This window comes from Alexandromys fortis, unplaced genomic scaffold (genome assembly GCF_014885135.2).
Source record: "Alexandromys fortis isolate MF-2015 unplaced genomic scaffold, M_Fortis_MF-2015_v1.1 scaffold_13, whole genome shotgun sequence".
In the NCBI taxonomy this organism is placed as follows: Eukaryota; Metazoa; Chordata; class Mammalia; order Rodentia; family Cricetidae; genus Alexandromys; species Alexandromys fortis.
Genome location: NW_026067908.1, coordinates 18780453 through 18852541, shown reverse-complemented (window position 1 = coordinate 18852541; position 72089 = coordinate 18780453).

The following is a 72089-nucleotide window of genomic DNA, read 5'->3' as shown; positions in this document are numbered from 1 at the left end:
AAAAAAAACAAAAACCAGCAGCTAGAGATTCCCCATCAATTTTCCTTTACTTTTCTAATGACCATAAATAAAAAAACTTCTCAAGAAAATGCTTACAAAACAAATTTTAAAACACTGTGATCTAATAAGAAGACATTAAACACAATTTCATTGTGTGTGTGTGTGTGTGTGTGTGTGTGTGTGTGTTGGCAAAAACTTGCTTTGCATACTTTTTTGGTTTTTCAAGACAGTTTTTCTCTTTTGGAGCCTGTCCTGGAAATAGCTCTTGCTCAAAATCACAGAGATCTGCCTGCCTCTGCCTCCTAAGTGCTGGTATTAAAGGCATGGATCACCACCACCAGCAATTTTTTGTACTTTCTGTGATAAGGTTCCATGCTGTGAAGTAGAATGTGCATTTTTTATCTATTGGATGGATATTCTGTAGATAACTCTTATTCCTAATGTTCTTTCATATAATATACCTGTGTGGGTTTTTTTTTGGTGGTATTCTCTGTGGAAAATTTTCCTAAGATGAGACTGTGATATTGAAGTGTTTCACACTTATGTTTTTAGAACCTATCTGACCCTTATTGTTTGTTTTAATGAAATTAGGAACATCAAAATTTTGCCCATAAATATTTGAAGTTGTGTATTTTTCATAATTTTTCTTTTCATTGATTGCTATTTCCTTAACTTTATTGATTATTGTTCTGCTTGATAAAAGTTTTTCTTCTTTTACATTTTATGCGAGCTAATGGGTTTGTAATATAGATAATGAAACCCTTCATGCTTTTTTTATATCTACATATTCCTTTTATGAAATACTATCATGTGATCTCATGAATGAGGCTGTTCTTTTTTTCCTTAGTTAAAAAGGGTAAGGTTTCTCTTAAGTTGATCAGTACTGCTATGATCTTCAAGGCCCTACCTTATTTGTTTTATAGTTATTGACACTAATATATGCTTATTGCCTATCAATTTTGTTAATAACTTTTCTGGTATCTATTTGTTTTTTGTGTTACTCCATAAAAAATATCCCTGAATAGGCACTTAAAGTATAACAGGTTCATTTTTGCTCACATTTAGAAAATAATATACTTTGTGGCAAGGATATAGAAATGACAGACACTTATATCAGCTGACCATATTATCTCTGCAGCCAAGAAGAGGAGATCAGTCAATGTTCTTTTTATTTATTTATTTTATATTTATTTATTTATTTTTTATTGAGAAAAGGAAAAAAAATTTCCGCCTCCTCCCAGCCTCCCATTTCCCTCCCCCTCCTCCCACCCTTCTCCCCCTCCCCCCACTCCTCTCCCCACTTCCTCCCTCCTCTCCCTCTCCCTCTCCAATCCAGAGAGCAGTCAGGGAGTGTATACCTGGTGAACCTAAAGAAGCTAAATAAGAAGGTGAACCCAAGGAAAAGCATATAGTTATCCTCTTGGCTATGGGAAGTAGACAAAATTGCTGGGGAGAAAATTGAGATCTTGGGGGTGGGGTGGGTTGGAGATAAGGGGGGACGGGGAGAGAAAAGTGAGAAGGGGAGGATTGGGGGAACTTGGGGAAATAGGAAGATTGGGATAAAGGAAGGTTGGATAGGGGAGCAGGGAAGCATATATCTTAGTTAAGGGAGCCACCTTAGTGTTGGCAAGAGACTTGAACCTAGAGTGGCTCCCAGGAGCCCAAGGCAATGTCCCCAGCTTGGGAAGCTGAGGATAGAGAACCTGAAATGACCCTATCCTATAGCAATACTGACGAATATCTTTCATATCACCATAGAACCTTCATCTGGTGATGGATGGAGATAGAGACAGAGACCCACACTGGAGCACTGGACTGAGCTCCCAAGGTCCCAATAAGGAGCAGGTGGAGGGAGAACACAAGCAAGGATGTCAGGACCACGAGGGGTGCACCCACCCACTGAGACAGTCAATGTTCTTGCTCAGATAACTTCTTAATAGTCTTGGAGAAATGGCCAGGGAATAATTATTTCCTTCTTTAGTATGTGTGTATATTCTTACTTCAATTAACATGATCAGAGTAATTGCTCACAGGTATTCCCAGACACTAATTTCATATAAATAACTCTGCATAAATGTCCCTAAGGCTTGGCTTGTGGGTGACCCTAGTTCCTGAAAAGTTGATAGTCAATAGGAACTGTCAATACTGAATATAGCAGCCTTTACTAACAGTCATTTACAGTCAGGTCTTAAAATACATAAAATATAAATATATCATTTCATTATTTCATTGTTTTAGAGATTTTTATGAAAGGTCTGGTGGCAACATTACATTTCTACCTTCATGTATACATTGGCTTTTTTTTAATCTTTTGATATTTGTTCTCATTATATAGTTAAGATTTTGACTAAGATATGTGGTAACATATTCTTGTTCTAAATATCCCTTATGTTTACATGTCTCTTTCATTCTATTGTTTTGAGAATTTTCACATATGATGCTATTGAATGAATTAGTTTTAGATTTTAACTTCTTTCGCTCATGGACACTTGGGATTAGATTTCTATAAGGTATTTCAGAGTCCTAACTATTTTTTTATCATTTTACTTTTCATTCATCTTTGTTTTATGAGTGTATCATTTTGTTAGGTTTGGTCTCCATGTCTGAGATGTGTTCTGCTTGACCCTGTCTGTTGATTAGGGATTCTACTCTATTTAATTAGGTGAAGGATATTTTCATTTGAAAAATTTCTGTTTGGCTTTTCAGAATCCCAATTTGCTTCCTAAATTTTTTTTCATGGTTTAAAATTTCTCTTTATGTTACTACACATTTTGTGTATTTTGATAACTTTCTCATATAGATCCAAAATACATTTGCTTATTTCTTGTATCTGCTCATTTGTGTTCCTTGCTTTATTAGCATTACTTTTAAGAATGACTCTGAAATCCTTTTTTTGTTTGTTTGTTCACATATTTGATAATGTGTGGATTATATTATTGATATATATTTAGCTTGCAGAGATATTCTAATTTCTTGGCCCCTGTTTTTGTATGGTTTTATTCTTTTGCTCTTTTTGTTTGTTTGTTGTAATTTTTGGAGTCACAAAGTGATCCTTCTTCATATGGGTTAATATTTCCAATTACATTTTAGTCAAGAGATGGATTTCAGTAAATGATACAATTATTTAGAAGCAGTTCTGTTGTTAATTTGCAGTAAGAAAGATTGGGAATTTAATTTTTATTCCTGATGAAGGTTTAAGACAGCATTATTTTGGTACTGGTTAGGGAAAATATTATAGTTTCTTTATGTTTGAAGGTATCAATATTTAAGTAGTGAAAGGAGGAAAGGATGGATAAAGGGTAAAATGGAGGAAAGTGAGAATGAGAAGGGTGCTATATGGGTTCAGGTTGTAAGCAGCCATAGTGACACTATTACAGATGTGGGAAATTTTTAGGTACAAAACAAGGAAGGGAAATAATAAAATGTTTTCCCAGAGTAAAGAACAATTCAAATGACCCATTAAAGTACAAATTTGAAAAACTAAGGAAAAAAAGTAAACATCATTTAATAATAAACACAGAAAGTATGATGCCCTCACATATTGCTTCTTTCTTATTTGAAGGAAGTAGTTTTTTCTCTCCTGTACTGTTTTTCTGACTCTCCACAGGTGGGGAGAGGTCTGCTAGTGTCAGCATTCCAATCAAGTTAAGTTAACTGAGAATTGCGATGAACTTGCCCACCTGAGTTTCCCCATAGGCACTGGATCACATTTAACACTTGAGGACAACTTGTACAGACACACAAGAATGGTAGGGTTGTTGTTCTTCCTAGGGAATGTTTTCCCTCTAGGCTTAAGGTTCCTAACCCGTATTTTTACTTCTCTTCCCAGTTTGTTTCAATGCCTGATATATTTTTAATTTGGAAGTACTAAATATGGAGATGGGATTCAGGTATTATATTTCTTTTTTTTCTCTTTTATAAGAACTTGCGGGTTATTTATTCTATTTTATATTCAATGAATGTTGAATGTTTCCATATTAAGTTTTTAATAGGATTCCCATCTGTATTACTTTGCAGAAGTTGTTCCTAATAAGTCATTGTTAAATTTTACATGTTTGTCAATTTTCTTTTAGATACTATTGAAAATCATCTTTAAAATTTTAAATTGTTTGCAGGGCTAGGGAAATAGATCAACTTTTAAGAGTGCTTTCTAGATAGTTATAATCCTAGAACACATATAAAAAGATGGGTATATATGTGTAGGTCTTTAACTTCAGATCTATATGGAGTTATTCTTTGAGGATTACTTTATTTTTTATTTATATTCTTCTCATTTTAATTGTCCAGATAGAGATGTGCTACACATTTTTCTTCACTCACTCCCCTTGCACTCTCCCATTTTCCCTCCCACCCACCCCCTCACCCCCATGCTTCCAATTTACTTGGGAGTTCTTGTCTTATTTTCTTCTTTTTAAGCAGATCAATGTATGTCTCTCTTAGGGTCCTCCTTGTAACCTAGGTTCCCCAGGGTTGTGGCCTGTAGGCTGGTTGTCCTTTGCTTTCTGTCTATCAGTTTATAAGTGCGTACATTTTATATTTGCTTTCTTGGTCTGAGAAACCTCACTCAGGATGGGGTTTTCTAGTCCTGTCCATTTGCCTACAAATTTCAAGATGTTAGTACTTTTTTTTAACCACTGAGTAGTATTCTGTGTATATGTACCAAATTTTCCTTATCCATTTTTCAGTTGAGTGGAATCAAGGTTGTTTCCACATTCTGGCTATTATGAATAATTCTGCTATGAACATAGATGAGCAAATGTCATTGTGGTGTGAGTGTGCATCTTTTAGGTATATGCCCAAAAGTGGTATTTCTGGGTCTTGAGGTAGATTAATTTCCCAATTTTCTAAGAAGCTGCCATAAAAATTTCCAAAGTGGCTGTACAAGATTGCACTTCCACCAGCAGTGGAATGGTGTTCTCCTTACTCTGCTTCTTCTCCAGCAGAATCTAACTTCAGAGTTTTTGGTCTGGATTATTCTGGCAGGTATAAGATGGTATCTCAGAGTAGTGTTGATTTGCATTTCTCTGATAATTAAGGATGTTGAGCATTTCCTTAAGTGTCTTTTGATCATTTTACTTTCCTCTGTTGAGAATTCTGTTTAGCTCCCCACCCCATATTTTATTAGATTCTTTTTTTTTTTTTGATGTCTAGTTTTTTTATTTCTTTGGATAATTTGGAGATCAGTCCTCTGTCAGACGTGGAGGTGGTGAAGATATTTTCCATTCTGCAGATGGCCATTTTATCTTGTTGAGCATGTCATTTGCTTTATAAAACCTTCTCAGTTTCTGGAGGTCAGATTTATTAATTGTTGTTCCTAGTGTCTGTGCTATTGGTGTTATATTTTGGAGTGGTTTCCTATGCCAGTGCAGCCAAGGCTACTTCCCACTTTCTCTTCTATGAGATTCAGTGTGGTTGGTTTTTATGTTGAGGGCTTTGATCCATGTGGACTTGAGTTTTGTGTGTGGTGATAGATATGGATCTAGATGCATTTCTCTACATGTTGACATCCAGTTATTCCAGCACCACTTGTTAAATAAGTTTTCTTTTCTTCCACCTTAGAGTTTTCACTTCTTTGTCAAAGATCTGATGATCATAGGTGTACGAATTGAAATCAGAGTATTTAATTGTATTTCATTGGTTCACCTGTCTGTTTTTGTGTCTGTACTAAGCTGTTTTCATTACTATAGCTCTATAGTAGAGCTTGAAGTCAGTTATGGTGATGCCTCCAGAAGTTCCTTTATTTTACAGGATTGTTTTGGCTACACTCGATGTTTTATTTTTCCATGTGAACTGAAGTATTGTTCTCTTGAAATCTATAAAGAATTTTGCTGGCATTTTGAAGGGTATTGCATTGAATCTATAGATTGATTTTGGTAAAATTGTCATTTTTATTATGTTAATCATTATATATCTGAGATCATGGGAGTTCTTTCCTTTTTCTGATGTCTTCTTCAATTGCTTTCTTCAAAGATTTAAAGTTTTTGTTATACATGGTTTTCACTTGCTTGGTTAGGGTTACCCTAAGTTATTTTATGTTATTTGTGGCTATTGTGAAGGGTGATATTTTTCTGATTTCTTTCTCAGCCCATTTTATATATTTATATATATATATATATATATATATATATATATATATATATATATATATATGAAGGCTACTTTTTTGAAGTATTCTTATATCCTGATAGATTACTGAAGGTGTTTATCAGATGTAGAAATTCCCTGGTAGACTTTTGGGGCTCACTTATGTATACTATAAGATCAACAGAAAATAGTGAATGTTTAGCCTCTTCTTTTCCAATTCAGAACCTCTTGATCTCCTCTTTTGTCTTATTGCCCTATCTAGAATTTTATGTACTGTATTGAATAGATATGGAGAGAGCAGGCAACCTGTATTTTTCCTGATTTCATCCACATTGCTTTCAGCTTCTCTCCATTTAGTTTGATGTTGGTGGTTGACTTGCAGCATATTTTCTTTATTATGTTTAGCTATGAATCTGTATCCCTGCTCTCCCCAAGACCTTTATGATGAACAGGTGGTAAATTTTGTCAAAGGCTTCTTCAGCATCGAATGAGATAATTGTGTGGTTTTTATTTTTCTTTCAGTTTGTGTATATGGCGGATTGTATTAACAGACTTTTGCATGTTGAACCATTCCTGAATCTCTGGGATGAAACCTGCTTGATCATGGTCTATGATTTTTCTGATTTTTTTTCTGTCACCATGGCCATTCTGTGCTCTGGCACAGCCTGGTCCCATGGCGGGTGATGCTTGAGATTTCATAAATATATATATATTCATATTATTTTTTCCATCATTCAACTTCCTTACTTATTCAACTTCATAACAAAAAAATATGGTGTCTAAAATGTTTGTTTTGAATTGGCTGACTGCTCTTAAACATGACAGGAGCTCTGCAGTGTGGTTGATATACCCAGCGGCACTTCATATAAGACAACTGATATTTTGAATTTTTATGCTACAATTTTCTTTTCTTTTCTTTTTTATCTTTTTTTATTTTATTTTTTAATTTATTTATTAAAGATTTCTGTCTCTTCCCCACCGCCGCCTCCCCTTTCCCTCTCCCTCCCCCAATTAAGTCCTCCTCCCTCGTCAACTCAAAAAGCAATCAGGGTTCTCTGCCCTGTGGGAAGTCCAAGGACCACCCACCTCCATCCAGGTCTAGTAAGGTGAGCATCCACGAAACTGCCTAGGCTCCCACGAAACCAATAGGTCCAGTAGAATCAAAAACCCGTTGCCATTGTTCTTGAGGTCTCAGTAGACCTCCTTGTCTGCTATGTTCAGCGAGACTGGTTTTGACCCAGGCTTTTTCAGACCCAGGCCAGCTGGCCTTGGTGAGTTCCTGATAGAACATCCCCATTGTCTCAGTGTATGGGTGCACCCCTCGCGGTCCTGAGTTCCTTGCTTGTGCTCTCTCTCCTTCTGCTCCTGATTTGGACCTTGAGATTTCAGTCCGGTGCTCCAATGTGGGTCTCTGTCTCTGTCTCCTTTCATCGCCTGATGAAGTTTAATATTCAGGAGGATGCCTATATGATTTTCTTTGGGTTCTCCTTCTTATTTAGCTTCTCTAAGAACCCGAATTATAGGTTCAATGTCCTTTATTTATGGCTAGAAACCAAATATGAGTGAGAACATCCCATGTTCCTCTTTTTGGGTCTGGCTTACCTCACTCAGGATGGTGTTTTCTATTTCCATCCATTTGCCTGCAAACTTCAAGAAGTCCTTGTTTTTTACTGCTGAGTAGTACTCTAATATGTATATATTCCATACTTTCTTCATCCATTCTTCAATTGAAGGGCATCTAGGTTGTTTCCAGGTTCTGGCTATTACAAACAATGCTGCTATAAACATAGTAGAGCATATACTTTTGTTGTGTGATAAGGCCTCTCTTGGGTATATTCCCAAGAGTGGTATTGCTGGGTCCATGGGTAGGTTGATCCCAAATTTCCTGAGAAACCTCCACACTGCTTTCCAGAGTGGTTGCACAAGTTTGCATTCCCACCAGCAATGGATGAGTGTACCCCTTTCTCCACAACCTCTCCAGCAAAGGCTATCATTGGTGTTTTTGATTTTCGCCATTCTGACAGGTGTAAGATGGTATCTTAAAGTTGTCTTGATTTGCATTTCCCTGATCGCTAAGGAAGTTGAGCATGACCTTAGGTGTCTTTTGGCCATTTGAACTTCTTCTGTTGAGAGATCTCTGTTCAACTCAGTGCCCCATTTTATAATTGGGTTGATTAGCCTTTTACGGTCTAGTTTCTTGAGTTCTTTATATATTTTGGAGATCAGACCTTTGTCAGTTGTGGGGTTGGTGAAGATCTTCTCCCAGTCAGTGGGTTGCCTTTCTGTCTTAGCGACAGTGTCCTTTGCTTTACAGAAGCTTCTCAGTCTCAGGAGGTCCCATTTATTCAATGAGGCCCTTACTGTCTGTGCTGCTGGGGTTATACGTAGGAAGTGGTCTCCTGTGCCCACGTGTTGTAGAGTACTTCCCACTTTCTCTTCAATCAGGTTCAGTGTGTTTGGACTGATATTGAGGTCTTTCACCCACTTGGACTTGAGTTTTGTGCATGGTGATAGATATGGGTCTATTTTCATTCTTCTACAGATTGACATCCAGTTTTGCCAGCACAATTTGTTGAAGATGCTCTCTTTTTTCCATTGTATACTTTTAGCTCCTTTATCGAAAATCAGGTGTTCATATGTTTGTGGGTTAAAGTCAGGGTCTTCTATTCGATTCCATTGGTCGACTTCTCTGTTTTTATGCCAATACCAAGCTGTTTTCAATACTGTAGCTCTGTAATAGAGTTTGAAGTCAGGGATGGTAATGCCTCCAGACGTTCCTTTATTGTATAAGATTGTTTTGGCTATCCTGGGTTTTTTGTTTTTCCATATAAAGTTGATTATTGTCTTCTCCAGATCTGTGAAGAATTTTGATGGGATTTTGATGGGGATTGCATTGAATCTATAGATTGCTTTTGGTAGAATTGCCATTTTTACTATGTTGATCCTCCCAATCCAAGAGCAAGGGAGATCCTTCCATTTTCTGGTGTCCTCTTCTATTTCTTTCTTCAAAGACTTGAAGTTCTTGTCAAATAGATCTTTCACTTCCTTGGTCAGGGTTACCCCAAGATATTTTATGCTCTTTGTGGCTATCGTGAAAGGTGATGCTTCTGTGATTTCCCTCTCTGTTTCCTTATCCTTAGTGTATAGGAAGGCAACTGATTTTTTGGAGTTGATCTTGTATCCAGCCACGCTACTAAAGGTGTTTATCAGCTGTAGGAGTTCTTTGGTAGAATTTTTGGGGTCGCTTATGTATACTATCATGTCATCTGCAAATAACGAAAGCTTAACTTCTTCCTTTCCAATACGAATCCCCTTGATCCCCTTATGTTGTCTTATTGCTATTGCTAGAACTTCAAGCACTATATTGAAGAGGTATGGAGAGAGTGGACATCCTTGTCTTGTTCCTGATTTTAGTGGGATGGCTTTGAGTTTTTCTCCATTTAATTTAATGTTAGCTGTCGGTTTGCTGTAGATAGCTTTTATTATATTTAGGTATGACCCTTGTATCCCTATTCTCTCCAAGACCTTTATCATAAAGGGGTGTTGAATTTTGTCGAATGCTTTTTCCGCATCTAATGAAATGATCATATGGTTTTTTTCTTTCAGTCTATTTATATGGTGGATTACATTGATAGATTTGCGTATGTTGAACCAGCCCTGCATCTCTGGGATGAAGCCTACTTGATCATAATGGATAATTTTTCTGATGTGTTCTTGAATTCGGTTTGCCAGTATTTTATTGAGAATTTTTGCGTCGATATTCATGAGTGAGATAGGCCTGTAATTCTCTTTCTTGGTTGGGTCTTTGTGTGGTTTTGGTATCAGGGTAACTGTAGCTTCATAAAAGGAATTTGGCAATGACTTTTCTGTTTCTATATTGTGAAATACGTTAAGGAGTATAGGTATTAGCTCTTCTTGGAAGTTCTGGTAGAATTCTGCGTTGAACCCATCTGGTCCTGGGCTTTTTTTGGAAGGGAGATTTTTGATAACAGTTTCTAGTTCTTCGCGACTAACAGGTCTATTTAGATCATTCACCTGGTCTTGGTTTAGCTTTGGTATATGGTACTTATCTAAAAAAATGTCCATTTCTTTTGCATTTTCCAGTTTTGTGGCATACAGGCTTTTATAGTAAGATCTAATGATTCTCTGGATTTCCTCTGTGTCTGTGGTTATGTCCCCCCTTTCATTTCTGATTTTATTTATTTGCGTGTTCTCTCTCTGTTGTTTAGTTAGTTTGGATAGGGGTTTGTCGATCTTGTTGATTTTCTCCAAGAACCAACTTTTTGTTTCATTGATTCTTTGGACTGTTTTCTGTGTTTCTATTTTGTTGATTTCTGCCCTCAGTTTGATTATTTCCAGTCTTCTACTCCTTCTGGGCACCTCTGCTTCTTTTTTTTCTAAAGCTTTCAGGTGTGCCATTAAGTCCCCAATGTATGCTTTCTCTGTTTTCTTTAAGTGGGCACTTAGTGCTATGAACTTTCCTCTTAGCACTGCTTTCATCGTGTCCCATAGGTTTGAGTATGTTGTCTCTTTATTTTCATTAAATTCAAGGAAGACTTTAATTTCTTTCTTAATTTCTTCCTTGACCCAGGTGTGGTTCAGTAGTTGACTGTTCAGTTTCCATGAGTTTGTCGGCTTTCTGGGGGTAGCATAGTTGTTGCCATCTAACTTTAATCCGTGGTGATCTGATAAGACACAGGTGGACACTGATATTCTTTTGTATCTGTGGAGGTTTCCTTTGTTTCCGAGTATATGGTCAATTTTTGAGAAGGTTCCATGAGCTGCAGAGAAGAAGGTATATTCTTTCCTATTTGGGTGGAGTGTTCTGTAGATGTCTGTTAAGTCCATTTGCTTCATTACCTCCAATAATTCTCTTAATTCTCTATTAGGTTTCTGTCTGATTGACCTGTCCATTGGAGAGAGAGGTGTGTTGAAGTCTCCTACTATTAGTGTGTGTGGTTTTATGTCTGCCTTGAGTTTTAGAAATATTTCTTTTACATAAGTGGGTGCTTTTATATTAGGGGCATAGATATTCAGGATTGAGATGTCATCCTGATGAATTGTTCCTGTTATGAGTATAAAGTGTCCATCTCGATCTCTTCTGATTGATTTTAGTTTGAAGTCAGTTTTGTTGGAAATTAGTATGGCCACACCTGCTTTTTTGTTAGGACCATTTGCTTGAAAGACCTTTTCCCAACCTTTTACTCTGAGTAGATGCCTGTCTTTGTGGTTGAGATGTGTTTCTTGCAAACAGCAGAATGTTGGATCCTGTTTTCGTATCCAATCCCTTAGCCTGTGCCTTTTTATAGGTGAATTGAGACCATTAATATTAAGTGATATTAGTGACCAGTGGTTGTTTACTCCGGTTATTCTTACTGTTTTCGGTAGTAGAGTTTGTGTGTGTCCCTTCTTTGAGTTGTACTGGTGAAGGTTCGCTAGATTCCTGAGTTATTGTAGTCAGTGTTGGCAATGTTGGATTCCTTGGGTTGCGATTTTCCTTCTATTACTTTCTGTAGCGCTGGATTTGTGGCTACGTATTGTTTAAATTTGTTCTTATCCTGGAATGTCTTGTTTTCTCCATTGATAGTGAATACTAGCTTGGCTGGGTATAGAAGTTTGGGTTTGCATCCATGGTCTCTTAGTTTTTGAAGAACCTCTATCCAGGACCTTCTGGCTTTCATGGTTTCCATAGAGAAGTCAGGTGTAAGTCTGATCGGTTTACCTTTATAAGTTACTTGGCCTTTTTCCTTTGCAGCTCTTAATATTCTTTCTTTAACCTGTATATTTTGTGTTTTGATTATTATATGGCGAGGGGATGCTTTTCTTTGATCCAGTCTGTTTGGTGTTCTGTATGCTTCTTGGATATTCAAAGGAATATCTTTCTTTATGTTGGGAAAGTTTTCTTCCATAATTTTGTTAAATATATTTTCTGGGCCTTTGAGCTGTAATTCTTCCCCTTCTTCTATTCCTATTATTCTCAGGTTTGGTCTTTTTATTGTGTCCCATATTTCCTGAATGTTTTGTGATGAGAATTTGTTGGCTTTGCTGTTTTCTTTGATCAGTGCGTTTATTTTCTCTATGGTGTCTTCAGAATCTGAGATTCTTTCTTCTATTTCTTGTATTCTATTGATTATGCTTGTTTCTGTAGGCTCTGCTCGTTGACCTAGATTTTCCGTATCCAGCTGGTCCCCAGTTTGTGCTTTCTTCCTTGCTTCCATTTCAGTTTTCAATTCTTGAACTGTTTCCATTACCTGTTTGTTCGTTTTTTCTTGGTTTCCCAGGGTCTCATGTACGTATTTACTCAATTCTTCAAACTTTTTGTTATACTTCTCATCCATTTCTATAAAGGTGTTTTTTACATATTGTTTAAGGGACTCTATTGCTTTCATAAAGTCGATTTTTTCCACTTCTTCTGTGTTAGGGTGTTCAAGTCCTTCTGTTGTAAGATCATTGGGTTCTGGTGCTTTCATGTTGTTTTTCAGCTTATTGGGAGAATTTTTGCCTTGGCGCCTGCCCATCTCCTCCTATTGACGATCTCTAATTGGTCTTTTAAAACCAGATCAGGTTTCCCTGCTGGCCAGAGGCTCCTCTTGCAAAATTCCCTCGTTCTGTTTCCTGGCTCCTGCCAGGGGCCAAGATCCCTCTCACCCCTCAGACGGGTCTTCAGGAAAAGAACCAGGTTCCCTGTTTGCCCGGGACCTCGCCAACCAAAGGCCTACCTCTTTGATTTAATTGTCCTGGGGCGATCTGCTCTTGGTGTTGCACTGGTCCCTGTTGCCTGCGTTGTCTGCCACTGTGTCAGTACTCGCCGGTCCCGGCCGCTGTGCCAGCTACGTCGCCCGCCGTGCGCATCCCTCTTTTCTTTTCTTTTCTTTTCTTTTCTTTTCTTTCCTTTCCTTTCCTTTCCTTTCCTTTCCTTTCCTTTCCTTTCCTTTCCTTTCCTTTTCTTTTTTTTTCTATGACCTTAATCTGGAGACTCCTAAGAACCATGCCTCTTATTCATCTGTGATGAATTTCTAAGGTCTAAGAATTAACTGAGCAGAAAGTTTCCCCTCCATCACCTTCCTGGTTTAGCCCAGGCATAAAAAGGTCTAAGGAAAATCAGCAGCACATAAGTGATGACTTTCTTCTGTTTCTTACCGATGACTGCCTTCAGAACATACACCTAGGAGAAGTGGAAGGGATGAAATCTAATAATCTCTTTAAAGTTTGAGTAGCAGTGTCATTGATTTTGTTTTAGAATTTTACAACCTTTTTCTTTGCTGTGGTTTTGGAACCCTATTTATGCAACGAATGAATCAATGTTGCTCAGATTTTCATCGTTCAATTGCATGCTCCATTCTAATTGAAGGATGGTTACTTGTTTTATCAGCTTTGAATAAATGCAGATCTGACTCTCTTACTTATATTATCTTGATTATATGATAATAATTTCCCAAATTAGTTGAAAAACCACAGAATAAAGTATTATCATCCAATCCCTGTACAATGGAATTATAGGTCATAAAATTGCAGTGTGTAACTACATTTTTGTCTAAGAAAACAATTGGATAAAATGAAGGAATTGCTTCATCATATCTTGAAAATTCAAAGTCATATTAGGTACTTGGTGAGACTTTGTCTCATAATAAAAAGTAAAAATCTCACTGGTAGAGCAGCACCCTAGCATATGTAAGGCCCTAGGTTTCATCCTCAGCACAAACAAACACAAAGATGTACAAAAATTTGGAGAAAACACAAAAGAAAATTTCATGTTTAAGAAATAGTGTCTGATATATTCATATATGAACATATTTTACAAAATTGATGAATTTGACAATGTTTACAAACTTATTTAAAATAATCAGCAGATATCTAAAATATGTGCAGAACAAGAAAGTAAAGTTATAAGAAAAAAGAAACAATTCTTTATTTGAGACTAGAATCATATGTCCTAAATAAATAATTCTTTTAACTGTATGCTTTTCAAGTTATAATTTATATCTTAGGTAATTAAAGTAGTAATTTCTTAACAATTTTAATTAAAAATTACAATACAATTGAAAGCACTCATCTTTTAGTATGAATTTTGAGTTATATTATTGAACAAATAGAATTTAAGGAATTAATGAACTTTTTCCTATAGTGCCATTCCTTTTAAGTTAGACTACATAAATTTACATTCACTATTCTGTCATATTCATTAACATTTTATTTGGTTATTTTGCAGAAAACAGGATCCCAAGCAAAAATTTATCACTCAAACTTCCAACATATCCAATGTATTCTTGAATTAGACTTTTAAATACTTCTATATTAAACTGATTCTAGAATTCTTGCTCTTGTCATTTGTGTGAAGATTAAGATATTGTTCTAATCCTATTGCTGAAGCATTAGTACCTTCTACTGTATACTCCTTGGGAATCACGTATTACGAGGCAGAGATCTGAACATCTATCCAGATTTCAATGGAACAAATCCTTTCAAAAAACCCTCATAACCCTAAGTTCAGTGGATTAGGCAAACCATGATTAATATGCCAAGCATTTTCTGTTTTGTTTTTTCAACAAAGCCATTCTCTTACAATACTGTCATCGACCACTTGTATTGCATTAATCAGACCTTAATTAACAAGGAAGAAAGGTGATAATTTACATTTATTTCAAATTGACACATTGTACTTTATTTAGCAAATGAGGCCTGTCAGGCACTGCCACTGATGCTTAGATTGAAGACAGAGTGTCGAAAATATGTCTTCCACCTGCCTGTGCCTTTGTAGGAGGGAGCTTTCAGTGTGTTTACACAGGGATCATTAGACGCACCTCATGCTAAGCACTCATGAATCTTTGAATAAGAAATGCTCAAAGGTCATCAGGTATGAAATATTTTATAATGACACACTGCCAGAAGGCATGAGAAACTGCGATTTATCCTCCAAAGTAAACGCCAAAGGAGAGAGAGTCACACCAGGCTCAGAATTATTTCACATCCATGGAAAAGAGGAGAGAAAGTCTGTAAGCATAGAGACAGGGGAAACTTTATTTACTCAGTGTCATGGTTCAGGTTAAGCAGGAGTTGAAGGCCTGATATAAGAGCCGACCTCCTTGCTTGATTCATTTTACATCTCACAAACTTTAAGCATATTACTGCTTCCTTTTGTGAGTAAATTTTTTTGTTTTATTTGCTTTGTCTAGAAGGAAAAGTAACGCCTAGTTGATTTTGATAGTTTTAAAGGGTAAAAGAGTGGGACACAAACACCAACAAATTGCAATTGCTTAATTAATTGTTATATAATTTTATTCCTTTCATATCGATAGTGAGGAAAGTATACTAACTTATAATCATGAATGTGAATTACAATGAATGAATGGTGCTGAAGAAGCCCAGTTTGCTAAGCTGTGAAACGAAGTCACTTCATTTTACCGTATGATTGATTTTGTTGGAGCACCTGCACTGAGAGCATATACCAGACCTTTATGAATACGAGGGAACTCCCTTGCTTACATGCTACTGTTAGGTTTCTATTTATTTATTTATTTATTTATTTATTTATTTATTTATTTATTTTTGAGACAGGGTTTCTCTGTAGTAAAAACTAAAAAGTTCCTGTCCTGGAACTAGCTTTTATAGACCAGGCTGGCCTTGAACTCAGAGATCCACCTGCCTCTGCCTCCTGTGTGCTGGGATTAAAGACGTGCACCACCACTGCCAGGCTATTGTCAGTTTTAGGTTTAAATGTAGATGGAAAAGAGTAGAAGGAAGGGCCAGGGTTCATGGAGCCAAATTTAAATAGTCAATCATATCATGGCACTGAACTAATCATCTTAAATTTAAAAACCTTGAAGTCTGGGTAGTAGAAAGTTTGAGTTTAGTCTTCTCATACATACTAAACAAAGCACAACACAATTGAATTACAGTTAAAATTTCCACCTAGTTTATGAGTCAGAAGAAATTGGGATTGCCTAGCCCATCTTTGTGGTGTATTCACTATGACTGAATTCTCTTCATGGAGGAAAATTTGTGTTATTAGTGTTCACTGTCAGGGTTGCAGTAAATACCAGGCTCTTCTTCAGTTGCATTATGTTCACTTTATGTCCATGGCAATCACTTCCAGATCTGAGATTCTAGGATAAGGAATTCAGTAAACATTAGAGTCTTCTTTCTAATGTTTTTTACACTTTGAAAAGGATAATTTTTGTCTGAAAATAATTTATTTTTATTTTTGTTTACTTTTAATATAGCAATTTAATTGTAACATTACTCCCTTCCCTTTCGTCCCTCTACACTGTTGTGGGACAATGGTCTTACACCTTGTAAAATTTTGTAAGCTATCCTGGTTTCATAAAATACTGATTGACCAGTAGCCAGGCAGGAAGTATAGGCAGGGCAACCAGAACAGGAGAATTCTGGGAAGAGGAAAGGCTTAGTCTGCAGTTGTAATACAGACACATAGGAAGCAAGATAAGAATGCCTTGCTGATAAAAGGCACCAAGCCACATGACTAACACAGACAAGAATGATGGGTTAATGTAAGTTATAAAAGTTAATACGAAGCCTGAGATAATATGGCACCAGTTTATAATTAATAAAGACCTCTCTGTGTTTCTTTGGGACTGAATAACTGCAGGACCAGGAAGGACAGAAATCTCAGTCAAAAAAATGGTAACATAAACAACTACATCCACATAAAATCTGAGAGAGTTTGGGAAGAAATTCTTTTTACAAAAAGTACATGGTTAAGCATAGCTTCTTGGAAGCACCATTTTTTTTTTCATGTGGGCTCTGTTTGCTAAAGGCAAGTGTGTCTTATTTAAGATAGATTTCCTGACTCGGCTTTAGCTGCAAAAATCTTGCAGCACTTTTAAGAGGCCCCATCACAAAACACTTAAATGGTGTTGATGAATAGCCAACTGCAGGCTTTTTGGTGATCGCAAGGTCCTTGAAAGTCCATAGAGTTCTGAAAATAAACATGGCTCCAGCCAGTACCTCTGCCATGAGGCAAGACTCTCAGAAAGCAAAGGAATGTTGTAGATCTAGCCAGCAAAGCCATGACTTTAATCCTAGTCATATCACTTAGCAAATTAAAGACTCACATGATCAGACAAAGAGAGATATACAGTATATATACATATATATACACATACATATACAAACAAACCTCAAAACAGTTTACATTATATTTAAAAATATATGTAGGCTTGGGAGAGAAAAGAAAAAGGACAAAGTCCTTTTTAAAAAAAAGAAAGAGAAGTTGGGTGTGGTGGCACACACCTTAATCCCAGCACTTGGGAGGTAGAGGCAGGCAGATCTCTGTGAGTTCAAGATAGCTTGATCTACAGAATGAGTTCCTGGACAGCCAAGAATACACAGAGAAACCATGTCTCAAAAAATTTAAAAGAAAAAGAAAAAAAAAAGACTTTAAAATAAGTCACATAAAGATGGAAAATACACAGAGAATTTGGATAATGTGCATTATTGTGTTGTCTTTGAATGGTTTGTTGACCGAGTAAGGAAAAACAGCTGCAGAAAGACATTTGACTATAAATATTGCTGGGTAAATCCAACATATGTATTTTGAAAATGCCTTGACTTCAAAATTTATATAAAAAGATATGCTACTTTGGAGAAGAAGTTTTGCTTTTGTTTTCACAGGAAATGAGAGGTTGTGGATTCATTCTAGGCTAAAAAAATCAGGTCTGGTCAAGAAAGACTCCCTGAGAAATCTCCAATAGGAGCAGATGAGCCAGATATCTGAGTTCTACATCCACAACAGCTTCAAGACTGATGGATGAGATGATTAAGCCTCATAGAATACTCTAATCAAAACTTGATCATAATTTTAAATTTTCTTTAGGTCCCCTTAATATTATCAGCACCCCTAATTAGCAGGAAGTAGTCAGGAAAAATGTGCCTGCATTACCAAAAATTGGATTCTGGATTTTTTACTGTTGTTGTTTGGAGTTTTGGTTACAAGTTGTTATGGATAATGATCAGAAGGAAAGCTACACCATTTTTGAAAAATGGTGGGGTGAAGTGCTGTGGGACAATGGTCTTATACCCTGTGTAGTTTTTAAAGTTTTACTAGTTATTAAAATTTTGATTGGCCAGTAACCAGGTAGAAAGTATAGGTGGGGCAACCAGAATAGGAAAGGCTCAGTTGTAATTCAGACACATAGGAAGCAAGATGACAATGCCTGACTGATAAGAGGTACCAAAGCCATGTGGCTAACACAGACAAGAATTATGGGCTAATGTAATTTATAAGATTTAATAAGTAGCCTGAGCTAATATGGAAACAAGTTTATAATTAATGAAAATCTCTGTGTGTTTCTTTGTGAATGAACAACTGCAGGATGGGTGTCAACCTCTGTCAACACTACACAATTCCATATACCTCTTCTCACTCTCCTTAAAATTCATAGCCTCCATTTTCATTAATTGTCATTGCATGCATTGATATATGTGTATATATTATCCTAAATATGAATGTAACATATTTTTAAATATAGCCTGCTAAATACATGTTATTTATTTATTTATTTATTTATTTATTTATTTATTTATTTTCAGTATTCACCATTTGTCATTTGCCAGTCATTGGCGTGCTCTTTCTTTAGGCAGACATGCTCACAACTTAATCAGCTGCAGTTCTTTGTGTAGGACTGGGTGCTTTGCCTTTAGTCCATGTAGTTGGTATGATTTTGGTATCATCTGTGTAATATGACCACCTATAATGATTTAAAAACCCATTTAAAGGCAACAGTCTTTTTCTTACCCATTCATTTAGTTCTTTGTCCTGTTTTTCTATCCTTTGGACTTTTTTTAATTTTATACAATTTCAAACTTTGTATTGTTTCCTTCTGGAGTTTTGATTGTAGCTTCTCATACCCCTTACCTACATGGCTATTGGTTACAAGAGAGAATTACTATCACTGATCATTGACAAACACAGGTTTTCGATATACTTTATTAGCTTAAAAATTTCTCTTAATTTCTGGCCTTACTGTAATAATGGTGCTTTATTGTCTAGATGTTTTTATTGTAGTACAGAGTTTGTGAACTTAAAGTTTGGAATAGACCAAATCCCAGAGATATGAGACTAAACTATTTCCTAGTAATACACTGAAATTTCAGCAAGAAGTTATGTCATTTGAGTGTCTGAACGGCACTTTTGAAAGACTCTTGGGTATGTAGACCACTGTTAATCCTTTCGCATGCTTTTGGAAGGGTTTTGAAGACTTTCAACTGAGAAATCAGTCTGTGTGACACAGAGACAAGTTTTCAGAAAGTCACGTGGTTTTCTAGTTTATAGTTCTTCGCTTAGATGGCTCTGAGATGGCTCAGTTGGTGTTTGTCACTTCATGTGAGCACAGCAACAGCAAATATAATTCCTCTTTAGATGAAGACAGCTTTGTAGTGCCTAGGCTGTTCCAGGACATACTTTCCTAGCACGATTTGTCATATTCTATAAACAGTGACAAGGAAGATAAGTAGACAAGAGGAAAACAGCAAAACCAGCTATGAAAACACAGCTGCAGATGCTGGGTGAGTTGGAATCTCTATGGAAATATTATACTGTCCTCAAAGTGCTCAAAATAAGTAAGATGGACTGGATAGATAGCTAACCTGCTCACTATCCTGATATCCTGAGTTCTATCCACAGATAGAGATGAGAGAATTGACCCTACACAGCTGTCCTCTCTCATCATACTAGAGACATAAATTATGGGCCATGCACACACACACACACACACACACACACACACACACACACACACACACAGAGAGAGAGAGAGAGAGAGAGAGAGAGAGAGAGAGAGAGAGAGAGANCACACACACACACACACACACACACACACACACACACACACACAGAGAGAGAGAGAGAGAGAGAGAGAGAGAGAGAGAGAGAGAGAGAGAGAGAGTTGAATAAAGTCTTTATAAAAGGACGTAGCAAAAATAATGGTAAAAAGCTAAAAAAGATAAAGTGAACTTGAAAATGTAAAACACTATTAAATGCTAACATATAGAAATAAAGGTGTGTAACAACCATACACCTATAAAAGAATGAATGAATTACCCAAAATGAGACAAAAGATGTTTTAAAAGCAGAAAACTCGATATGGCATATAAAGAATTCACTGAAAAGTATGCTTGCATATTTATGCTTCTGGAGCTCCAAAGGGAAGACACTGAAGCAATTTGCTGAGTCATATTTTCAGAAATAATGTTCAGAAGCCTTCTTATACTTTTGGTATCTAGGCTACTTTCACAGAGTCTTATACAACAACTCTTCTAGGGAACATTAGTCACACAACACATCTCAATGGATATTTGTATTATGAAACAAATTCTATGAATCAAAATAAGTATGATGTATGAAAAGTCATGCTTAGAAGCTTTATTATAGATGAAAATATTTATAAGTATTGGGAAAATATGAGCAAAAATAATACCTAAGTATTCTATAAAGACTAAAAAAAGAATAGTTAGCTAAAGGAAAGTTGATGGTATAATATAAAAAAAGATAGGAGTTAATAATGGATATACTGTAAAAATTGTCAAGGCAGATAAGTAGACAATGAAGAGAATCTGCAAAGACAGTGCATTTGATATATTAGAATAATTCATAAATATCTGCAAAGATAATTTAATGAAAAAGGTAGAAAAATACAAAAACCTTGAAAATGGAAGTGATGCATACCTAGAGACTCCAGAAAGGTCAGAGAATGTTATAAAAATCGTTCTGATCCTTTATTGGATCATGCTGAAGAAGTGAATGCATTTTTATTTAATTATAATTGATAAAAGAAGGTTAGAATAGAAAGTTTGAGTGGTCCCATAACTAATTAAATTGAGTATACACTTAAACATATATAAAACCAGTCATAGAGGGATGAGTTTTTCAAACATACCAGCATCTTCAAATGCTTTTTCTGATAGAAAATAAACTTAGCACTAAAAACTAATGAAGACATTGAGTATGGGCTGGCTTCTATCACAAATTATGAACACAAAAGTTGTAAGTGAAATTAGAATTCCCAGTTTTAGGAGAATAAAAGAAGTTTCATGTTCTGTTTAACAGATGAAAAAGCACTTTCAACAAAATTCAGTATCAATTAATTAAAATAAAATAAAACCATTTGGCAACTAGGAATTAAATATCTTCTTAATATGATAAACAGCATTGGGAGGCCCATTGTGAAATGTCACAAAGAGGCCATAATAGTAAGTGTTCTTCAGGTATGACTGAATTTTGATTACCACCCCATCTGAAAAGCATTCTTTTGAAAGTATTATTAACACAATCAATAGAAACTACATACCAAGATATGAAAGAAAACTATGCAACTGATAATTTCTTTATAATCATTGTGTATTTAGAAACCTTAAAATAATCTTAAGTATAATAATCATGCTTAATAAATGAATTTGTAATTACATTTCCACAGAGGGAAAAAGGCAAGTATTTGGACAATGAACTTAAAAGTAGTTTTAAAAAAATTATTTATTGCTATTGTATGCATATTAAATGTGTGGGTTTTTTTGTGTTTAGGTGTGTAAATGCTGCACTTTCTTGCAATGTCAAATGAAAGATTCAGGAACCAGTTGACTCCTTATAGCAGGAGATTCTGGGATTGATCTCAGGTTAACTGATGTGATTGTGACTGTTTTTCCCCGCTGAGGCATCTCGTAGGCAGTTTAGCTAAATAATGTGAAAAATATTGGAATAAATTCATTAAAACCTATGCAGATCAGCTACTTAGAAAACTGAGAATAACAGCTGAGGGATAATAAAGATGACTTGTATGGATAAAAGAAAATTATTATTGATAAATTGAAAGATTCAGTGGTGAAGAGATTAAAGTAATTTCAAACCATGTACTGGGTTTTCTTTCTTTGTTGATAATGATTATAAAACTTAGAGGAAAATAAGACTCCCAAAAGGAGCCAAGACTAGAAAGTTGGAAGGAAAGGCTTGTTCTCAAAGATGTGGTGAATTAATAAAATATTTCTGTAATCATCACCCTAGTATTTTCATGATTTTTGAAAAAAGTTGATCAAAAGAAAGACTTCAAAAATAAAGGAAAGGAGGATCCGTGTGATGGCACCGCAGGAATAGGCACTTGTGAGCAAGCCTCCTGACCTGCTCTGAGGAACCGACATGATGGAAGTTGAGAACTCACTCCTACATGTGATTTCTGACCTCTATATGTACAAGCTTCATGTGAATCATCCCATATATGTGCACACATGCACATTTACACGTACATATGTACACAGACACATACACACAAACATACACACATGAATAAATGTAATTTTATTTGTACACATGCACATTTACACATACATATGTACACAGACACATACACACACAAACATACACACATGAATAAATGTAATTTTAAAAATCAAAGCAACATCCCAGTTTCTCAGGAACATATTTGTTATAAAGTATAGACTTTGAAACAATGGAGAAAGGTTGTTCTGTACAATAATTGGGTTAACTATATTTATATAATAAAACAATGAAATATGACAGCAGTCTCTGTAATCTGTGAAGACTTTAGGTCTGACATCTTTTAGAAGATAATACAGAACACGACCTTTGCTCAAAAGTGTGTTTTCCAGGTGTAACTCATTCCCCTGCCATACTCAACACCGACGTAACCTGCTTCAACATGCCTTGGTCATGGCTAGTTGAAGAGGCAGATTTTTGTACAAATCTAATACAATCCAGAGCTTCGTGCTAATTCTCCCGCCTTAGGTATATTCATAAATAGAGGAGAAGGATTGTGTTTTGTTTCTCAACTTTTATTTTGCGATAGGAGTACAAAAATATATCAGTTAGCAAATCACTTGCTCCAATTTGTATTTCATTAAGTAAATTTTCTGTAAGAAAAAGTTAATCAGGCTCAACTTCAAAGTTGTTTTCCTCTCATGATCCACACATGGGTTCCTCAGATTTTCTGCAGTATAACTTGCCGTAATGTAATTCTTTTGATAAAATTTATGTCAACATTTCCTAAAGTTAATCTTAATTACATTTGAATACCAAAGTCTATATTTTGCTTCTAATTGTAGCTGACTTACCTAATTTAAAATGGATCTGATTATTAAAAAAAACAGATGAAATTCCAAAATTTTAATTTTATTTGCTTCCTTGTTTCTTAAACACATACATATGTGCATGCATCCAAAAGTAGTTAAGCCAGAAAGTGTAACATAAAATAGAAAATAGATAAAGAATGTGATACAGACCTGATACCACCACAGATCATATAATCATCATGGATAGTGCTCTTTGAACTTTGAAAGTTTTGGAATATGATAATATATTCCAGAGTTTTCTATTGTAAAAACATCAAAAGTAGAGTTTCCTATCCCAGTATTGATTTATGATAAAAAAAAATCCTACTTCTTTTACTTAGAAGTCCTCTACACATTTCAATAACTGTGTTCTTATGTTTAATGATCTCTAGGAAACTCCCAAGACAAATATTTATCATCTATACTTCTTTTTCTTTCAGTTTCATCATTCAATTTTTTCCAAAGTAACAGATATCTGTTGCTTTTGTTAGGAAACTTACTATCAGTATTCAATAAACAAACCTTTATTATTCTATTTGCATTTCAGTAGAGTTAAACATTCAATCTTACTGTATTCAGAAGTTGTGTTTTCCATCCCCTGCCTAGGTTCTACAACATTTTGGTACTAACTTTCACTTGTGGTCATATTTCTAATTCCTGGCCCTAAAGATCCAAATTAGTAAAGTATTTCATAATGTTTGAGTGTTGCTTGTTAGGAATTATGGATATTTACCTGCCCCGTGTGCATTTGCGTAATCCAATACTTAATAGATTATTTTCAGTATTTTACTGAAATCAACTAGTTTCCCATACTAAATTGTGCTTAGACTGAAAACTTGATTATCATTAATCTCCCAGGAGGAACTAATAATTTCTAAAGTATTTTAAATCTGCTGAAGTAAACCCGCTAGCAGGAATTAAATTAAAATTGACCAACAAACGTAAAACACTATGGTAGCCAGCAGGATTTGGATCATTGGACTGTAAAATGAAATGTAATGTTCAAAACCCAAGATTCTCCTTCAGGAAAACAGTGGTTTTCCTCTTCCAATTGTACTCCAAATCTTGAACTGTGGGAAAGAAGGATGGTAGGAATCGCTGATTCTCTTACTTTCCCCCTACAACACAGCCTCAGGTCCCTCCCTATCAAAACTGTCAATTTGACGTCTTCACCTGTCTTGTTTTTTGGATCATAGAATTGGTGGACTTCCTTCTCCCAAAGTGGGTGCTACATTACCAAATGTCAGAGCTTCATGGAGGAGGCTCTAAGATCCTCTGTCTAGTTACTTTAAAAGCTAGAATGGTTCAGAGGCATATTTCCATAGCCATTTGTGTTGCATGCCAAACATCTGTGTTTCCTTTTAAAATATTTCCGGGTTTCCATTCTCACACACGAAGGTACCACTTGTTTTCTGGGCACTACCTCTCCTGTTTCTCTGCTTTATTGTTTATTGACTTCATGCTTTATTGTTTTCCAACAGTGCTTTAGAGTATGAAAATACTCTGCAATGCAGTTTATAGGAGCAGATTTGAACAACTGATTAATAATTAGCAGTGATTTCTTTGCTAGGAATTACAAAATGTGTTCTGTTTGTTTCTAGAATTCACCATCTCACTAGGCCTGCCCTAGCTGTCTATTAAAGCAGAATCCGTAAGGTGAAGAACACCTAGAATAATTTTTTTTCTTCCTCCTCCCCCTCTTCTTCTTTCCCTCCTCACTCCTCCACTTCTTTCCATTTGGGTTTCTGATACTGAGTCTTATGTACCTTGTTCTGTCCTGTAAGACTAGGATGGCTCTAATAAATTTGGATCCTCTTGCCTTTACCTCCCAAGTTATAAGTATGTTCATAGGCTTTCCAAATCATGAGTGTTTGTGTGAATTTTCATGTGCAGTTGCATATATCTGTGTGTTCATGGCTCCAAACTGTGATATTAGAAACACAGTCTCTGCCCCTTACCCTGATTTTAACATGTTCATCATATTTTTTCACTAACTTGAATGACTTGAATGTACACGTTAATGTATGTGTGCTCTCAGACTTTAATTTTCTATTTTATAGCATAGAAGTAAACATTAATTTTAAAGTATCTAATTTTATCAGGCATGAAATGTTATTATAACTCCAAATAGTAAATTATCTCTTAAAATAATGAATAAATAATTTACTATGCAAAGTACATTTTGTGCAAAACTGTGTATATGTAATGATAAACATTATTTTGATTAATAGGTTAAATTGCCCTTTTCTTTTAATTCACATTTTCTTTATTAAATTTATTAAAAAATACTTCAAAATTTAATTAATGTTTAACATGGAAAATTGTGTTTGGTAATTGACTTAATTTTTTTACTAATTGGTTACATATTAAATCCTCATTTTCATATAACACTGCTCATTACCATGAGTAATAATTCTAGTCAAGAAAATATTCATCATTTTGGAGAGATTTTCTTCCTAACAATAATAAATTTAATTTTACTGAATTATTTCTAGTTTAGGATATTAACTTTAACAGGAAAACTTCTTGTAAAGTCCAACTTGTATTTTGATGGTTAATTTTTAGTATATTTTTTAAAACATTGAGAATCATTACATATACATACATATATATTCATGTCACCTATATATGGTACATTTTCACACACATACTCTTTATAAATATGCATGTGAGATTATGTATATATTTCACTCCCTAAGACTGCGTGTGTTAGTTACCTGTGCTTTATTTATTAGAAGGGTGATATTACCATCTTTAAATATCTGTTGCTTAACTGCTTAATCATTACATTTAGTGGCTCAATGCAAAACACTTCTATCACTTGTATTAATACTAAGACACACATTATAACCTGTAATTATTGAGAACATATTTATTTCATGTTTTAATCATTGTGCTATTAAGAAAAGGAAAATTGTACAGCTAAATCAGGATAGCATCTAATCGCATACTCATAAAGACCCAAAGTCTATACATCACAATGAACTTGTGTATACTTAGAAAAACAAATCTGAAGCTGTGATGCTTCACTATGGATTTTAAACTTTTACTATCAATTGCCATTTCATATACTCATCTACACACAAAGGCAAATAGAAAGAGAGAAAATAAAAAATAAATGACAGTTAATATTAGAAAAATAATTAGCTTATATCTTCTTTTTATGAATCTTTTGCCTTCATTCTACTCTTTCAAATCACCCAACAGTATCCTTTCTTGTTATTTTTTCTATGTATTATAGTACATCCATGCATACATTTGTCTATGCACATAAATACACACGTTATAGGGCATGGATGCACATATGAGAGAGAACATGTGGTTTTGTACTTTGAGGTTGGATGACCTTTCTGGGAATACACTTCTTTAGGACATATATTAAAGCTAACAAAATAATAATTCAAATACCAATAATAGGTCATATTTCATAAAACTCCCTTACATATAACCTAAGAAAAATTCAACTGGACAGTTCTATATTATTAATGGCATGTTAATCACAAATGAAAAATAATTCTTATTTCATGAGATTCCATATCTATACAAACTATGTATATCAGCCTATATTTTAGAGCTAAAATTGGTTGATGAAAATTATCTTATAGACACAAAAATTAATTAATAATTCTCAATGACAACTTACTTTCCCCAAGTTTTCACTTATTTATACAGTTTGTGTTTATTGAAGACATCGACTATAAACTTAATATAGTACATTAGAAATCTATCCAAGACAGAATTTCTCATAATCTCACATGTAACAATGTTGCCTAGTTTAAATAAAAATATTATATATAATTGTACATTATAATAACATGAGAATAATATATACCTTATGTGGGAAGTTCTTTATGTCTTTCTTTTATTGGTTAATGAATAAAGAAGATGCTTTGGCCTGTCATAGGACAGAATAGAGCTTGGCGGGGGTGGAGGGGGATCTAAACTGAGTGCCCAGAGAAAGAAAGCAGGGTCAGGGAGAAGCCTTGTAGCTGCTGTAGGAGACAGATGCTTCCACTGGAGATTGCTAAAACTTTGCCCGTGCCCGTAGGCCACAACCTCGTGGTGATTCACAGATTAATGGAGATGAGTTAATTTAAGATATAATAGCTAGCCAGAAATATACTTAAGCTATTGGCCAAGCAGTGTTTTAAATAATATAAATTTTTTATATTATTTAAATTACAAATTATATATATATATATATACATATATAAATTATTTTGGATCTGGGTGGAGCCTCTGCCAACAATTTGGTGTCCACTTTGTTCTGCTGGATTATATCTAGCCTAGTTTATTTGTTTGCTTGACTGTCATCTCATTGCCAGACAACTATGAAGAAAATTTTGATCTATTTTCATCTGACATAATATTGTGTTGTTCAACAGAAAAAAAATGTGGGGTCACAATAGCAAGGATGTGATCAGAATGAGGATCTTTTTCTATAGATACAAACTCTTTCTGGTTTGCCAAGAATTTCTTACATTGTTATTGTTCTATTCCTAATTTACTATATTTAATTTATTTGCCTTTTAGTCTATAATTTTATAAGCTATAGATTTCTGACCTCCGGATTAATCTATTTTTTCTTTTGTATTAAGAATTTATTTACATTTTTGTCTTTAACCACCTATAATTTCTTCTTCTTTATACATTACCAGCAACTGATTAATGAAAGTTTGAGTAACTGCAGCAGTTTATCTGTAGGTGTTCAGCTCATCTTTCTATTTTCAGCCTATTCTACCATTCGAGCCTGAACCGGGCCAGTGGTACCAGTTTGCAGGCTCTCAAATTCAAAGAGAACAGGGCAACTAGGCTTCCATTAAAAACTATAAGTAATTATATAATTTCCTTTCTTACACTAACCCCATTTTTTACCTATTCATGATTTCTGTTTTTCTATTTAAAAAGGAAGAGGAAGTATTTTCTCTGCTTTTTCTGTTTTCTGTTATCTGTCCTTTAAACCAAGGGAGGTGAGTTTGATATGGTTAAGTGAGCACCTACATTTATAACCAGAATTAGTTATTTCTTATTGTATTAACTAGACTGTACCCTCCACACAGAGTGGATCTTTGATTACTGCATTCATAAGTTCTCTTTGACTGTGGATGAGAACTTTGCCATGCATATAACTAGGCTTCAGTAAGTGTCACAACTGAAAAAGTGAAGGAACGCTTCAAAAATAGACACCCAAACAATATAAGTCTCCTGCTAAGGAGTCCACAGATTTTCAGTCAAAGCACAAGTTTGAGATGAAATGACTGAGTAGTACAGACAGATGAATACTAATCACAGACTCGGTTTAATTGCCCAGTTAGTTGACAACAGATTTGACATTTGCTCAATTGTAATCCTTTCCTAGGCTAATTCTTTGTCTTCTTCAAGGATCTGAGTCATGCTGTCACAGTCCTGCTATGAACTAGGCGGTTAATCTTCCTTTTATCATAATAGTGTGAGAAGTCAGAAGATTGTTTTTTGTGTTTTTTTTTAATGTGCTCTGGCAAATTTAGGGGTACAGTACAGACCCTGGCAGTGTAAAATCTGGTGTTTTTCAGTCTTAGAAGATAGTTAGCTAGGTTATATTTGCGTCAGTCTCCTGTCAGCTAGCTCTGTATCCTTATATTCTTGAGAAAACACACATGTGCTACTATGAGATACTTTGCCAGAGTGAAGAAAACAAGACAGGTAAATATTTTCCTCTAGTTGTTCACTGTAGTATAAGAATTTCTCACTAGTTTTAATCTGCTGTTTGCATGATGAATGTGCACTTATAAGAAACATCCATTATATCACTACCCTCTATATTATTCTTAAAGAATTCTGATTCCTAACATAATTCAGGACATTAGACTAATGGTTATATAACTCAGTATGATGTATAAAATCTGATTTTTATTGCACATGGTAATTAATAAATATTTGAAGCATTAAAATATTTGAGCAGGCTAATCTTTTTTGAGAAATGGTACTACTCTGAATATTTCTCTCTGGGTGTCACTAGTTTGAGAGGAAAGAAATACATCATATCATAGATATATAGACAGACAGACAGATAGAAAATGACATATATCATGCTTTTAAAAAAAATAAGTGTATTCCAAGAGTAGAATCTTTATTGGAATATATGCCAGGAGTTCTGGGCTTTGATATAATCCACACTTTCTTGCCTTAGGAATTGTTAGGTTTTCTATTCCTTTGCATCTGTATGGGTGAATATGAAATCAGATTTCTTCTGTAAAGGAAAGAGTGAAAAACTTCTGTTTTCCTGAGAAAGTACCAATAAAGTCACAGTGTATCCATTTCACTTCTCAGCCATCTAGTACTTAGATCCGGGGATATAGGTGTCACATTTTGTAAATAACCAGTTAGCTTTCTCTCTGCCCGCAGAGTCAGCATTAGTATCGCTAGCATCCTGACTATGGCTATTCTTAATGACTCTTGCAATGCTTATGGGTAAAACCAATTCTCAATTATCACTCTGGTAATTGGAGCTTCATTTTTAGCATAAGTGAAAACAATAGGAGGTCTAATCCTCACTGTGCAGAGAACCCCAGAGCATCTTCACTGCGTCCTTTTTATTATTTGACCTTCATTTTATTTAAAAATCTTGTTTTGATTTAAAAAATTTCTCTGGTGCTAGAATAAGTCTATTGCATATTCATTAATTTACTACAACCTTATCATTTGTCATCCCTCATCCTTAGTGCTGTGTATCTGTAAATATTTCTCTAAATTGAAGCTGTATGAAAGACAGAAACTTTTGAGATATGGGAAACTAATGAATGTTACAAGCCTCTTTCTAGGAACTTAGGAGACTCACTAGGACCCCTCACCAAGAGTATAAAACCAATAAGCATTTGTGGTGAGATTCTCTGTAGTCGCGAGTTTATCAAGTCCCTGAGGGTTGTAGGTTTTATGTTATCATCTACAATTGGTATAGGCATTTTGGTTTCCACCATGCCCAAAGAACCACTGGTGATCCACACTCCTGTTAGTAACCCTAATAAACTCATTTTTTCCCAACAAGCTATACATGGCTGTAATCATTTTAGCCATCAGTGCCCTGAGGTGAATAGACTTTTTTTTTTTCATTGCATCCCTGGAAAAAATACCCAACATTGAATTATTCCCTCCTCAATATTTAATGTTACATTATCTGATAGACTCTCTTCCCTTGTGCCATTCTGATAGTTGCTTATTTTTTTACTGTCCTTAGTAGTTCTACAAGTATGTACCTTTGACATTCTCTATGACAGATATTAGGACTACATTTATTTTAAGTGTTCTGTCTGTCTGTAGACCATGAATTGCTTCAACTTTGTTGATAGTAAAAGCTTCAATTATCTTGAAAATAATGTACCCCAATGCAGTATATCAAGCCCACTCACATTTGTTATATATTTTCATATAAATGAGTATAATTGTTTGTAATTGTGCTACATTTTTGACTTCTAATAAGGAGAGTTATTTCTTTAGTCTAACTGCTAAGGCTTCTGTCTGAGTGCTGCATCAGGCATGGTTCACATTTCATCAAGAGAGGAAATAATTTACTATGATTAGCATTGCCCTTCCAGCGGTAACCACAGAAGTGCTTATAAATACTTAATTGTCCATGGAGATATATGCAGGAGTATGTAGGGGAAAGGAAATACACAGCATTTAGAGAACTTGACAGCCACTTGCAAAATGTGGACTCAGACAAGTTAGACCAGAAGCAAGGTGGAAGCCAGGATATTTTGTTGACAGAATTCAACCAAGCAAAATATGCATCTCGTACTACTATATGATTTAATTTTTTCTTAGACTCTTTTATTGCAAATTTTTCAGAATTATTTTAATCTGGGGTATGTATGTAGTAATACAAGTATTATCAAACCCAAGCAACACAACAGTGAAACACAACTCCCATGCATATAAACTTCCCTTGTCTGAAATGTTTAAAATGGATACAAATATACAACAAGCATTGGCAAATTAGTAACTGACCTAGGTTTGATACTAAGAATGATCCTTAACAACAAGAAGTATCCATGCACACCTAAGAGTGAAATTAACACTTCATTGTATGACATTACCTTGTTTTAAGGTATTTTAGGATGCAAACTCTAAATTACAATAATTTCTTATTAAACCAGGAGAAACATCTTTTGTAAAATAAGATTTTTATGCTTCATAATGGATGTACTGACATCATCCCAATTATTTGAACTGGCTAGTAATTGTCCTTTACATAGCATCAGCACGAGCTTGTCCTTAAGATGCATATGTTTTGTTAATGCTAAGATTAGCTGATTAATATTGATGGCAGCTGAGGCCAGTGGCTAATGTCTGACATCTGTTTGGGAAATCAGTGTTCCAATTCAGGAGGTTGGCATTTCTATTGAGGTTAGAGTGAAGGGTTAGTGTGTAAGGAATTATGATCAGGGTTCTGTGTATGGATGAGTTTAGGAATGGGGACACGATCTCTTTCGCTTATGTTCATCTCTGTGTAATCCTGGTGTAGAGTAGCTTGTTCTGTTCTGTGTTAACAGAGAGGTCTTCCCCTCAGCTCCCGTGTGGCACACTCACAGTGGTCCATTATTTTGCTTGCTCTGTTCTGTGTTAATTGACTGATTGATCTCTTTTTCCTCTGGGTTGTAGGTCCATTCCTTGTTCCTATACAACATTTTTCCCCCACAGGAGACAGAGACAGTTTATTTTTCTATCAATTGTTTCTGCCATGAGTAGATAGTAGCATTCATTCAATGTGTGTATATGTGTGTGTGTGTGTGTGTGTGTGTGTGTGTGTGTGTTGAGGGGGGCATTCCATGAACTGTTTCTAGATGTTAAGATTTAATCTTGATAGAAAACCACATCAAAAGAAAAGAACTACATTTTGTCTTTGAAAGGAAAAAATTGAGAATATATGGATTTGTCCAAAGTTTAAATTTTTAGTAAATCAAAGCTATGAACAGTAACAAAAAATGATAAAATTCTCAGTTGTTGAGGCACACATATTGCTGTAATTATTAATTTTTGTATGGACTTTATTTAGGGCTTAAATTTCTGCTTTTCTTGGGAAGGAGAGGAAGGTTTGCCTGCTTATAGGGACTGAAGGAAGTGTTTTAACCACACACATTCAGAACTTTGGACAGCCACCAAAGAGAAAACACTATACAAATGAAGCTTAATTAAAATCAGTCTTCTTTTAATGTCTAATTTACTTCAAAAAAAAAAAACAAATAAGAAAAACAAATGAGCACAAAATCACCAAAACCTTGAAAATTCAAAATGTCTTCAAAACACCTGAAGCTATCCATGTTTACATCAACTGTCTTGTGCTCATGAAATTAATGAACCAGCAATCTGAATATTGTTTCCATAAAAACAGAATTCAAAGAAATTACAGAACTTAGACTCAGAAGTTTGTTAGCAGCTGCCTCACTCTTGACTACAATTAGACCCAACTCTTTTTGTCTGGTGGGAAGTAGCGAGATTTTATATCTAAGTATTATGTAACTTTTCTTGAACTCTATTGTGTAAATACTTGTGTTTTTGGAAAACAGTGTCTCAAATCTCAAATATATTCTAAATTTCTGAGTTAATCTTTCTAGGACACTGAATGAAGAAAGAAAGAGAGTCTCCTGTCACTAAAACAGAAAAGAGACAAGGTACATTAGTCTGTTCCACCCTCAATTCAGAGGCTGGTGCAGTCCCTCTCGAAATTAATACATGGCATGCACTTTCTGGTCACATGAGAGTTATTAATGCATGAGAATTGACATTGCCACATTTATGAATGCTACTTAAGGCAGCTTTAGCATTTTAGATAGTCCTGGTTATTATGGTCTGTAATTGAGCTCTTCCCGACTAAAGCACACACATCCATCAGGTTCATTATCCAGTGGGCACTCTGAGATTTGGTTGCTCTGTGACAAAGGCCTAAAGGCGAGGTCTTTAAGAAAATAATGCATAAGATTATTGCTCTAATGTGAATCTTCCCCTAGGAGATATTCTTGTTCAGTCTATACTAATTCACTTCTGGGACCCTACAGATACATCCTTGGCTCTGCTGTCAACTAAAGAGAGTACCAAATAGCACGATGTGAAAGAAGGAAAGGAAGAAATGAAATTAAGGAGATTTAGCAGTTTGGTATTTTGATTTTCGCATAGCCTGTGACAAATAAAAGTTATTTAGACGACAATAATGTAACAGATTCAAATGATATATTCATCAGTATGTTTTTCTTATATTCTTTACCATTTTTAATATTGCTAAATAATTAACATACTCATTCTCTGAAAATTGAAATAAAATAATCTAACGTGATTTTGACATCCAATCTGATTAACTAGATCAAAAACACAGGTTATGAGAACAGAAACTTCTATAACTGTTATATTTACTAAGGTAGTGTTTTGAATATTTTATTTAATCTCAAAATTAAACCATCAAGTCATACTTACAATTTCAAAATACGTAATGACTGGAATTGCAAAGCATGCTTTTTTTTTAGATGAAGGAAAACTAACACTTGGCTTGAAAGAACCCACAAATGAGAAAGATGAAGATAATTAATACAAACAGAAAAGTCTGCTCAGCACACAAATGATGGCAGCTTCTGGGGATGCTGGTACATGGGTAATCTCTTTCAGCAAAACGGATCAATTGTAACCAAATTTCAAAATGATTTATTATTCTTTTTAATACAAAGTTAGTTTCTCTGCAGATTTTTAATGTAGCAATATGTTATTGGCATAGGTTGCATTTGTAATTTAGAAGTATAATCAAAAGGAGAAAATGTTTCTCAATCTATATTTTATTAGCTACAAGAAAGCTCTTATAACAAGGTTTTGTTTCTCCTCACCTAGGTTGAACACACAAACAGACACACACAGAAACACACACACACTCACACACACACACACACAAATACACAAACATGCTTGAATTTAGTACAACTCAATGCATAAGAAAAGGTAGGTAATTTAGCAGCCAAATGAACTATAGTTGGTTTAAATATGAACCACTTTTTTTTTTTTTCCAGGAAAGTAACAGCTAAATTCTGGTAGTTTTCTGCAAAATACTTTTTTTTCTCCCTCAGCAGAATTAAGTGTTGTGTTTTAAAAGTATTGTTGAATAACTAGCCATTAAAATATTTTAGACATTACTCTTAGTGCTTTGGAGTTTCACTGAGTGGCTTCAAAGCCTCCAGTCTTGGAATCAAAGAAAGGGATCAGCAAGGGATGGAGCAGTTGCCTGTCTCACAGAGGTCTCTGGATGGGAAGTTACAGAAAAGAGCATTCAGCACAGATGGCTAAAAGGAAGTTAGTGTTTCTGGAATTAATTTAAATTGTTAGAATAGCTATTTGTATTTTAGCAGCATTCTTTGAGGATTCATATTTGAGATATCTATGAATGTAATTGCAAAATTGGGAAATAATTTGAATATTTATAGGGCTATCAGTTATCAAAAATCAATTCTTAAGACTAATTTGAATCACCACAAATGACAAAACAACAACAACAAAACACCACAAAATAAAAAATCTTCCCAGTCAATTTTTAATCTCTGTGTTATGATTTTTTTAAACCTATTTAAAGCTCTAATCTTTGTGAGTTCTGTACAGACTCACTATCATCTTTAGTATAGAGAAGAATAGCACAATTATTCACTTTCCATTTTAGAATAATTTTTTTCTTTTTGCTTGAGAAGCTATCGATGCAGTAGAATTTAATGACAGGGTTAAAAAAAAAATCCCAGCAACAGATTTTATCACAACAACACTCATTATCTCTTTCTCTCTCTCTTTGAACTCCTGGTGGGCAGTTTAGAGATCTGTCCAGTCCTTTCTTCTTTGTTTAAGTGTTTTTACATTCCAGTCATTGTGTAGTGAGAATTTGCAGGTGTTTCTCAAAGAACTTTCTCCCCTCTAGCTGGATGTGGAAAGGACAATGCAATTAATAACAGATGGCATGGGATGACCACGTCCTTGAGAGAATGCCTTATTGGCACCTCCTGCTAATTGTATCACATATAACACAACTAAAAGCATAATAAATCTGAACTGGGGACATTTTATGCAAGAGTTCCTCTCCTTTTCCAGACGGTAAATTGCTCAGCTCTTGAAATATCTATAACCTTGTGACACCCAACTTGCATTAGCTTAATTGCCTTTTTTCCATCTCCCTCCCCCTTTCCTCCCTCTCTCTCTCTCTCTCTCTCTCTCTCTCTCTCTCTCTCTCTCTCTTCTCCTCTTTTGATAATAGGGAGAAATGTAGTATTTATTTTCCTGCATAATTTGTTTTATCTGAAAAAAAAAAGCAGCTATGTTTTCTTATTTGTACAGAATTTAGTTTGACCTGCTGTCTTTTACAGGACATCTCTCTTTTAAAGGGCTTTTGAACATTTTCTTAGAAGAAATTTTAGGAAATAGTTTTTTCTAACTTATAGCATAGATCATTTAGCTTATAGATGAATATTTTAAGTATAACAATAGCTAAGCTATTTGATGTGTGTATGGCATACAAATAAACAGGCAGAGACCACTGCCTGCTTTGCACAATGGCCACAACACTAAATACCCTATGGCAACAGACAGGGTTGGGCTTTCATTCACTTAACACGTTAGTCTGCTGTCATTAATGTTTGTAAAGTCAGAGCTCTGTCACCATTAGAAGGGAATCCCCAGTCACTTTTATGCTCTTTTATAGGAATAAGTCAAAGAGTATTCTGAATTTAGTCTTCTTGCATACCTCTTTTTGTTTTTGGAATTTTAATTATAAACACACATGGGAATTTTAATTATATTATTATAAATTATATGAAACTAAATATGCATCACCATAATGAATTAGGAGTTGGAACTGTGCCTTGACTGACCAGAATGATAAGAGTAGTTTCTCTGTTCTAGAGATACCAATTTTAGCCTAGTAGCTAGTTCTCACAGGTGACAGGAACTTAGTGTTGTATCAGGTAGATGAATACTTGTTATACTGATCTCATAAACAAGCAAGTAGTCCGCATAAGAAATATTAGGAGGTAATGAAGAACAGCATATTTATTCTGCATTTTGATAATACTTCGGTCCCTTTTTTTTTCATTATTGTATATACTAAAAACATGCATGAATTAGGGCCTAAAGTGTAAAATTTTCATGCTTATGAGCCTTCTTTTCCATTCTCTGGGGAGAAAATGAGTAGTGTTGGCAAGATGTCTCACCAGTTGAACAGTCCCCCACAGCATCATGTAAAGTCTAGCTCACTGTCTGTAATATGAACCATGAGACATGGTAAGTCTCATTCTACGTGTGGTGGAGAAAGGGCCATCAGTGTGTCTCTGATCTCTGCTTCTGATCCAGGCTCTCAATCTTTATACAGTGGAAGCTGAAGACTAGAATTAATAGTTTCCAAATTGCCCCTTTGAACATGTTTGCCATATGGATACTCACTATGGATAGGTGAGAAAGTGGATATGAGAAGAACCATGAGCCACTGTTCTCAGCAATTCTACCATTATTTGTTAGCTTTATGGTTTTATAGAATATCGTAGAGCAGTGACTAAAATAAAATTATTACTGCTGAGGTTCTTTTGAAGTAGATAGTTATGATACATATATAGCACATATAGACACACCTCACTTAGTATGAACAAATGTTAATATTATAAATGAATTATCCTTGGTGTTTAAAACCAGTTTCCCCACTGCTTTTCCCCTATATTCTTTACTCTATGTGAATAATGGATAATATAGACATCAATATCAAGTGCCTTTGCAGTATATGTGTGCATGTGCTCAAATGTACATCCATTTGTAACTCTGGATTTTGGAGCAGAGTAGGAGAGGGCCCGCTTGTTCATCCCGGCTGCCCAGCTAGCTTAGCCCTGAAATAACCACATAGAAACTGTATTAATTAAATAACTGCTTGGCCCATTAGCTCTAACTTCTTACTGGCTAACTCTTACATCTTAGTTTAGCCCATTTCTAATAATCTGTGTATCACCACGTGGCAGTGGCTTACCAGCTAAGCTTTGGCAGCATGTCTTACTCTGGCCGCAGATCCACGGCTGCTCACTTCCTCCCAGAAGTTAGTTCTGTCTTCCCCCCTAAGTTCTACCCTAACAACAGGCCAAAGCAGTTTATTATTAACAAATAAAAGCCACACATAGACAGAAGGACCTCCTACACCAAAGCAGCGGAGTTATTTCTATAAACTAAGCAAATGATGGTGCTTGTGCTTGTTTTTTTTTTTGCCTTAATTTCATGTTCTTCTTCTTCATATATATATATATATACATATTATAATAAACATATATACATGAAAATTGTAATTGTTACCATAGTTTTATTATCACTTTGTTCAAAAAATAAAATCATCATATGAATTATAGTACTATTTGGTTTCCATATCATCTCCTGTACCCCTATCACAATCAAAAGCTTTATAGATGCAAATCCTAATTTCTAGTTCAACAGTAAAATATATTTATTCCATGTAAAAACAGAAAAAAGACTGTTGTGATATAAAAGATATGCATTATCACATATATGTATTCAAGATTATTCTTGACTTGGTTTCATTTGGCTGCTATGAAAAAAATACAATTATAACATGACACTATCTTAGAAAATATATAAAAGTCTTGAATGAATGCAGAGGCCTTCTTGTGATGGGAAAGAGATCTTATTCACCCTTTGAGCTTGGTACCTTAATAGACTTCCACAACTAATAGTCGAGAAGTCTTGGAAAAATAGATACCTTGAGAAGTACATAATTCTATATTTGTCTGCTCGACAGATAAAAGGTTCCTATTCGCTGAAATGTTTATAATATACATAAATGTTGACTAACTGTATAATTTGCTTATCTTTATGATTGTAATACTCGAATACAGAAAATTAAAGTGTGTTTTTATAAAGAGGGCTGATTGTTTGCCCGAATATTAGCATCAGTCCAGTATGGCGAATTTTAAAAAGTGGAGAAATAATAGTTTAAAAAAATAAGAGAGAGCAGCCAGAAACTGAGTATCTTCTATTTTGGTTCCAGGTGTCCTCTCTTTTCCCCAACTCATTTTGGATTTGTCTCTCATTTTGAACCTAAAATTATCTGGGTGCATACACACCTGGTGATATCTCACTTATATTATTGTAAATTATTTACGTCCCCGATTCTGGGTCATGAAGCAAGGGTGACAGAATAGTTTTACATAGAAACACTGGAATCATGTTTTATTTTAAGCTTCTTACACTGATCATTTTATTTACAGTGAAAGTATGTCCTACATTAGCTTCTAGATTTGAGCATCAGTCCAGCACCCAGGGTCAGACAAGCAACCAGAATCCAAGCTATTGCCAGGAGTGTTGCATCTCAGAGCTTTTAGAATTACTTGCATATTAGGATATGCTAAGAGCATAGTGTTTCATTATACTAACATACGTTCATTTTATTAAAATACCTTGAAATTGCTTTTGTTCTGGTTCTCTTTCAAAACAACAGTGTATGTAGTGGGTGCTGGTCTATGAAAAAATAGTCTTGGTACAAGGTCTCTATGATACTTGGGTCTTCGGCTATAGGCAGTGAATTCAGACTACAATATGATTTAATAAACATTGAAACTTTGCATGTGTTTAAGTATAGTTGCCCCAAGTGCACACTGGTGGAGCAATTCAGAAATGAAGCTCTTACTGACATGATCGCTATTCTGTCGTGAGCCTTTCACTACCTTCCCACTTTGCTGCTTTAAGAAATGAGGTGGGTTACGCAGAACCAATGCTATAGTGTTTGACTGCAACCCTAATTAGCTCACAAAAACTTTCTTCACTAATACATATTTTGGTTTCATGTAATTTATTACATAATCTAGTAAATTTTATTCATATCATTACCAAAAATAACCTCAATGGTTGATTTAGTTTGGGACACAGAAGTGACACAGTCTGAGTGTCTCACCTCATCACAATAGGGTTGTGTGTGTGTGTTTCGTTGGTCTTAATACTGATGTTAATGTCTTCTGTTGTTACTGATGGGTACACACTTTGAAATACAAAGGAAAGTGAAAAAGCAAACTGTTACATTATTTACTAGTATTCAAGTATCAACAATATTCCTAAAACATTCTTGTATTATTTAAACAGGAACTTTTCATCCCTAAAGAAACAATAAAGCATTTTTAAACTTTACTTGTGTGCTATAGTTTTGCTGGGCATATGACAACCAAGGGGGGCTGGGTTGCCAGAAAGCATGCTTTTTGGCTGTCTCCATCCTTACATGTAGATCTAAACTCAGGGTTTCCTTTCAATCATTTCTTTTTCTTCTCCCTAAGAAAACGGCAGTACTTTTTAGAAGCTCCTTGTCATGGATACATGCCTGCTCTGCTCTGCGAAGCCTCACATAGCTCCTGGTTTTATTTCATTAGCTTTTGCAATTGTCTGCAGTGACTCATATATGGACAACAAGCTCAAACAAAGTCACGTCGTTGCATCAAACCGACAAACATTTTGAAGGAGGCGTGAGGGATATGCAATGTCATATTGACAAGCTGCACTAGAGGGCAAGAGAGAGAAGAATTCCAGCATTAGCCTGAGTACTGCAGCAAATACAAAGGCAAGCTAACACACAGCACACTCACCCTTGGGAGGTTAGTAAGGAAAACCTGGTTAAGTGTCTTGAAAATGTGTTTTTATTTCAAGAATAACAATGATTTCGCAAATCAGGTAAACAACATTTTCAAATCTATCACAAACGAGAACAATACTTCACAAGGCAAAACTTCACAAACACACACACACACACGAAACAGAATTTTTAACTTTAACTTTTCTGTCAACAAATTCTCAAAGAAAATAGGTTCAACAAAGAAAAGAACCTTTACTATAAAAATCATAATCAAGAAATGTTACGTTGTTTTGTCTCTGAAATCTATTAGTCATCCGGCTGTCTCTCATTGTCTCTGATGAGATTTAGGATTAGAAAATTAATGCTATGGGTCACTGTGTCATTGAGCCAAGCACTCTGATGACCAGAAAATGATCTTTTTATGACAGGTATGAATTCACATGGCTAGCAAGGGCATTTCCATGGGATATTTCAATGCTTACTTATTTCTCTGTCTTTCCTCTACTGAACCTGCAGGCTGAAGAAGGTGATGAACCTTCTAGAGGTCGAATCATCTGCTTGTTTGAAACTGCAGTTAGAATCATAAGAAACATTTCTTCTTTGGAATAGTGAGATCTCAACCCTTCTCTGCCATCCCATGTTTCTGTGTAATGTGTAATGGTTGGAAAGGACCCTTGTCATTGTAATTACAGCTGGGAGAGAACTTTTGAAGAATTTCTATTGGGTTTAGTTGAAATGTGTACTGTAAACGTGTAACCATCATGAGGATGCTGCATTTAAATGACGATTGATTGATTTCTGTGTAAAATGTGTAAAAATGGTGACTATTGTGTAGAAATACGAGGAATAGCAAATGTGTTTGCCAAGGAATTTCATTACTCTTGAGGAACAGTGTGAAGAAAATGAATGTTTATAGTAGCATACGAAGAGAGATGATTAGAATAAAAAGGATTAATAAACATTAGATATTTATAGTGAGTAGAATGGTTTAAGTCTGTCCGTAGTACGTACTATATATACTTATACTCATGAATGTAAGAAATGGTTGTCTGACTTTATCTCCTATTTTACATGTATATGCATAAACAATATTCATTCCTTAATAGTTTTTGAAAAAAAAATAAAGTTAAAAAAATAGCTGCCTTCAAATTGTAGCACTTAACGAAATTGACATGAAAAGTGTGATGTGGATATGTTTGGAATGATATTGAATCTTTTTCCAGGCATTGTTTTCTAGAAACCATAGCTCCACAAAGTAGACCATACTTAAAGTGAAAGCCCACCACAGTAACAGAAGAGGAAATGATCCCTCGAAAAAATAGAAAAGTCAAGTTCTATTTCTCTTTAACTACCAAGAACCCCTTTCTCTTGTGTAAATTACCTCTGGCAGTGCATGATGAAAACCTGAGGAAGTCCTCAGGGAGTTGGCGTGGGGAGGGGAGTGTTGCTTTTAACAAATGATGCAAGCTGAATTGGCTTACAATGCAAATTAGCTTCTGGGTATATTTACTGTTCCCTTTGGCACCTGAGCTCCATTCTCCCAGAAGAGGAGAGGCACACAGAGCTTTGGCAGAGGAAAAGAAGCATTAGGATTCCTAGAAGGTTTAGGCCACCCTGAGAATGAGTTCTCTGGGGTAAATCTATGGGCCTTGCACCAGGATGCCTTCCAAGGCATAAAAGACAGCTACCATTTACCACATTACAGAAATATTTAAATAATCTAAAAGTTATTTCTATCCTTGAAGAAAAGAATACAGGAGGAATTGAAAACCAGAATTAAAAGAAGAAACCATCTCACAAAATGCAGCAAACACTGTATTCAGCCTTACTTTCTGGTCACATACACAAAGGATGCAAAAGGCAATAATGTGGAGCTACCCTGGTGCCCAACAGCCCCCCAGAAAGCCTTGTGCACTACTCTTGCGCATGTTCAATCCTGCAGAGTGATAGAGTGGAGCCATTCTCAGGCTAAATACAATGAGATTCAATATACGCAAGTTCTGAAAGCAGGAATCAATTATACTTCTAACCAGAAAGATCAAGTCTAAAGCGTAATCATCTTAGTAAAAGCGAGCCATTTGTCAAAGTAGACTTATGGATAAAGAGTTAAAGTCTCCTATTTCTGTGGTGGTCATGCTTCTGATTTTAAACATTAGATCACAATTCTGTTTGAAATGTAAAAACTTGAGGACTGGAGACACGGTACATCACTTAAAAGCACTTGAGATTGCTGCAAAAGATCTGGGCTTAGTGTCTAGCACCCTTGTGATGGCTCACAACTTTTTGTAACTCCAGATCCAAGGTATCCAGTGCCTTCCCTCAGCCTCTGCAGGCACAAGGTGCACACCTGATGCAATACATACATGCAGGCAAATACTCATGTACAGAAAATAATAAAGTTTTAAGCAACAACAACAATAACAACAAAGATTAAATGAAACATCCAAAGCATCTACATTCTTCAGTGAAGAATACAGCGTGCCTTAATATCCCCTTCTTTTTATGGGTAGAGGTATGCTTACACATAAGAATAATATATTTTATATATTTTACTCTCCTCCCTTCTTTACTAAAATAACCAAGAACCTGTTATCTACCAAGCAGAGTGAATAGAACTTTTGATACATCCTTTCACTTGACTCTCATCTGGATACAGAGATAAGAAATCACAGCATCTGCAGTTTATAGCTGTGAAAGCTGAGACTCAAAGCATCAAAAGATTTTAGTTGTCACAACTGGCATGAGCCTAGCCAGGCGTTACACAGTTTTTCTCCGACACTCAAATCCATGCCCTTTCCACCAGACCTATGTGAACCTTATTGTTATATATTGTGAAATCCAGCCAACCAGTGTTCCTTTGCCATGATTAAGTGTTTAATATGTTTGAACGTTTAAGTTTTCACTAATGCTAGTAGGTCAAAAGTTAATTATGTGGAATTAAGTTGATTTTTTAAAACTTTGATCAGCAAAACAAGTAACAAACTTTAGTTCTGTAGTTCAGTGGGCACTATCTGACACTACTGATTTTAAAAAGGTAGAGAAAAAACATATTTTTCCTCTTTGCAGAATCATAGAAACATAATATTTTTCTTGATATGCATATAACGGCAGAAAACTAACAACTTCAAATACTTGGGTGTTGTTTGTTTTGTCAAGTTTAAACATGCAGGATTAATAGTCTATCCAGGGTCTAAACATGTAGCCCACAAGCAATCCAATAAGAGGTTTTTGATTATTATGTTAATAATAAAAGCAATGAAAAGTATTTCAGATTTGCCATTACACCCCCTCATTTACCACAGCCCCCTTTTCCCACCGTAGAAATACCACAAAATGCAAAGCAAGGGGTGAGACACAAGCATGAGACTTACTACATGCTGGGATCTATGTGAAGTCTTTGTTTTGTCTGAATGCAGACAGTCAGTATTATTTTACCTCAGGGCTAAGGTAGGTGAGCATAGGAAATCCACAGCCACGCTCAGTCTGCACAGATGGGAGAGAGCAACATTCTCTGCTCCATGCAAGACTCTGTCCTCAGAGAATTAGCATCTTCCCACTGAGGCTGAAAGTAAAGCTGAAACCAGGGAGGAATGTCAGCCTACCTTTTTTTACAACCTGGACCTGTCTGCCTCAGGGTGGCACCACCCTCAGACAGCTGAGCCAGGCCAGGCCAGGCCAGTCATTACTCAAGAAAAATGCCCAATGGAAATCCCCACAAGTCATTTGATGGAGACAAGTTGGGCTCCCTTCCTAGGTTACTCAAATTTGTGTCAAACTGACAAAATTTAACCAGCACACTTCTCCACCCTCCATTCATGCACCCTAGGTTTCCGTGTGTGTGTGTGTGTGTGTGTGTGTGTGTGTGTGTGTGTGTGTATGGTCTTTCTTTTTTTTTAAATATAATGTTTATTGAAAAACAAATTTTCTGCCTCCTCCCCGCCTCCCATTTCCCTCCCCGTCTCCTTTTTCCCCCCTTCTCCCTCTCCTCTCCCCTCCCCCCACTCCTCTCCCCCTCCCTCTCCAGTCTGAGGGGCAGTCAGGGTTCCCTGCCCTGTGGAAAGTCCAAAGTCCTCCCCGCTCCATCCTGGTCTAGGTAGGGGGACATCCAAACTGGCTAGGCTCCCATAAAGCCAGAACATGAAGTAGGATCAAAACCCAGTGTCATTGTCCTTGGCTTCTCAGCAGCCCTCATTGTCCGCCATATTCAGAGAGTCCGGTTTTATCCCATGCTTTTTCAGTCGCAGTCCAGCTGGCCTTGGTGAGCTCACAATAGATCAGCCCCACTGTCTCCGTGGGTGGGTGCACCCCTCGTGGTCCTGACTTCTTTGCTCATATTTTCCCTCCTTCTGCTCCTCCTTGGGACATTGGGAGCTCAGTCCGGTGCTCCAGTGTGGGTCTCTGTCTCTATCTCCATCCATCTCCAGATGAAGGTTCTATGGTGATATGATAGATATTCATCAGTATGGCTATAGGATAGGGTCATTTCAGGTTCTCTGTCCTCAGCTGCCCCAGGAACTAACTGGGGACATCGCCCTGGGCACCTGGGAGCACCAAATCTCTTGCCAACCCTAAGATGGCTCCCTTAATTAAGATGTGTGCTTCCCTGCTCCCCTATCCAACCTTCCTTTATCCCAAACATCCCGTTTCCCAAGTTCCCCCAACCTCCCCTTCTCACTTTTCTCTCCCCATCTCCCCTTACCTCCCTCCCACCCCACCCCCAAGATCCCATTTTTTGCCCGGCAATCTTGTCTACTTCCCATAATCAGGAGGATAGCTATATGTTTTTCTTTGGGATCACCTTCTTATTTAGCTTCTTTAGGAGATCAAATTAGACTCACTGACCTTTATTTATCTCTAGAAACCAATTATGAGTGAGTACATTCCATGTTCATCTTTTTGAGTCTGGGTTACCTCACTCAGGGTAGTGTTTTCTATTTCCATCCATTTGCATGCAAAATTCGAGAAGTCATTGTTTTTTATGGCAGAGTAGTATTCTAATGTGTATAAATTCCACACTTTCTTCATCCATTCTTCCATTGAAGGACATATAGGTTGTTTCCAGGTTCTAGCTATTACAAATAATGCTGCTATGAACATAGTTGAACAAATGCCCCTGTCATATGATCGGGCCTCTCTTGGGTATATTCCCAAGAGTGGCATTGCTGGGTCCAGGGGTAGGTTGATCTCGAATTTCCTGAGAAACTGCCACACTGTTTTCCAAAGTGGTTGCACAAGTTTGCATTCCCACCAGCAATGGATGAGGGTACCCCTTTCTCCACAACCTTTCCAGCAAAGGCTATCATTGGTGTTTTTGATTTTAGCCATTCTGACAGGTGTAAGATGATATCTCAGAGTTGTTTTGATTTGCATTTCCCTGATCGCTAAGGAGGTTGAGCATAACCTTAAGTGTCTTTTAGCCATTTGAACTTCTTCTGTTGAGAATTCTCTGTTCAGGTCAGTGCCCCATGGTCTTTCATTTTAGTTTTAAAACTCTTATGAATGCATTCTACCTAAGAATTCTGTTATTGGCTTGCTAAATATTTGAAATATTTTGTTAATATTTAACAATATGGCAAACAATGAACCCCCCCACTTAAATGCAGGCCTGTCTATTTTATTTAGACAAAATACTTGCCTTTTAAGGCACATAGGGTGTTGTCATCCGATCCTCAAAGTTCATATTGGGAAGTGCTGTCTTCTGGACTCACCCAAAACCACGACAGGAATTTCTTGTGGAATGATGAGGAACAGACAATCTGATTGGGTCGGAAGAACATGACACAGTGCAATCAGAAAATTAGTACAGCCCAAATTAAAGTCATAGAATATGATAGATTTTATAAGAGTCCAAATAGGACTGGGAATTGACCTGAACTGGTGACTGTTTGATGAGAAGGATCTATCTTGTCTCCTGGTTTAAGCAGTGTTGAAAAGGAGGAAGTGGAAGAGACATGATTGGTAGGATAAGATGCCAGTCCAAAAAAAAAAAAAAAAAAGACTGTTAGTTGTTGTGATTTATACAGGTCAGTGATTTTATTAGAAGCTGAAATAGTTTTAAAACAACAAAACACACACACATACAAACACATACACACACATACATACACATACATGCACAGACAAACACGTACAATACATGCAACACATGCACACACACACCCAAATGCCACAGTGAAGCTCCTGCAGTGTGGAAAGGAATGTGGATAACTTAATCATTAATTGGTAAGGATCCAACTACGTCACTAAATTAAGATGCTAAAAAGACACACTGTTTTTCTTCCAAACATCGGGCTTTCCAAGATGGTTTCTCTACCATCCATACATTTTTTTCAGCTGCAGACTAAATATTTTAGTTATGATAGGTGACAAGCATCTGTAATGCTAAAACTGCTGCAACAACCTGAAATGATCAACCCTGAAGAAAACTGGCTGCTGAGGATGTTTTCAAATTTCTATTATGGGCTCATGCCAACAAAGATTGCATTACGCTTATAAATATATTAATCAAGAAAAGAGGTGTTGGATAGTGATTCATTCAGAACTCAGTCTTGTGATCCATTTGAGACATCCTGACAATTTTAGAGGAAACAGAAACATGTCTCCTGTTAACTATTTTCTTGACTAATTTACTGTATTCCTCATTCCTGCTTGACTATCCTTTTTTTTCCTATACTTTTTTTTATATTACATTCATGCATGTATATCAAGTTGGGTGATCACTGGTACCTGCAAGTATGTGAAATGGGTGTGTGATCTCAGGCTAATCCAGCCTTTTGTTGACCTTACCTCTCCCTTCAGTCCTGAAGTATACCTTCTAGGCATTAATCTGCAACATTCAGTAGAAACTTTGCTTCTATACAAAGCAAACACTCTCTCATTGTCAAATCAGCTTGCAATGTGACTTTAGTATTTCTCTTCAAAGGCCTAGAAACTGAAGTTCTGAATCCTAACATTGTACAGTCACTATGAGACAGAGTGCACTTTTGACTATGGGATTGACTGTGCAATGTGCTGTAGTCTTCTATCTCCTCTTGATTTCTCCTTTAGCAAATAAGAAAATAAGAATGTGAGAAGAAAATGTTCACATCAATTAATTGAATGAGATAGAGATATTTAAATGAAATCTTTCATACCCTGGTTTCCTATAATTATTGATAACAGTGAAGAGTAATTAAAACACACTATACAGATTACTAATTTTGGAAAATCCTACTGAACAGTGACACACATTGATAATAAACTTAGAAATTGATTTTTATTTCAAGAAAGAAAATATGCCCAGTGCTACCCTTTTCAGAAATAATAAGTAAATAATAAAGCTTCATAATTGTAATAAAAAGTAGAGAATACCTTTTATATTCTGCAAAACATACTTTACTATGCCTTAGAAGAAATCATAGGAAAAAGTTTCAGCCATTTTTTTTCAAAGTCAAGCCAACAGTCTAGCCAATCATTGATTCATTTCATGTAAACATGATAAGTAGGAACATAAACATCCCAAGACCAGAAAAATGCATACAAACTGTTTCCTTTTTCTCATGACTATCCTCCACTCCAGTTCTTGGATTTTAATGCATGAAATTAAATGTATTAGGCCTATATCAGTTAGATATGTATTACATTTCTTAAAATAACCGAATAGGATGCTGGGGCCTTGATACTAATAAAAACTCCCTTCCAAATGTACTGCTGTCAATAACTAACAGTCATTAACATTGATCTGTTTTTCTTCAAATGCATGTTTAAAATGAATTCTCACAGATAAGTTAGGCAAGTGGAATTGACAACAAACTTAGCCAAAGGAAAGAGCATATGTGAAAACATTTACATGGAAATGCCTTAAATGATGCTGACAGGCATTAGAAAGTGTTCTAGAAAATCAAGTTTTCTTATCTCCAGGTGGAAAAGCTACAGTTTTGCTAAATGCCTCTCATACAATTTGACATTTGAAATGAAAACTATTTCAACAAAACCACATTCCAGAAAAAAAAAAATAAATGGAACATTTAAAATGCTGTCTAATGTGCCGAACACATTGTCCCCTCGCAGAGACTTCTGTTGAAGCTTGGTTGTGTGTGATGAAAAAAGCAATGTCCAGAATAGAACGAAGAACTAAATACTAGCAAGGTGGAAGGAGAGAAGAATAAAGAAACAATGGGAATACAGACACTCTGCAAACAAACTCTCATCTTGAACAGTTTTCTTAGTTTCATAGCATCTGCTTACTTGTTATATTTGATCATGACTAAAATGGTCTGGTGTATTATCCTGAGATCTAAGTGGATTTGTCTAATGTTGGAATGATTTTCAGCAATGTGTTATCTACTAATGATCGTCTTTTTAACTTAAACCTCATCTGGAAAGCAAATGCCAACAATACCTAGTGCCTTGATCGTGTCTGTGCTTTCAGATAATTCACTTAATTAAGCTTAATTAATCTTTACAACACCTCTGTGAGGTGGCAAATTGGTTAGAAGTACTACTCCATATTGACATAATTATGAAATATGTATTTATGTGTGTATTTAGAGAGAAGAAATATATAGAGAGGAGAGAAGTAAAGAGAGAGAAAGAGAGAGCGATTAAAAACATAGTAATATTTTACTTCTTAAACTTGCTATGGCTTCAAATAATAACACCTTGCATCACAAAACATACCAACAGTGAGTATTTTAAAGTATTTTAGTGCCATAAATGCTGGTTCTTTAAGAGAGTACCATGCATTCTCAGGTTTCAGTTCCCTTATTTGGGTGCAGAGTGCACCTGAAGATGGAACGAGCAATGGGGAACATTTTAGTCTAGGGCCTAAGAGGCCCCAGATTCTGAGTTTTTATCATTAACTACCTGTCCGAAACCTACCTCGAAACCTATTTTTCCTTAGTTATGAAGTCGTGCTGATGTTGCCTGCATAATCTGGACCACATTGGAGGGTTAAGCTGCAAAGGCATATGTGAGAATGCTTCCGTCCCTTAAAGCATTTTTTTTCAAGTAGAAATTATTTTATAAAATCAAAAATGACTCATATGAAAATGCATTTCTTTGAACATAAATGTAGAATATACAGGGCTTGCATTTTAATGTGTCAACTTACCATTCTAAATGTTTTTTACAATCAGTAAATGGAGAAGTTGCTGATGGCCATGTATGTATACAATGAGTGTTGTAAAAATGGGATGTTAGCATTGATGCAGACATTAATAATGAGTTTGTTGTGATTGGGTTGCCCTAGAAGTCCTTTTCTGGACTTGTACACTGAAAAAAAGAAGCACAGGATGAAATTTCTTCTACACAGAGGAGATGCTGACAGATGTTGAGGGCTTTTCAAATATTCAGTTTTTGTCTCTACCTGAGACCCACTGAACACCTTGCATCTTCGTCTCAAGCTGGTTCTACTCACAAGCGTCTTAAAACCTCCGATGAAGACACTGTTTCAAGGCATTTTGTGATAATCCTTTACCCAATTAACTTTCTGCCTCAGTCTAGTTCAAGTCCTCAACTTTTTGCTTAGATAAACTCACCTGCTACCTTCGTCTTTTACCCACATTAGCCTACTCTGAGTGTCCCCAAATGCCAACTAGATTGCTTGTTCTTCCACCATTTGTGTTATCGGCATGCATCTTTCAAGGAGGAAATTGTAGACCCCAGTATCCAGTTAGCTTAGTCGCTCACGGCCTTTGCTCTTTGTTCATGCTCTCAACAAAGAGGATTTTCAGTAACATCTGTTAAAATTTCTCTCTCTAATCAATTATTTGATCCATTATTAACACATTTTATTGTTCTAGCTGGCACTTAACACCATCAGATATGCTATTTATCAATTCACCTGCTTATTCATAATTTCTGCATCATAATTTCTTTTGGCAGAAATACTTTTTACTTGCTTGTTCATTCTGCTATGTCCAATGCCCAGAGCAGTGCCAGGCATGCAGGACGCATTGAGTATTTGTTGAACAAAAACATTTTCAAAACCTTTTCTTGAGATTTCAGTGGAAAATAAGAAGACATGACAGTACTAGTGTGTTATGGAAAGTACTGAATCTACATTCAGAGTTCAGTGTTATGATTTGACAAAGCAGGGAAAATAGAAAATAGCCTCTCTCTCTCTCTCTCTCTCTCTCCATGGCAATTGTCCAGGATTTTATTGAAGGGTTAATGTGCAGTGATATATAAGCTTTATCTGTAAGAGAGATTAACTGGATTTTCATACTCTTAGCTCTCTGGTAAACTAAAATTATGGAAATTTCCTAATGCATTACTGGCTCCTTAAATATATCCCACAAATGGTCCCAGCTGTGACTGCTTTTGGCTGAAGGATTCTAAATTAATGGTGATAATGTAGAGCAGTCTGTACAGTTGGGAGGAAGAAGCCAGTGGGAACATGCAGGACTGTGTGCTAGGACTGCCTTTATGTAACACCTTTGTTAATGGTCTGGAAGGAAGAGTGAAAATCTCATTAATTATACTCACTGGTTTACTAAATTGGAAGGTGCCATTGACACCAGGGAGGAGAGGGAAAATGAGCGGAGGAATTGAAAGGAGTCAGACAGTGAGTTGGATTTCTGACTATAAGCTCAGATTTAACACCAGGGTTCTATTTAAATAATTCTTCATACGGATAATAGCCCATTTGGTGGCCATTATATATAGTATTTTTTGTGCCTAATTTCAAAATTTTTGGTATCAAGAGTATGTCATTGGCAGTCTGTACATCAACTCCTTTAATGGACTGATGGACATCATTTGAAGTAAGGACCAAATATCATTCCTAGGGGATTCTATGGTGGTAGTCATCAGGAGGAAAAAAGACATCACTCTGAAGTGGCTCTTGCTATGAGAAGGTATATTCTGAAGTCAGTGAAACAACAATTTTGCATTGGAAGGATTTGTGCTTCTGACCTCATATTTTGACTCAAACTTGATGGCTACTCTTTGAAACCCACAATAAATTTTTGATGAAATACTAGGTTAAAACCTATATATAGCCACAAATGGTCATATATTAGCAATTTCTGTGGCTGAAATAATCATCTATCTCACAAAGGACTGTTCCTCCCTGAAAAAAAAAAAGCCTCTTATTTACAGGGGTGCCTGAACTTCGGGGCAGATGTCAGAAGCCATAGTAATCATGAATACAACACTGATTTTGCTGAGTACTAGGAAGAGCACTTCTTGTAGGAATTAGCAGCTGAACAAGAGAGATGAAAAAACAATTTTCACCACTGTCCTAGAAAACTCATTTCTAGTTGAGAAAGACTTAAGGATTTCTATAAGTATTTGTGTTTCCAAAATGAAGATATGTAAGGTCAGATATTCAATTTACAATATGTATTTTCATGTTCATATTTTGCTTCAGGCTAATGTAACCCATAAATATAGCTTTTCTGTTTATAGTATAATAGGGAAGGAATTCTGAAGTTTTCAGGGGCTCTGTGGTGTGCTTCGCTGATAATTGTTTTGTTGTCCTGCATGCTGCCTGTAGGAATTAAATAACAACAGATAAGAATCTCACACAGGAGCAGCAACTTTGAAGAATTCAGTATCAAGCTGAAAGTTTGGTATCCTTCATTTCTGTTTGAGCTAACATGTGTACACATAGATATTTAGCAATTGTGCCTATACTTTCTAGGACTTCTGAAAACCTACAGATCTGAGCACAGAGACCCAGTAAGCCTATCACTTTTGACATTCTGTTGCCTTTATGCAGCAAAAGAAAAGATAAATGCGTGCATATTAGGGTGCCAAATTTCTATTCCAAATGTCAGTTTCTTCACACTTCATGTGATGAGCATCAATGAACACATCTGTCTCTCCCAGTGACCTTACCTATAAAATAGAATTATTTTAGATTCTCGTAACTGAATTTCCCTCATCTAATATTCTATCTGCTGTAGGATATCAATATATTTAGTGCAATATTAGATACTCCTTACATTATTTCAACAAGTTTTGTAACTGCAGTGACACAAATATTGACCAACATGATAGCAAATAATTATTACTCAATGATAATGATTTGGTTTGAGAGGCCATGCATTGAGATAAGTACTTTTAATGAGTTTATTTTTTTAATCTGAAATATGAGGTTTATTTGGTGACCTACCTAAAAGCAGGGAGATAGAAAGACAAAATATATCCTGTCTGGGATGGTGAGAGTCAGAATCCTGGTCTCTTAACTTCTCCTTAATTATTAAAGATTATACAAATTCATGTTTGCCTGCCTATATATGTGTGTGTTATCTCCCTGGCTGGTGCCCAAAGAGATCAGAAGAGGGTGTTGAATACCTTGGAGTGGAGTTACAAACCATTCGGAGCTGCCATTTAGATGTAGGTAACCAAACTAGAGTCCTCAGCAAAAGCAGAAAGTTATGAATCACCTCTGTAACCCCCTTTTCAAATGTTTACTTCTTCTCTCAACCTAATTACGTACAATGGTTTATTTTCTCTCAGAGGCACTCTTTGCAGATTAATCAAACATTTCAACAGAGTAGAAGGATGATACATATGTAGAGTATATCTGTACAAACAGTTTGTAGTTTTTGAATGTAAATTGATATCTTGGGACTATACGGGAGGAATACTTTCCATCTTCTAACTAGGAAAGACGACATTGTAATACCTCGCATATTCAATAATGAAGTAGAGTATAGATGGACTTGCTCAAGTTTCTTTATTACTATTCTTTCTAAGAAGCCTTGCTTATAAAGTTAAACATACTGGTATATTGGAATTCTGTATCATGTTTCAATTATTAAAAACACCTAAAAGAAGCAAGTTTTATTAAAATATTTTCTATTCTTTTAAAGTTTCATGGAATTTTAAGAACGATTGTTTTTTTTTATGTAGTATCTTATCTTTGGTATTTCATAAACTTTATTCAGACAAAATAATCATTATTTGTAGGCTCCGTCTTCTCCCAGCTAATACCCCCTACTCCACTCTAGTCTAGTAGGTATCCTTAGCAGGTGATTTATAACGGGGCCCAGCAGCTATTGGACACCTGGAGAGGGGAGTAAGTGCTCTGTATTGAGCAACTGCGAACATACCTTGATGGATTTTGTTTTAGGTAAAAAAAAATGTAAGACATTTTCTTTGACAGGATTCTTAAAATATATATTGTAAGGGAAGGAAAATCCATATGGTATTGATTTATTTAAATGTTTTAAAATTAGATACTGGGCAAGCCTCTTCTATTTGTATTTTTTCCTAGAGAGGAAGCATTTTATTTCATCGAAATAGAGAGGGGGAAAAGGCCTGAAAATTAGTTTTTCTGTTCAAAGTTGAAGTCAGAAATGACATAGGTTTTAAAACATAACCAAAGTCAGACCTTGGGGTGGAAGAACAATGGCAGCATTTGGAGAAAGCAGGCAGGCTGATTCTCCAGCCGACTTCACATTTGCCCGAGTCAAAACAGAGCAGAAATCAAATAAACACAGCTTTCAGCCGAGACACCAAATGCTAGCTTACTACATAACTCTACAGAATTTACAGCTTCCCTGATATGGGACTGGTGTCAATTCACGGTTTCTTTCCCCTTTGTGCTGCAAAACAAAAGAACTCTGTTAAAAGGGGTAATGAATTGTGTGGGCTTTAATTGCTATCCTGTGGTAGCTGCTGCTTGCCTACAGCCCTTCAATGTGAGCTGGAAGGAGGTTGGACTGTGTACCCTGCTACTCCATTCTTGTTTGAAAACAGCAAAAAAGAGAAAGCAGCCCCGTCCTAATTGTTCACTTTTAGAGTACCTTTACGCTACATGCATATCTGCAGCATTTTCTAATTTTACTGAGTTTGCAGTAAATTCTGTAATTATCAACAAAATTTATAAGTTTTAAAGACCACAATATGAGGTGCCAAACGGTGATTTATCAAACATAATCAAAATGAAATGTGTCACTAATGTATTCATACACATGTGCATGGTCATGTGTCACTAATGCATTCATACACATGTGCATGGTCATATGTCCCACTAATGTGTTCATACACATGTGCATAGTCAGGTGTGTTGTCCATTTACTTAAAAATTGAGTTCATCTTCAGTGAGTATGGATCTCAGAATTTAAGACGACTTATAGTTCATCATCTATCACTCTTTCTGAACTTTTCCAACATTATTTTTTCTACATAAATCAATTAAATAATTTACCCCAGATTCATTTCTATATAATATTTAGGTATAATGCTCATATATATATATACAGACATGAATGTATATATTCAAAGCAAATGATGTGAGAGTTTTATGCATATGTACATTGTAAAATTATTATTATTATATTTAGTTAGTGATCAGTAGACTTTCCTCTTATTGTATGTATATGAGTGCATTTAAAACACAAATGTGAGTGCACACATAAATGTACATCTATGCCCGTGTGTGTGTGTGTGTGTGTGTGTGTGTGTGTGTTCAGAATACTTAAGATTCCCTCCATTCATTCACCTTTTATATTACTGGTCACACAGTCATATTTTCTTCCTTTTCTAAAATGTCTTCTCATTTAGACTGAACAGATGTTAAACTCTTGGGCTAAAGCAATCCTTCTGTCTCAGTCTCTGACATAGGTGTGACGACACATCTGAGCCGTGCTCTCTGCGCCAGGCTACACTTACCATACTTCACCATGGGAAATTATTTCTTACAGCATATCCAGGAAAGCACTTGTTGCTGATTTTATTTATATCTGCAGCAGTCCTCCACAAATAGAACCGACACAGCCACTAAGAGTACCACATTGGGATGTTCTGTTTTGCACTATGCTTTTACTTCTACAAGAGATATTCATTTTCATGTTGCTGCTGTTTAGCAACCTTTCATGATAGGTCTAATGGTGCTAAAGTGCCAGGCTCTGTCTGGATTGCCGTTGTCTGCCCCTCATTTATGAAGGACAGCTTCAGAACAGATAATATGCTTGGTTTGCAAGTCTTCCCCCACCCCGGAACTTTGAATGAGTGAGTATTCTTCTTCCTTCTTTGCAAGATTTCTGCTGAAGTTGCTGCTGATCAAGTTAGGGCAGATCTCTTCTCTGTGACTAATTATTTTTGATAGTTTTATTGTAACATGGTTTGAAATAGCCTTTGGGTTTATCTGTCTTGGGATCCAAAGAGCTTCATTAGCCTAAATGTCCATTTCCTTTCAAAAAATTGGGAAATTTTGGCATTATTAGTTCACTTAAATCATTCTTATTATAGTTCATTGTGTACGTTGAGGCCTAACAGGCTTTTCTTTGTCCGGTTTTGCATGCTCACCCTACTCAGCTCGCATTCGGGCCATCATATTGGTGAGACTTTATTTTACCAGGAAACTAAGTCTCTGAGCAAACTCCCTGATCTTCTAACTCTTACAATCTTTCCACCTCCTTGCTCTGTAATATTCCCTAAATCCTAGATTTGGATGCTTTGTAGATGTAAATAAGATATATACTTATTTTTATATCTCTTTGGACTTTGTTGAGGTAATTTCTTTGAATTATTCATTACGCAATTTGTATATTTTCATCTCTCTGGGGAAAGGCACTGGGGCTTTCTTAGTTTCTTTTGATGGTGACATATTTGCCTACCCAGAGGTTATCTGTATATCTCTGCAGCCATGGCATACATACTTTTGTAGGAAGGAAGGAACATTTCTTCCGGTTATTACAAACTTTTTTTTTTTCCCTCAGTAAAGACTTTTCATCTGGGTCTGATAAGCAATGAGATCACCACAGGGTTATAGTGGAGAAAGATGCAGGAATGGTGATAGAGGGTGTGGGAAGGTGGTTAGGTGCTCAGTAGATGAGAGGCCCTGGAACTTTAGACTCCATCCATCCCGACCCAGGGCCTTGCTCAGAGAAGCTGGCAGAGAGACAAAGGTACACCTCGGGATGTGCAGTTACGTTTCCAGGTGGCGGGCATGTTTCCAGATGTATGAACTTACTCAGGTCTTTTCTGGGTCCTCAGAACACCTGCATAACCAGGTGAGATCATGAATAGCAAGACCTGTCTCCTGACCACAACTAAGAACCTAAAGCTGGCAGGGCTGCTTTGGGGTGCACAGCCAAATGTGAGGCCTGCAGTCATGCCTTAAGCACCACGGAGTTGCTACTACCGGCTGCTTTCTTGGTTCTCTAGACACCCCAACGCTTACAGCAGGAAGGTGTAACAGCTGGGCCTTGGGACTACTTGATTATATATCGTGGGACAAACTTAGCAGGCTATTTCCTGATATCAACAACACACATGTCTCCTGTGGGCCACTCAGCAGAAGGATTGCTACCACACTGTAGTTGAGAGGGGCCAAAAGCTCTATGGATATATTGAGCTCCAAAGCAAGGTTGTGGAAACAGTTGCCTAAGATACAGGTAGGTACTGTGTGAAATAAATCAGCAAAGAAAAATGAAAGAATAGACTCAGTTTCACCTCATAAATGTAAAAGCAGACTTTATTTGTCTAAATAGACAAGGCCCTGAAACCCTATAGCTCTGGATCCGAGCTTACATGGGAATGCACAGTGCAGGACCTGACAATCATTTCTTTATTTGCTCAATTTAAAATAAAGAGTATTTGTTTATATGCCTTCTGTTTGTTTGATTTCCTTGTTGTGGTCACCATTCATTTTGAGTTGACAGAAACCATGAGAAAATCGGAGAAGCACACCTATGAGAGTGTCTGCAAGGTTTTTCTGGTGATAATGAGACCTCATAAGGCCTCTGAAATAATGAATGAGCTGGTCTCTTACTGAGCTCATGATGGATTATTTAGAGGTAGTGAAAGGTAGGAGCTGGGACGTATTTCCAGGCAATCGGTCAGTGGAGAACAGAACTGGGAAGTAGATTGTCATTTGCCTCTTGTTAAATTGTTCCACTACTACCTCTGCCTGATGCCATGGAACCCTGCTGCCCCGAGCATTCCAACTGAACAACGTGCCAAGCCATCATGCTCTGAAGCTGTGACTCAAGATTAAACCTTGCCTACCCTCATCTTTTCTTTCAAGTGTTCGGGTCTGAGCCACACCAAGTCACTAGCACATTTGTATGCTGTGGATAGTAACTACCCTTTTCAGGTGTCTTTAGAAAATTTCACCCCATCCCCGTGTTTCTCCTCATTTTGATTGCCCTTGCAATTGTGTTGCAGTATCATTGTAGTTTGATATATCCTACTACTCAATTATGCTCTCATTTCTTATGTTCCTGGATCATATCCAAATATTTGTTCTGAGAATATTGTCTGGAAAATATTTTGCCTGTTTTCTTCTTCCTAGCAGTTTCTAAGTTTTGAGCTTTTGGTTTATTAAGGTTCTTTTTCTGTACATGGGAAACTATAGGAGTATGGTTTCCTTTGTTGCCGTGTGAATCTCCAAGTGTTTAAGTACAAATATCTTCCATGTTGGTCAGACTCTATGAGTGTAGCTTCTGACATAAGTAGGAGACCCAATCTCACCACAACTCCCTAATTCTCTGGCTCTTACAATTTGTCTGCCCCTCTTCCTCAGTGATCCCTGAGCTTTAGATTGGAGATTTTTTTTTTTTCACCAATGTATCCATTAAGACTGAGCCATGAAATTTTGCATTTTGACTGATTGTGGTTTTCTTTAGTGGACGGCAAAGGAAAGTTTCCTTGGTGAGGAAAAATAGGATACACTTTCCATTATTTGCCCAAACATGACCTGAACAAAACAAATACTAATGACTATTCCAAAATGTATGGGAGAAAACCTACACTAAGAGGCAACTGAGGAAAGCTGGCATCACTAGACAGTCTTGCTCAAGGAACAGCATACCAATTGGTTTCCCAGTGCTAAAATATCACTCCTGAAAACATATATACAAGTTACCTCAGACTGAAAAGTCACAAAGCCCATACATGACAGGTGGAATTTCTGAAACTGTGAAGCCAAGCAAATGCCCCCCACCTCAGTTCATCCTATGTGATATGTGCCTCAGTCATAAAAATGTGAATGACAAAAATATAAACACACTGAATTTTTGCTCACTCTCTGTTCCACTCCCCTGGTCTGCTTTTCGATTTCCTGTGCTATTTTATTCAGTTACATTAGCTTTGGATGCTCAGCAAAGCACATCACATGTCACCTCCAGCTTTTCCCTTTGCTGCCATCCATTTGTTTGATCAGGGTTTTTTTTTTTTGTATTTTCAGATAAATGTAAGTCTTTAACTCTATGTCTGTGTAATATCAATTGTATTTTTATAATAATTACATTGATACAGTAGTTTATTTTGGAGAGTATACAGACATCAACAATATTAATTGTTCTTACACATGAACTCAGGCCTTCTTCTGTGTCAGTGGTTCTCAGCCTGTGGGTTGTGACCCCTTTGAGGGAATCAAATGTCACTTTCACACGATTGCATATCAGATATTCTGCATGCCAGATATTTACATTACAATTCACAACAGTAGAAAATTACAGTTATAAAATTACACTTAATAAGTACCAATGAAAATAATTTCATGGTTGGAGGTCATAACAACATGAATAGCTGTAGTAAAGGGTCGCAGCCATAGGAAAGTTAATAACCACTGTTGTATGTCATCTTTAGTTTTTATCCTCAATGTTTTCTAATTTTCCTAGTGAAGTTAAAAAAATATAAAAAAACTAACAACCTTAGATTTTGAAAAGATTAAACATGATTGATAATTTTAAAATAAGCTGACAAAGAAAGACATTCCAAATTAATGAAATCAGAGAGTTAAAATTAAGATATTAACTAAAAACACAAAAACACATGTTTCAGTAAAAACTATTAATAAAATATATATGATAAGTATTGTATGATAATATTCAGCTGGGTTATACTATGTATTCGATCTACATTCATTTTTATTATTGAGTAATATTTTATTCCATTTATAGCCATATTTTTCCATGAAGTAATAATGGGCCGGTTGTATCCCATTTTAGTTATCGTGAGGAGAACTGATGGTAGTATGTGTGCATGTGTTTGAACATACATGCACTTTCAATTGTTTTTAATGTATAGCTAGGACTCAAAGCATACAAACACTTTGTTCACTTACAATGTTATTCAACACTGTAATGTTTTTGCAGTGGTCAGAACATTTGTGACATATACGGCTTTTACTTGGCCTAATAAAATTCTGAGCAAAATCAAAGCAAACACTGAAGTTTCCAGTTGTGAAAGACGAATTGACCTAAACATTCTAAGTGTCATATAATAGCTATGACTCAGTATGAGATATGGAAAGAGAAATGAGTAATGACATTTTTGAGCATACATTAGAAAGAGACACGTATGGCTCAATAAAGCCTGAGTCAGAGCATTTATTCACACGCCCTTCTCTATAATTCCTATGGCTATATCACTGTGAATCTAGTGCACTCGCCCTGAAGGATAAAGAGAAATAACTGGATTTCAGATGACATTGGAAGACATGCTGATCTAGTGTAAAAATTTACATTACTCACCAAACACAAATATGCATGGATCTATTACACAACTAAAAAAAATATCGAGTTAATATAACTGAACAAAGCTAGCACTCATTCTGACATTAGAGCAAATGCCAGCCCTCAGAACTGACATGGTGACTTTGATGTCTATTCTTGGTAGTCAGCTTGACTACATCTTGAATTAATTACAACTTCCAAATAGTGGGTACACCTGTGAGGTGTTTCTTCTTAATCTGAAGTGAGAAGATTTATTTCTAAGCAGGAATTTTAGTTTGATATACATTTAATTCAGATTCAGTATGAACCACACCTTCGGTAAGAAGCATATCCGAGGACATAGAACAAGGAATCTTTTGTTCTTTCCCTGTTTGTTCTCACCATGTTAGTAGGTCCATTTCTTCACTGGCATTTGAATCTACTTCTTCAGGATTCCAGCTTGTATTGAAGACCAATTGAGACATCTAGTCCTGTAGACTGAACAACTATTGGGTTCCTAGATTTTCCATTTATAGTCAGTCAGTTGTATTAACTGGACCACATCCTGTAAGATATTTTAATAAATGTCTTCTCTATACATATACTTATATACATGCATACATACATGTATGCATGTATGCTAATACATATACATACATACACAAACATTCTAGCATTTTCTGAGTTCTGGAGAGCACTGGCTCTATTACAGTGGCATTTTGTTATCTAGGTCATCTCTTGTGTCCTTTCTACAATCCAAAGTTCTAGTTACTAACACACACTTTTTTGTAGTTCCAGACTTTCTACTAGGATGAAGGGCACGGGAACACACTACATAAACTCCATTTGCCTTCCTTCCTGACTTTTTTAGCCATCTTCTTGTAGCAAGTCTCCAATAGTCCATTCTTTAGCAAACCCTCAGTCACAAACACATCTGTACAGAAAACATCCTTGGCTTTTTTTCTCTCCTATTACCGGATACCAACTTGAAATCCTTTGCCCAATTATAAATCTCTGGTTTACAGAGCAAGAATAGTTTTATGGTGAAATTCTTGTTTTTCAGGAATAGTTTTTAAAGAACTGAAATCACCATCTAGCTTTAAAAGAGAATTAATATAGTACTAAACTCCTTTTCCAGAGCCATACAAATTTATTAAGTCAATTTTACTCACCTGAAAATAATCAACTACATTCTTTTTTCAACAGACTACGAGAACTTCCAATATCAGCAATTAAAATGGCAGACAATATATTTCATCAGGCTACACAATGAATGACTGCTTAAGAAAGTGATATTCTATACTGCCTGTCGCTGATGACCATGCTATAATAATTATAATATTTTATATTTCAGAATGGCAGCTAAAATGACCTCAATGGGCACATGAAACCTTTTATCCATATCCATATCCTTTTGTGCATGGCTAGGTCACATTAGCTCCTTTCTAGAATATCCTCTAACTTAATTTCCCTTCAAATAATTGTTTACTAGATAAAAATCTTTTTTTCTCTAGAAATCATTATGACCTGCAAAGAAGAATGGTCTTATAAATGACCATTATACCAAAGAAATGATAAGATTTGAATTAATACTTTATAACTAGATTAAAGGTGATCGTGTTAAACTTTCTTACACATGAAGTTTATTTTTTACTTAAGGAAATGATGATATCTTTTTATTTAAGCATTTTTTGTGAATCTTTGGTTGTTTGTTTGTTTTAAATCACTTTTGTTAACTGTTGATGTAATTATCCCTCACTTTAAAATCCGCTTTCTGACCAACAGTTACAATCGCTCAAAACCTTATTTTATTCCCTTAGACACTAATTACACTCAAGGACTTAATTTATGTATGAAAAGAGTGCATAGTAAACACATTTTCATTTTTAAAGAAGGGACAGTATGTGTATATTTGGAGTGAGATAATGTTGTTCCGTTCATGTTTTAAATTAACTATTTTGTCTGTGCACATGAAATATCCCAGCATCCTTTGCTTTTGTTGGAAGGACTATTATATAAGATAATTCCTGCCCTGGGTTCTTTTAATTTTCGTCCTAATTTCCCTTTATAATGTGCTGTTCTATTCTAGCACTTTTCCAACTTATCTTCCTGTTGATGTGTTATGATGCTACTTTTCAGTGATATATATGCATTTAATGTTTTATTAAAATAAATTATCTGTTATTTAGGCATGAATATCCCTCCTTTTCCTCAAGTCTTAAGTTGTATCTAAACTATGAAATTAATACTAATTGTGTGGTTAACCTCTTTACTGAACTACAATAACATATATTCTTCAAAATGACTGGCAGCTTTATTATAATATTAATTAAAATGCCTTGAAGTTCTAATTACATTACACATATAGGAGTAAGGAAAGAAATGTTTTTGTCTGTTTCATCTTCATTCCCCATTACATGGAAGATGCTGAATATGTGAGAACATTTAAACCAATGAATGATTTTTGTTTACAATTTATGTTTGTATATATAGGATTTAAATTTTAGAAAGTGATAAAAAGTAGCATAAATATGTTGTAGCTAAAGGTGAAAGGACTAATGTTTGATTCCCCTCTGTATGCTATGGATGTGTTTTATTGCCATTGCTTAATAAACCGTTTTGGCCTATGGAAGAGAAGAATATAGCTAGGCTGGAAAACTAAACTGAATGCAGGGAGAAAGAAGATGGAGTCAGGAAGATGCCATGTAGTGGCCCACGAAGCAAAATGTGAGGTAACAAACTATGCACCAGTGGTAAAATATAAAATAATTGAATTGGGTTAATTTAAGATGTGGCAGCTAGCTAGGAATGTATCTGAGTTATTGGCCAAACAGTGTTGTAGTTAATATAGTTTTTGTGTGGTTATTTGGATCTGGGAAATGAAAGCACAGTCTCCTTTTACAAAGGACAAAGAAAGTGAACAGTTGGAAGTCATTCTGGCTCCAAGGCCGACTGAGAACATATTCATATAGCAGTGATTCAAAAGTGTTTGATCTACCCTTCTCTAGAAAGTCAGGCATGTGCTTGGTGTTCTCAGGTCAGAGAGGCCAACTGACTCAGTGACTTGAGGGATGGGTAGTAAACTCAACATATAGCTGTACATACCTTGTGTATCAGTTTCTTGTGAAGCTTCCTTTAACCCTTATCTTTTTTGATTTTGGAGAACAACAAACTGAAAAATGTGTTAGATAGTAGATTAAAAGCCATGCCAGTGGCTGCACAAGTTTGCATTCCCACCAGCAATGGAGGAATGTTTGGAGGTAGGGGAGATGTTTGTTCCTGCCTCAACTTGGTATGCCAGACTCTGTTGACTTCCCAAGGGAGGTCTTACCCCCTCTAAGGAGTGAATGGGGTTGGAATGGGGGAGGAAGGGGAATGGGAGGAGAGGAGAGAGGGGGAACTGGAGTTGGTTTATTAAATGAAAAAAAAAAAAAACAGCATACCAGTTATTTATAGTTTCTCTTTTTCAGCTGTCAGATTGTTATCGGCAGCATCTCAGAAATTCCAGAAATCACAGCTGTTCCTAGAAGTTGTGTATGTATTGCCTTATATGTCCTGTGTAGTTGTTTACTCAAAAAAGTGCCCCATCATCTTGGAGAATTACTCTAAATGTACTTCTTGTTAGTGAGTTGATAGGACACTGAGAATATCAGGTCACCAAACTTCAGTACATAATAAGGTTGTTTGTACATTCAAGTAGAAACAAAACAATATTAATTTTTCTCTAGGGTGATCTAGATCATCAGGGGATGCTAGTCATTTTTCCATGAAGTAACCATGCTGATGTTTGTATTATGATTTGTTTTGTCCCACAATAATAAATACATTTTTCAGTCATCTCAATTATGCTAATATAAAATGAATTCAGCTATAGCATCTATCTATGCTTTTCTCCTGGTGGCATCTCTACAAAGTTGAGTGGCTTCAACTTTATTCTTATCTTTATTCAGACATTAAAATATTCATGATCCTGGTGGTGAAGAATGGCCCTTTTTCCGGTGCAGCTCATGAATTAATTCAATAGGTAGGCTCAGTAACCTGGAAGGTGTTGGCTTCTATTTCAGATAAATTATTGTGAGGAAAAAACACAAAAGATTTATTACAAATCATAGGAATGATCCAGTATCTTTTCTGCATGCCATTACAAAATAGCCATCTCCTCCTAGGTAGATGCAATGTGTGGGCTGTTTAGTGTTTCTAAGGTTGCAAAATGCTTGCTGAACTGTCCCAAAAGAGATTTACTGCTAGGATTCAACTCCAGGATAAACAAGAAAGGGGGTAATTCTTGTTTCCTATAATTTATGAAGTAGCCTTGGATTATCATTCAAAGTCTGTAACTTTGGCAATGTGCCTCCTATTCCTTTCACTTTGTCTTCAAACACAACTCAAAGCATTATACACCATACAACAGGCTCTATCAAAATAAATCAGAACTTTTATGATGGGCTGGTTCTATTGAACATGTTATATTTCTCAGATTACCATTTCTTCCTCCAAAGGCTAGTCTAAAAACATATATAAAAGAGCCTAATTTATTTAGCAGTATCTAGTATTTTGATTTATATTGATGCAGATTATCTTGCCTTTCTTGAATAAAAAGCTTTTCTGTCCTTAAAAAGATGCATATTGTTGTGCCTGGGGCGAGCTGGAATTTTCATTGTCTGTGAACAGAGGTTTCCAGATGTTGAGATCAATATTTCTTTTCAGTTAATTCTCAAAACACAGCAGGAGGGGTGTCTTACTGCTTTAGTGCATTGCGGTGATCATGCAGGGGACATAGTGTTAGATTCTCTTGATAAGCACTTCACTGTAATATCTCTGAAAAGAATGAGAGAAGATTCCACCGCTTGGGTGATTATTCTAAAACACTGAAGGAATAGACACATAACTAGCAAAGCTTGCTTAAAACTTCTGACCCTATTACATATTCTTACATCTATATTTTAATTACCCAGCATGAAAGCCAGAAAGCTTTGTGAAGCACCTTATAAACCTATACAATGACATTTTCTGAAATACAAAATCTTGCAAATAGTCCAAACAGTGTAGACCTATAAGAATGCTGATTTACTTGCTTCTTTACACATGAACCTGGCATTGTTGAGAATCTCAAAGTCTTGTTATGTGTTATTCCAAAGTTCTTTGAACCTAATGATTTGGATGAAAAGCTAAGAACACTGCAGAAAATTTCACTTTCACTTTTCTTTTCTTTTTCCTTTTGGCACTCTGATCTTCTAGTCTTCATTCTGCTCTGGGCCTTGGAAGTAGAGAACTAAGGACTACTGCAAGAGGATTCTCTGAACTCTGACCTTTACTAATCTACCAGAGAAAAGATTTTAACTTTAAGAGTTTTATAATTTGTGTGGGTGTGATCAATATTATGTGAAATTGAGTGAATTTTCAAGAAGGTGATGCTCATTTTCTTTTGACCTACTCAATTACAAGCCTTTCCAATGTTGTAAAAATGCATCTATTTAAATTCTGTGGGGCACTACACTATGGGAAGGCAAATTTCATATGAGTACCAATTAAAACATTTACTACAAATATTAAGCTTGAAAGCTTCAATATTACATATTTTTTTACTTCAAGTTAAAGTAAGAGGCAGCAAGGATGACGACTAATTTGAACCTAGTAACAACTGTTATTTAATTTTCTCACTTCTCGACTCATATCACTTTCGAGACAGGATTCCTAGATCTTCTATTAGGGCATTAAAATGTATACAATATTTTTTTTTTGAGACAGAGTTTCTCTGTAGCTTTGGAGGCTGTTCTAGAAATCGGTCTGTAGACCAGGCTGGCTGGCTTTGAACTCACAGATTACTGCCTTTTTCTGCCTCTTGAGTGCTGGGATTAAAGGCTCCCATTGCCTGACTAAATTTACAAGTTTAACTATTTTAAAATGTGTATACAGCCAGGCGGTGGTGGTGCACGCCTTTAATCCCAGCACTTGGGAGGCAGAGGCAGGCGGATCTCTGTGAGTTCGAGACCAGCCTGGTCTACAAGAGCTAGTTCCAGGACAGGCTCCAAAAAAACCACAGAGAAACCCTGTCTCGAAAAAAAAATGTGTATACATATGTATGTATGTATATTTAATTGTGTATACATGTGTATATATATACATATATATGTATGTGTACCTATATGTGCATGCATGTGTTGGCATACACACAGTATATATAAATGTTGGGGGTGTCAAACATAGATGCAGGGTTTCTTTTTCACTTCTTCTCTAGTTTATATTTGAAGCATGGTAACTCTCTGTAGCTGGAGTTTTTGGATTGTCCATACGGGGTGTCTAGTGAGCTCTAGTAATCTGCCCTTCTCCCCATCTCCAATCCTTTGGTGCAGGCATACACAAATATAACTGGCTTTTTACATGAATGATGTGGTTTGAACTCAGGTTGTCATGATTACATGTAAACACTGAAAAACGGAATCACTGTTCTTGGCCCCTATTGACTTACAGTATATCTCCTAAATAGCAATTCATCATCCCTTTGAACTCCCATTTATGTAAGTTTATTTTTAAATTATTAAATTTAGCTGAGTAAAAACAGAAGGGATTCTTCAGTTTGTTGCATCGTATATAGGATTGAATGAGGAGGCAAATCAAATTTCTAGCACAATTTCTAGTGTAATAGATTAGACTTTCACATATAATCTATTCATTAAATAAATGATTTGATAATTTTAATAGTACTTTAAATGTGGTAAACTAATCAGAGATGGGAATCATTTATAATATTTTAACCATGACTTTTCATTTTGAGCACATGAGCAATGTGAGCTTAAGGACACTGAACTTACCAGTGTATCCAGGTTCCTCCCAGACAATCCTGGCTGCAGAGGTGCATAATTTCACTGGCCCTATACTCTACACTGAATGTGTTTATACTAAAAAAACAATTAAAAATATTCAAATTTTTTGTATACTATTGAGACCATAATTACTACTCATTCTACACTAAATGGTATTTCTTGGCCTAAGATTTAAGTAAATATTGACTCATAATTATGGAAGATGATTATTTTTAACTACCATTCATATATACTTTTAAACTTAGATGTTTTGCTGTTTGCTATCAAGAAAATATTTGTGTAGCTAGATATTTCTCCCACTCCTACTAGTTTTTGAGTAACTACTCTGAGGCTTAATATTAATTACAAACTCTTTGACTGAAGGCTCAGGCTTTTACATCGTAAGATAATCCATTTCTATAAATCAATGTATTGGTATGTGGCTGTGATGTTATCTCACATCTTGCTTTTCTAGTGGCTGTTAGTGTCTCCCAGACTCCTCCTTTTCTTCCCCTGTATTTTTTTTTTATTTTCTGCTTAGCTATATTCTGTCCTACCATAGGCCAAAGAAACTTATTTATTAACCAATAGTAATAAAATAGATTCACAGAACTCAGCAGTGAATCCCACATCATATTTGACTATTTAAAATTTCATAGTTTCAATTTAAAGACTGAGCAAACTAATAAATACAAGGCACTTAAGCAATCTTTGGGACTTAGAAAGTATTTAAAATGTTAGTTCTGGGTAAGTGGGATGGCTTTGAAGGCAAATTTACTAGCTGGGCAAATTCAATAGCCTCTTTTTGACGTTGGGACCCCATGTGAAAATGAAAAGAGATAACTGACTCCCTAAAAGTCATTTTATGACTTTTGCATGCATGACTTTCCCATGGCGAAACCCTGCATAATGCAAACTCACACACAACAACAATAGTAGCATAAGTCACAATAATAATCCTTAGCTATGATATTCATGTCCTATTGTTCTCACTACTTTGTGTTGGCACTGAGTAAGTGCCATGAATGAACAGTAAGCTTATTTTTACCAAAGTTATGCTGAGAAATCTTTTTTTTTTTTTTTTTAGTTTTTCGAGACAGGGTTTCTCTGTGGTTTTGGAGCCTGTCCTGGCACTAGCTCTTGTAGACCAGGCTGACCTCGTACTCCCAGAGATCTGCCTGCCTCTGCTTCCCGAGTGCTGGGATTAAAGGCGTGTGCCACCACCGCCTGGCATATGCTAAGAAATCTTAAGAGTTATATTTTTCCCAAGTGATTCCTTCACATACCACCAAACAAATATATACACAATAATCTAAGTGGCTTACTATTTTTGCAAACTGATAAGGGATTTTCAAACATGAAATACTGTCTCTACCGAATGGTACATCTTCTTTTTAAAAGCAGCAACATGTTTAGGGGTTCAAGAAGTTGGAATAATCTTACATCTGTATAGCTCCTATATCCTTTCTTTATGAACCAGAAAGACAAAACCGCCTCTTGGCTTTCATAGGTACCCATTGCCTGTTTTCCTAAAGCAAGCACCAATGTTTTCTAGGATTTTATTTTTAATGTAGTTGTCTTTAGCAAAAAGAATAGGAATGGTGTGTTCTTTTTATTATTACCAAATGGCTTTTAGAGAAGAGAATGGGTACTTGATAGTACATTTCTCAAAAGCTCTGAGCTTCTTTATAGCAAGCTATGCATTTAATTCCTTATGATATCCCAGCACAAATATGGTATTGCACTCAAAGTCATCAAAATTTCTATCCCCAAGTTCTGTTCAACAATATCATCTTCTTTATAGTTAGAGATTCTTTGATATAATAATAATTGCTGTGTTCCTCTTTGTACTTCTAAAATATAGTAACTTTAATTTTTCTGCTAACTTGATATTCTTGGGGAGAAAGCTGCTAAATAATAACCAAATGAGTATGTCGCACTAGGGATACTTCAGTTCTCACAGAGGCAGTCATATCCAGAGGTGGAATCCCAGACAGTAAATCTTTTTAAAATAATTTAATTTTATTTTGCCAGAGCCATTTCTTTCTTCTAACCAGATTCAGGGATCAAGCTCAGGTCCCCAGCCTGGCTGCCAGGCCCTTAATCAACCAAATCATCTCCCCACTGTCTTATGTATTTTCTCTTGTTTAACATACTGTATTCTAAAAGCCCAGGCTTTTGGGTCTCAAAAGATAGGAAGGAAATTTTTCTGGTCATTTTCTCCTTGGTGGAGCATATCACCAACCTTTCTTGGAACCCATGATTTGATGCCACTTGCACTTGTTAAACCCTCCCAAGGAACTCAGAGCATGGATTTCTGGGCTGGGGTTGTTGACTCAGTTGCTGTGGTGTGAAAGTTGCAAATTTACACTTTTAACCAATTCATAGTCCCCAAAGATATGGATGGCCCAAGGCCTTCCCTTTCAGGAAAAATATTATTTGCAAAAATATTTGGCTATAAGTTAAGAGGCTTTGTGATGTGGCAAAGACTTTTACAAGAAGGAAATTAGTGAAAATTAATATTCCAATGCATGTCTTGTAGTATTATTGTACAATATTACAGGGAATGCATGCATAGTATTTAGAGCCAAATAGTGATTAAAATCCTGGCTCTGATATTAACTTAGACAATTACCTTACAGAATTTCAGTTTTCTCACTCCACTAATCCTAGCTTCCCAATAGAGTGGTTTTAAGCATTCAGTAAAAGCAGTGAGGTGTCTGGAACACACAGAAAATGCCAATCACTCTTAACAGATCTTTGTGAGACATTAGCGTGGGAAATGGGAATGAAATAGGCTTTGAAATAAGATGGGCTTCAGGTCAAGTTTCTGTTCTATTACAGACAGACCAATTGATACTGAATATGTTACATAACCCTTGGGCCTTTGGTTTTCATCTACAAAATGACTGTTGTGAGTATAAAATAAAACATATTTCAAAAAGGAAACACATTTGTATGTCCTCCATACTGGATGATATATCTATAATGTATTCTGCTCTGAAGAACAATGGACAGTGAATGTTGGGGGCATCATATAAACACTCATAGGATAGAAATGCAATCTGAAATTAAAATTATATTGCCTGAAAAACAATTTGAGTTAAAATAAATCTTCCTCAATCTAACATGGTTAAATGAAATATTTAGGGAAACAATTTTCATTAGTAAAATTTATATTTTCCTTGTGGTTCTTTTCAGATCAGCAATGTTCAATAAAGTCTCTTTCCGAAGAGGAGTTCCAGGTTAAATTCTACTCACTTTTAAATTTAATATTAATTCTCTTTATTTTTTGTTTGCAGAATTTGACTTAGGCTTTTGCAATAATATTGAGAAGTTCTAAATTCTTATAAACAGGGCTTGTATTTTCTTTGATAATTATTATTAGTAATTTAAATAAAATATATCAAACAAAATTAAATCCTTAAAATATAATCCATGATTTTAATTATAGTTACATTGTTGTATAAGCATTATTTCTTTTTCAGTGATTAATTTTGTTTTACAACTTCTTGTAAGTATATAATGCAGTCTTTTTTTTGTAATATAATTTTTTTTATTGAAAAAAAAATTCTGCCTCCTCCCCGCCTCCCATTTCCCTTCCCTTCTCCCTTTTCCCTCCCCCTCCTTTCACTCTTCTTCTCCTTCCCCCACTTCTCTCCCCCTCCCTCTCCAGTCTGAAGAGCAGTTAGGGTTCCCTGCCCTGTGGAAAGTCCAAAGTCCTCCCCCCTCCATCCTGGTCTAGGAAGGTGAACATCCAAACTGGCTAGGCTCCCACAAAGCCAGAACATGAAGTAGGATCAAAACCCAGTGCCATTGTCCTTGGCTTCTCGGCAGCCCTCATTGTCCGCCATGTTCAGAGAGTCTGGTTTTATCCCATGCTTTTTAGTCACAGTCCAGCTGGCCTTGGTGAGCTCCCAATAGATCAGCCCCACTGTCTCCGTGGGTGGGTTCAACCCTTGTGGTCCTGACTTCCTTGCTCATATTCTCCCTCCTCTGCTCCTCATTGGGACATTGGGAGCTCAGTCCGGTGCTCCAGTGTGGGTCTCTGTCTCTATCTCCATCCATCGCCAGATGAAGGTTCTATGGTGATATGATAGATATTCATCAGTATGGCTATAGGATAGGGTCATTTCAGGTTCCCTGTCCTCAGCTGCCCCAGGAACTAACTGGGGGCATTGCCCTGGGCACCTGCGAGCCCCTCTATGTCCAAGTCACTTGCCAACCCTAAGATGGCTCCCTTAATTAAGATATGTGCTTCCCTGCTCCCCTATCCAACCTTCCTTTATCCCAATCATCCCATTTCCCCAAGTTCCCCCCAATCTCCCCTTCTCACTTTTCTCTCCCCATCTCCCCTTACCCCCCCTCCCACCCCACCCCCAAGATCCCAATTTTTTGCCGGCAATCTTGTCTACTTCCCATAACCAGGAGGATAGCTATATGTTTTTCTTTGGGATCACCTTTTTATTTAGCTTCTTTAGGATATCAAATTATAGACTCACTGACCTTTATTTATCTCTAGAAACTAATTATGAGTGAGTACATCCCATTTTCATCTTTTTGGGTCTGGGTTACCTCACTCAGGATAGTGTTTTCTATTTCCATCCATTTGCATGCAAAATTCGAGAAGTCATTGTTTTTTACCGCTGAGTAGTATTCTAATGTGTATATATTCCACACTTTCTTCATCCATTCTTCCATTGAAGGACATCTAGGTTGTTTCCAGGTTCTGGCTATTACAAATAATGCTGCTATGAACATAGTTGAACAAATGCCCTTGTCATATGATCGGGCATCTCTTGGGTATATTCCCAAGAGTTGCATTGCTGGGTCCAGGGGTAGGTTGATCCCGAATTTCCTGAGAAACTGCCACACTGCTTTCCAAAGTGGTTGCACAATTTTGCATTCCCACCAGCAATGGATGAGTGTACCCCTTTCTCCACAACCTCTCCAGCAAAGGCTATCATTGGTGTTTTTGATTTTAGCCATTCTGACAGGTGTAAGATGATATCTCAAAGTTGTTTTGATTTGCATTTCCCTGATCGCTAAGGAGGTTGAGCATAACCTTAAGTGTCTTTTGGCCATTTTAACTTCTTCTGTTGAGAATTCTCTGTTCAGATCAGTGCCCCATTTTTTAATTGGGTTAATTAGCATTTTAAAGTCTAGTTTCTTGAATTCTCTATATATTTTGGAGATCAGACCTTTGTCTGTTGTGGGGTTGGTGAAGATCTTCTCCCTGTCAGTGGGTTGCCTTTTTGTCTTAGTGACAGTGTACTTTGCTTTGCAGAAGCTTCTCAGTTTCAGTAGGTCCCATTTATTCAATGTTGCCCTTAATGTCTGTGCTGCTGGGGTTATACATAGGAAGCGATTGCCTGTGCCACCTGTTGTAGGGTACTTCCCACTTTCTCTTCTATCAGGTTCAGTGTGTTCAGACTGATATTGAGGTCTTTGATCCATTTGGACTTGAGTTTTGTGCATGGTGATAGATATGGGTCTATTTTCATTCTTCTACAGGTTGACATCCAGTTGTGCCAGCACCATTTGTTGAAGATGCTTTCTTTCTTCCATTGTATACTTTTAGCTCCTTTATCGAAAATGAGGTGTTCATAGGTTTGTGGGCTAAAAACCGGGACTCTATACAATTCCATTGGTCAACTTCTCTGTTTTTATGCCAATACCACACTGTTTTCATTACTGTAACTCTGTAATAGAGTTTGAAGTCAGGGATTGTAATGCCCCCAGGCATTCCTTTATTGTATAAGATTGTTTTGGCTATCCTGGGTTTTTTGTTTTTCCATATAAAGTTGATTATTGTCCTCTCAAGGACTGTGAAGAATTTTGATGGGACCTTGATGGGGATTGCATCTATAAATTGCCTTTGGTAGAATTGCCATTTTTACTTTGTTGATCCTCCCAATCCAAGAGCAAGGGAGATCCTTCCATTTTCTGGTATCCTCTTCAATTTCTTTCTTCAATGCCTTAAAGTTCTTGTCAAATAGATCTTTCACTTCCTTGGTTAGAGTTACCCCAAGATATTTTATGCTGTTAGTGGCTATCGTGAAAGGTGATGCTTCTCTGATTTCCCTCTCTGCTTCCATATCCTTTGTGTATAGGAGGGCGACTGATTTTTGGAGTTGATCTTGTATCCTACTCCTG